The sequence below is a fragment of the Cinclus cinclus genome, chromosome 1 (genome assembly GCF_963662255.1).
Source record: "Cinclus cinclus chromosome 1, bCinCin1.1, whole genome shotgun sequence".
Taxonomy (NCBI): domain Eukaryota; kingdom Metazoa; phylum Chordata; class Aves; order Passeriformes; family Cinclidae; genus Cinclus; species Cinclus cinclus.
The window spans coordinates 28,497,497-28,569,585 of NC_085046.1; the positions used below are offsets into that span (position 1 = coordinate 28,497,497).

The following is a 72,089-nucleotide window of genomic DNA, read 5'->3' on the forward strand; positions in this document are numbered from 1 at the left end:
GTCCTTTGAACAGAACTAGTACAATTTTAATAGTTATTTAATATCCTGAATCAACTTATCTTAACTATATTGTTCAATTCTTCTTTGAAGAGCTACATATTTGCTCTTTTCTTGTGAATACTGTTAAGGCAAGAAGTGAGGGTTATAAGAGTTGGAATAGGTCATCACAGGACATTTACTAGAGCACTGAATCTAATCTCATAAGGCTAACTTGGCCTGTCATACAAGGTGGTCAGTAAAAATTTCTTGAGTGCCCTTTCTTTTAAAATCTTTGGAGTTTTCCTAAAGAAAAGTGATTGGGGTGGTCGTGTGGAACTGTGGTTATTTCCTACTACAGCTACTATTTAACAAACTCTTCATTTACAATGCTTTGTGGGGTCTTCTCTGTTTACTGATCTCAATCAAGCCTACAGTTCAGGTGATAGTTCTGCATGCATGACTTGGACAGGGATAATAAAGGACTGAGAAACTGCTAAGACATTCACAGCTTTTACAGATGAATGTGATAACCTCTTATTATGCCATATGGAGGCCCTGAATAACAGCCAGGAGCCTTAAATTACATTGAAAATGATTCCTACACCATAGCTCTCAGCTGTAAATGATGCCAAAAGACCACAGGCTTAAAATTAAAATGGAAAGAAATGTATAAAAGCAAATGAGCTCCAGTGAGTCATTATTAATCTGAGGTTATAGTGTCCATCTATACTGAAGCCCTATGCCAGTTACTGCAAGTTATCTGCTGTGTTGTCTTTTTCTAATGAATGTAGACATCAGGTTCTATACTGAATTCTCAATCCACACACATTACATAATGATATTAAATTACAGATCATAATTAGTTAAATGTTATTCTCTAAAATGTCTTGAACCTTGTGGTTGATTTCAAGTATTGCATGTACTCTCTTAAATATATGCTCGCCCAAGAGACACCAACAGACTAAAGCCAGGAAATTCTAAATGAAGTCTCAAGCTGACATTTTGTCCCTAACTCATTATATGTTTCCTCATAACTACTAAAAATGCATGTCCTAATAGTGTTTCTTTCTTTATTTGTAAAAATAGTATTATTGCAGCAGTCAGAACCTCTGCTTAAGAAAGCAGGAAATATAAACTACCTTGAAACTTGGCCTGTGGTGGAAAGATATAGGTATAGAGTGTCTTCTTGTGCTCCCTTTTTTCTGACTACTTTTGGATCCATTGAAAAGCCAAGAAAAGATACTACTTTCAGTGTATGGTTAAATAAATTCAACCACTTTGCAATGGTATTTGTTTAACAATATCTCTTGAACTGCTATTGTCAAAATCGATCTAAAATAATGAAACTAAAGTAAACAAAATAATAAAATAAAAACCCAACCAATAAAGGAAGAGAAAGAAACCCTGCAATTAATATATAGCTTTGTACTTGAGAAAAAACAATTCTTATCTTCCATCATGTTGAAAATTAAGCTGTTAAACATCACTGTCTTTTTACAGTCAATTGAATTTTCTGTATATATTTGCTGAGTACATTTTTGTATCTGGCTTAGAGACACACCAACAGAACATCAAAGAGAGGTTGACTCTGGAGAAATATGATATCCAAATTATGGTAACTCAAAAATCTCATTATTCATCAGAAGCTGGATTCATTGACAAGAAGCGTTAAAAAGTGGTTGTCCACTATTTAATAACAGGAAATAATAAAGGTGAGTCAACTTGACTAGGTTTCATCACATTTGCATTTCACTCTGTGACCAAGTGCTTGCACAACTTGCAAGTCACAATCTTTGGGCTTGATTTTGTCCATGTATTAGATGGTAAAGTCATAGCTATACCACATGGTTAGAATAGTAGAAGACTTAACAGTCTGCAGACACATATAAAACAACAGAGATAAAACAAACCCTTAAGTTATGGTTCAAAAGCCTTTATCCATATCTGTTTTCAGCAACGAAATTGTGCTACAAATTTGATACAAAGTCATAGCATCTTACCGCAGGTGGTTGATCCCAGGAGCTTCCATAAGAGAGTTTTTGGGTAACTGGAGTATTGGGAAGAAGATGAGACACCATATGCATTGATGAGTCCTGAGCAGACCAACTGACCTGCAAAGAGGTGCTAAAGTGTGGGGCATTTCTTGCTGCTCTGTTGGCTTGAATGCAAGCTAGCTGAAATCTTGATGAAGCATAGCTGTATTTCTTTGGGGCTGAGCATGAAAGGAAATTCCTTCAAGACCACAGTGGAAAGATCATTGTGCTTAGGCTTCATTGGTTCAACAGCAGCCAGTGCAGGATCTCTGCCCCACAGTGTGCACACCAATGGCGTAACAGCAAACAGTTGGTTAAAGCCACCAGAGGTCCTTAAGTAGTCTGAGAAATTAGAGTTAGCACTTTACAGCAGTTTTCTAAGTCTGAGCTGCTTTTGAAGCATAGGAAGAGCTCATTTTTTTTGCTGTCTTTTTGTTCTGTAATATAAAGTTACATCATTTGGTCCTTTGTTTCAAGGTTCATTCACTTACCTAAACAAAAATAAAATATCTCCTAGCACTGTAAATCTATTTGCACCTTTCTCTCTCTTCAACCTGTGCTCTAAATCTCAGCAGATTCAGTTAAAACTAAGAAAATGGAAAAATACTGTCTATCTCAATAGGAAAAGCTGGCTGTTTTCCCCACGGCAAGCAACCCAGTCCAATTCCTGTGCCACTAACAGAGTAACACACCTCGCAAAATGCCTTGGGCTAGGAACACATCGGTGCATTTCAGGTAATGTAAATAAATCACTTGCATTGGTTTTGTAGTGTCAGCTCAAACTTGGTTACTCTGTTTTCAGATGCAGTTGTAATTTTTTCATGAATGACAGCAATAAACAATTCTACAAACCTTGAAAGGCAGTTTTGGCCAACAGAGTATTTGGAAGACATCTTCTCTACCAAAGTGAGTAAAACAAGTCACATTATATTTATCCAAATCTCTGAGGTTAAAAAGTGTTATTTGAAAATTAAAGATACTTATTTTCAACTTTCCATTGTAATTTTTCATTTGGAAATATAGTCATATTTAATTTCAGAGGGAGGAAAATATAGCAAAGAGTAAAAAGCTTTAGCATGAATCATTGTTAAGTTTTTTTCTGTTCTGATAAATCCTGCAAAACTCAAAAAGTCTTTCCCATCCAGAAATAAAATCAAAAATATCAAGTGTTCACAACAGTTAGCTTACTTCTCTTATTCCATTCTTGTTCTCAGCACTTTTATATGACAAAGGCATTTGAAAAAGAATTTAGAAAAAAAATGCAAAGCCCCTTAACTTCTGGAATCAATAAAATGTCCTGAAGTCTTTTAAGAAATTAATTTCTCATTGCTTGGATATTTTAAACTAAAATGGTCATGACAACAATTAATGTGCAAGAAAGATCAAACTTAGAGTGGAAAGGATTTGGAAAATAGACACAGATTTCTTGACTGCATTTAACTTTCATGATTCCCTACTGCTCCACGTAGCAGAGTTTCAGTGACTGCTCATGAGTATTTGCTAGGATACGCACATTTCTTTCTCCCTCTTTTTTTCACTCATCCCCTTCTATCACACTACCCAGTCTAATTAATCTCTGAATTTTTGGGGAGATGCATATTGAACAAAGGCATGATTAATATAAGTATGCATCCCTTCCTTATATTTATTCGCTTTCATCCAATTTAACAAGATTCAACAAAATAACACTTTACATTTGCTCTAAATCTGGAAACATGGTTGAACAGACTCTTGTTGGTTTTGGCTGAAGACATCATTAGCTGCTAGTTAAATTTTTCCTGCTAAAAGAAAGAGTTTCCCAAATGGATCAAGGTAGAAGGTTTATCCAAGATTAAAAGCTGAAATTTGAAAACACATTTGTGTCGTCCCCAGACAAAGTTCCAAAAGACATAAAAAGAGACAGAGCTGCTTAGGAAAAATCACTTTTAGAGTCCTATGAATCACTGTAGAGAGACCAGAGTTATTTAAAAAGGATTATTTATTAAACATATTTCTTTACAAAGTACAATCAATAGTTTGCATTAAATTTTAGGGTTTGGAATTTGCCTGTATGTACACAAAAGCTTGTAACAGAAAATGTGTATTGATTTTACACATTGGACACAATATAGAGTTACCTTCTTATTTTGATTCCTACCAACATAAGCAGTTGATAATAGCTTTCAATTTATCTGCTGTTTGTTTTTCAAACTGAACATGAAGCAACAACATTTCTGCAGAGTGTCAGCATTTATCAATGTACTCAATTATGACAAAGTAGTAATGAATAATCTTTGGAAAGTTTCCACTGAGCATGAGTGGAACATGACATTTTTGGCAGGTTACTGGACTATCCTTATGATCATAAAAATCATTTTTTTGCAGTTATAAGATAGGAAGAATTGAGGAGCTAGGTAAATTTAATAATACCCTATTAGCAGCAGTTGATAGTAAATGCAACATAAGGTTTGTTTTGTCTGTCATACAAGGATGTGTCCTAGCAGACACTGTTGTATTGTCCTCTACTTGAACAAAAGTATCTGCATGTATTGTATGTCTTTGGAAAAACAAAACAAAGATATAGAGACAAAAAGCCATTTCTTGTCATGAGTGACTATTGCCATCAGCTAATATGAATGCATTGCTAAAAATTAGTGAAGACAGGAAAATGCTGTAAGGTAAATATATACAGAGTTAAAATACATTTCTTATCCACTAGATAGTGATTTTGTGGCACTGTGGTTTTCAGAATATAATGTCTTTTGAGAGCAATGTAATTTTCAGTGCAAGCTTAAGCAAAAATACCTGCCCGCTGTCATAGAAACGACAAACAAATCTGGAATGTTCAAAGTAACTTTGTCTTCCACTTCTCCACTCTTGAGGCACCTTTAAGACATGGCACTTACTGTAAACCATCTAAGAATCGAGAAAAGCAGACACAATAAGCCTGGATTTTCCATAACAACTTCAAAGATCACTGCCAGAGTCACTTGCATAAGTAAACGATTGCCCGTGTAAGGCTTGCCAGCAAAGCATCTTTCCTGAGAATGGAGCTGGGACCCTCTGTGTGTATCATAAGTGTGCGTGCTCAGAGCTGTGGTCGCTGTCGTGGCTGTCATCGTTGGCTAGTGAGTCCCCCGTGTGCTGGAGCCCAGCAGCACCGATGCCGGAGAGCTCGGAGGGGAGCAGGGTGCCCTTTTTCACATTCACCAGTTCCTTCTCCCGGGCTGCTGCCCCTTGCTGGCCCCCTTTTACACGCTTCCACTTCATCCGTCTGTTCTGGAACCAAACTTTTACCTTCACAGAAGAAAGACAAAACAAGAAAATAAAGATGGGGTCACTGAAGGTAAAAAATGAACTTTTTACCTGTATTGCAGCACTTGGGGATTGTATTTTTCTAATGTGCCTTTCTGTCTGGATGGTGAAGAACTTAGCAAACTTTCCCTGAAGATTAGGCAATTCAGTTTTGGATAGGATGTGAACACTGGGGATAATGCAAAGGAGGAAAAGGGGTTACTCTAAGAAGACAGCTGCACTATCTGCTACAGACAGTTCCTTAGGAACATCTCTGAGCCCTTTAGAAAGCATTAAAAAGATCACACACTCTTGGAAAACATATTAATGCCATTTGTCAGGGCGAGAAACAAAGGCAAAGTGTTTCTCATCAAGAACATACATTTTGAGTAACAGACAACCCTTCATTGGAGGGTAGTTACTCTGCAAAGCAACTTGCCTGAAAAGTTGGCATTGCTTTCTGCTTTGTTTCTGTAAGCTGGTGATGAGTTTCAGGTGCAGCATTTTAAAGGTGCCTTTTTTTTTAACTTGCTGAAGTATCTGAAAGACCGTTTCTTACTGTAAGACCTTAAGACTTCCCTGTGTAATTCACAAATGTATTCAAATTATTCTAGTAACCTGATCCTTTATTTTACTAAATTTATCATAGACTCTGATCAAAAATTTTAGACAAATAAATACCCCAAAGTGAGAAGGCAAGGCATTTATAAATTTGAGTCAAAATTACCAAATAATTTCAGATAAGAATGAAAAAGAAATTCATAACATGGAAGACCAGAAATATATCTGTGTTTAAGTTACGTTAAACCCCAAGATTTTATTCCAGCTGAAACTCATTTCCCCCTCCTCCCCATCTCTGTATGGAAATATATGAGGGAAAAGTAAACCTAAATTTGCACTGCAAACCACAATATTTTTCAATAGCCAAAAGACAAGTAAAGAAAAAAAAAGATATGCGTAGCAGCTGTCAAATATATTAGACCAGATTAAAGGCTGATTTCAGATCAGCTTCAAGTACTGTCACTGAGAACAGTATGAATAGAATATTGTTCAGTTTGATTCATTTAGAGTTAATGTTGCTGAAAAATCTCATGTGTGTGTGTGTGCAGCTCTTCAGATGAAGGTTCCACAGAAAAATAAACAATGCCTGCAACATTTAACTTGGAAAAAAAAGCAAGAAAGCTTGCTATGCCAGTATATCCTCTGCTGTGTTTAGCAGAATGTGTTTCAGAGTTTTAAAAGAATCAGCAAGCGACAGGCACAGCAGGATATATAGTACAACATGAGTAATAGAGCCACAAAAATGCTGTTTTGCTGAATCTGTCTTACACATCCAGGAAACCTCACAGTTTTTAACCTTTACTATTGCTTTGAATTTTACATTAAAATTTTACTAAAATTGAACTGATAGCATCACTATCTTTGTATATGTATATAGTAGGGAAGAGAGGTTATTTATTTTTTTAATACTCTATACTCCTGTTGAAGCCAAAGTGAGCTGTTAAAGCAAATCACTTGGGAACAGAGCAAAATGATTCCAGGTTAGTTAAGAGCCTTAAAGCACAGCACAACTTTTCCTCCAGTCAACTCATCAGAGCCAAAAAAATCTAGCTTGCTAAGAGAAATAAGTGTAAAAGGGAAGGAATTTATTACTGACTATTGTGATGTTGGAAATTACAATACCCAGGACTGGTATCAAAAGTGTCCATGGAAACAGTGTCTTCAAAAGGGTACAGCACTGGCAGCTTTCTGGGAGAGGTGATATAATGTTATTTTGTTTTGGTTTTTGGGGTTTTTTTTAAACAGTGAAGTTTCTCTTGCAAAATGTACTGTTCTACTTGTGCCAGATAGTGCAGTAGATACAACTGCAATCATTATCTAAGCATCAAAATGAATAAACTTTGAATTGGACCATTATCACAGGATATTACCACACTTCTTATGAAATAAGGGCCAAGAGAATTTTATTTGGTAAGAAGAAATTACAGAATTGGAGTAGTTGTTAAAAGGTCCAGGCAATTCTCTGGATATTTTTATGTCCTTGGACATTCACAGAATAATTCACAGCACTCAGAGCCTAGAACAGAGTAAAAATGTGTAGAAGACATGGTTTCAAGAAAAATGACCATGTAGCATTTGAAGTAAAAGTTTCAGTGCACAGCCTGGGTGCAACCTACTTTAACTTACTGGAACAGGAGACATCCAGGCCTTCTGGATGTTGTTAGCTCATTTGTGAATACTTGAGAAACTGAAGCTAATACTCCTATGACCAGTCAGACACTGTCCTGGATGGGACACGAGCGAGCAAGATGGTTGCTGCCTGGCTTCTGTGACAGGTGCTCATTTCTGTTCTCTCACAGACAAAACTAATTCTCACATCTCCTGAGCTGACATTTTTTGACTGTTCTCTGCTGTAATTTAGTAAATTATCTGGTTTTCATTTTTTATCAGAATACACTTTGGTTCTGCTTGTTGTAATTCAAGTCACATCACAACAGCAGAGTTGAGAGGAGCCTGTCTCCTTGAGCTTTAAACTCAAAAGATTGACCCCAGGTTCCAGGTAATGAGTAGCTGAATCTAGGCTGGGGAGTGCTTCTTCACTCAGATCACCAACCTTCAGGTCAGCTCACAAGATCATGCCTTAAAGTGCCTCCACCAGGGGTTAGTAGAGATCAGCATCTGCATATTATATATATATGTATATATGGGGGGGGGGGGGGGGGGTGTATAAATCAGTTGATATAAATCAGTTAAGGGATTATGAACTTTCCTTTTCAAGAATAAGCACAAGGTATATTTGCATATTCCTCAAGGATCTAGCATGCAGCACTGTGTCTGCATGCGACCCATGGTATGGGAAACATGGCACTGGGGGAAAGTTGGGCTGAAATGACTCCAGCTACCTTTGCATGCACTCTCTTGAGTGTAGAAGGAAGAAAGCAACCCTGACAATCTCATAGGAGAAAATATACTACTGATCGACATATTGCCTTCCCATAAAGAGAATATGGTAACAATGTTAAAAAGGGGGGAAAAAGGCTTTTTTTGTTTATCACTTTAAATAGACTGCACTTGATTTATTTATAGAATATAAAATAAGCAATTGACTTCTTGGTATTTTAAAGATTATTCTCAAAAGCTAGAAGTCATTTATAGTGAAGTTTATCATTGAAAATATTGTGAGTTTCTTTTGATGCCATTTGCTCTGTTAATGTACAGCAGGGTTCTTATATAAGGGAATACATTATACATATACAAAATATTTTTAAATTTTCATTTCATTATGTCCTCTATTATGAAGTATTGAAGTCCACTTTTGATTTGATCTGAAGTATGCTGATGTTAATGTGAGGTTTTTTTATAGAGCTCAAGAGACTCTGAATGAAGACTTTAATGCTCATGTGCTAATAATATGAGACAGGTACTTCACTTGTTATTTCCTCTAGAGATCAAATTTAGATATTGGAATTCTGAACTTCCTTTGGAGCTGAAGAGTCAGTTATAGAGGGTATAATTGTTACTGATATGTGATCCATTGGTATTTTAGTAATGGAAAGGAAATGAAGCACACTTTTTGTGATGTAATACAGAGCATCAGTTTATCTTGGTTCATGGAAAAACACGTTTTTTAAACACACAACTCATTTAAATATTTCAGGTCTTGCAGAAAACATGAATCAAACCTAAACACCCTGAGAAATATAAGGGAGAGAGGACAAAGAAAGAAGATAGAAATGAATAGAATAGAATAGAATAGAATAGAATAGAATAGAATAGAATAGAATAGAATAGAAATAATAGATCAAGAGTGACAGAGTGACTGAATAACTGAAAGAAAAATAAATTAAAATTAGAATAGAAATAAAGGAGAGAGAAAAATCCTTACTGAAGTGAACTTGAAAAAATTTTGTTATTTCCCCCCGTGAAAGAATTAGTAGTGACATTTACAACTTTTGTAAAAAATTGTATCCTTTAAAGAAGCTTAAACATCTACTGTGACAAATTTAACAAGTTTTAAAAAAATTTTAATGCTATTTTTCAAGGCTAGGTTAGCTCCAAAAGGGTCTGAGCATCCTCACCACCTCCCAGAATCAGGTCCTGATTGCCTACTATTTACTGAAATGCACTCCCTCTTCTCCACCCTTTGACTAGCACAAGTTGATTGTATAGAGCAAGCATATGTATGCACAGAAAACAAAGGAAGTGGCGGGAAATGAGCTATATTAAAGATGATGGTAGCATTAACAGCTGTTTTTAAATCAGTGCTTATGAGCCAGTCTATTGAGCACATCTGCTTACTGGCACGAAAGCCCTGTTTCTTTTCCCTTAGTCAACAAGTTGTTTAGCATCTGCATCTCCACATCTGATGATTAGACTGTTCCTTAAGATACGAGTAAACTATTTCTCATCGTGTATCTCCTGATGTACAAGATAAATGTTTTTCCTGTGACCAATTTATTTTAAGGTCTGCTCTGTAGGAATCATAGGAGGGGAGTCAAAACAAGAAGGTTGACATTGTTAGTGTCTACATTGCCAAAACAATTATTTCATACTTATGATATATAGGTCCTTAGTAGTCTTAAGAGCCACATGATGTGCTGTGTTGCATGTGTATCTTTAATATAACTTCCTGATGTGGACATCAACAAATCCTTTTGATTCAAAATGTAAATATTTCCTAGACTTCTGATTTAATGCTCCTTCTTCAGCAGAGCCTTTCAGTCATGCTAACTTTAAGAATAATTGACTGAAAAATTATTACTGAATTCAGACTATCTTAGTTGCACTATCTGCTCCCTTTCTTCTTTTAATAAAAAATACTTTCTCTTTATAAAAAACTATATTCTAGAAATGAAAAATTTCTAAAATCAGGTTTTCTATTCCAGATTTTAGTGGCATGGGTCCCAAACAAGATTAAAATTTGAGGCCTGATATCTAGGGAGCCTTAAAAATTAGAAACAAGAGTGCTGTGCCAGTTATAACTGGTCTTTTGTTTTAAGGGATCCATATTTCTATGCAAGAGTCTTTGCAGTCAGTATCCTAAATTCCATATTTTAATATACCTAAATGATCTGTCATGAAGACCAAAGAATCAAGCCTTTACGGCATTCTGCCTCAGTCAGCCTCTGTCCATTTTCTTTTGCTTTTATTATTTGTAAATCTTTCAATTTACTTTTCCTCTAATAAAGACAAACATATGAATAACAATGAATAATCCTGAGTTTTTGAAATTAGAAAAAATAAAAGAGGTTTGTGTTTACTTCTAAACTTTCTTTGGCCTTGAAAACATTCCTGTTATTTTTAGATAGTACATTTATGCTGCCAAGTTTTAAGGAAAGTCAAACTCCTGAAATTTACAGAAATCCCTGGTGTTACACAGCTGAAGCTTACCTTTTATGCAAGTATAGAGATAGTATTTTCATGATAGTTTATTCAGAAACTTATAGCAGTAACTAGAAATGTACAACCTATGAATAAATGTGTTTATAGAATATGAATGGAAGGAATTCCATTTTCTATTCCAAAGAAATTCTCATAAAAATCTCAAATATATTTTAGAGATTAAAACTAGTTTAAATAAATCTTAGTATTAAATGTCTTACTAGTTATTATAAAACATTTCCAAAATCCATCACTTGAAGAAAATTGACTTATCTTTGGAAATGAATGAGTGGTACCAGAACCTTGTGATTAAAATTACTTAAGTCACCTGCTCACTTATTTAAAATTATCTGCTCCGTGTTACTTTACAGAACTTTGCACTGAATGTGTACAAGTACTTTGCAGCAGCTGTTGAGAAAAAGGGGAGGTTTTGGCAGGTGCACAAAGGACAGCTGGAGCTTTTGGCACCCAGGAAAGTGTAGGAGTGAGTTCTGGTTTATCGTTACATAAAAGTCAGTTGAGATTTTGATACTTCTTAGGTGATACATTCTCCTTTCTACCTCCCACGTTTAAACAGGGATGGAATAGACATTATATTTCAGAGGACAGCAGTGATAGCAGTACTCCATTCCAGTTCCAGGAATCTTTGGGAACACTCAGTTTACCTCCCTCTGCTCCATCCAAAGAACAGTCGCCTTCTCCATCAATGGTCTTCAAAATTGATTTCATGATCAAACAGCTAATCCTACTGAATCAAAACCTCTCTAAAGTAGATTTTACAGTTAACTTATCTTAAGAGAAAGACGTACGCTATTTCAAATACCTTCCTCCTACTGACTTGTTTTACATAATCAAAGGACATATTTTTTTTTTGTATAATTAGTCTTTCCTTTTTTTTGGTTGAAGGCAAAGAAAGGCAATCGTGGGGCTGCTGCTAAAACTCCTTCTACCTTGTTCCCCTATGATACATCTTTTTAAAGCTGACTTTCACTCATTTATGTACACATGTATAGTACCTAAAGGGGGTTTACAAGGACAGAGAGAGACATTTGGTAAGGGCATAGAGTGATAGGACAAAGGGCAATGTTTTTTAGATGAAGGAGGATAGGTTTAGATTAGATATTAGGAAAAAATTCCCTGTTGTGAGGGTGAGGTTGCCCAGAGAGGTTGTGAATTCTCCATCCCTGCAAGTGTTCAAGACTGGAGTGGATGAGGATGTGAGCAACTTGGTCTAGTGAAATGTTCCCCTCCAATGGCAGGGCAATTGGAACTAGATGATCTTTAAGGTACTCTAACCCAAATAATTCCATGATTCTATGACTGAGTGACTCCAAATCTACAAAACAAACAAATGGTGGAAAACTTATTTGTGGGGAAGTTGACCTTTAGGTAAACTTTCCTCTTTGTGTAGGCATTTACCTCCATTAATTACTCACATATATTTTACTTCATGATAAAATAATTGTAATGTGCATCACTTTGCACCCATTTTGCACAGATCAACATTTCTCAATGGCCTGCATAAAAAAAAATCTCCTTTATTCTACATGTTAATTTTTAATTTTCCGAAGTAATTTGCTCCCCTCTGATTCTTTCTATTTCTTAAAGTGACTACAAATGACAAATTTAAAAGCTCTTTTCTCCCTAAACAGGTGACAGAAGACACATCTTTCTCGAGTCTAAGAAAGAGCAGGGGTAGGTAATGGCCTCCCACACTTTGTAAGAACAGCTGTATGAGCTGCTAATATTCCTTTCTATATCACATATGCTTCTTGGCACAGGCAGAGATTTCTCTCCACCCAGAACCTCACAGGGTTTCTCTGCAAGCATAGGGTCCATTCACATCTAACAGCTTGAAGTTCTTGGATCTTCGCATCTGAATTGCTTGTTTGAATTCAATCAATACTGCAAATTAAACATGCTGATTGAATTTTTGCCATGCGATTTTTTAAAAATAATTATTGTACAAATCAAAATTATGCACTAATTATAACCTAAGTTTTCTAGCTGCATTCTTTCCTGAGAAAGAACAGAAATTCTTAATGCTGGTATTTATATTGCTCAAGACAAATATCAAAGTTTTATTTTATTAAGAGTGTTACTTTAAATAAACAAAAAAATCTAAAGGATTTCAAGCCACACAGACTCATTATTATAGTGTAGATTGAGTGTGCTTAACACATGGAAGTGTGGAATGAGCAGCTGCCTTTCAAATATGTGACTGCATGACAGAGAGGTATAGTCGAGCCTGTCCTATTTCCTATATCCTACAGTTCGATTTTTACTTTTGTTTAAAATTATTCACCACCCAACCTCAGAAATTAGGTTGCTAAAGTAGAAAACTAGTTATGCCATGAAATAATGCATGAAGAGACATTTACTTTTCCAGAGGCTGTGCAGAAAAAACGCCAGATGGAGGAATATTGAACTCCTTGTTTTCTTGCTTAGGTGACCAAGTGAAGCCACTCTTACCTTACCAGTAAAGTCTAAAAATGCAGTGATTAGCCTTCCTGGACCCTTGTAATGATGAGAAGCATTTTAATCAAGTCACTTGTGATGAAACTTTGAGGTAACCAGGTCTGGAGAAAAAATTTATAATGGTAAACTTCATGTTGTAATTTGCATGGTCTTAACAATGCAGCGCTACAATGTGGGTTACGGTACTATACTAAAATATAATTTAAATAATTGTGCTGCTTGATTCAATTTCTGGCAGAGAAAGGCATCACAAAGCTTCTTTCTTTGTGACTCACTCCATGTTGGTACCACATGCAGGGAAGTCAAACACTTGTTACAAAAGCATTGTTTATTTGGACAAAATTTTGTCCTTTGCCTATGCAAAATCAATGGCTTTAGGCCTTTTATAAATGATTGGTAGCTTCTAGGCAGATATTGGAAATTAAAGTTGAGAATAAATGAACCTCTCATTGCCATCAGCAGAATCTAATCTGGCTAGGTGGGATTTTCCGTTTGTGTTGGCAAACGGCAGCATTACATATTTGGACTGTTTATTCCGGTAACCTTAGCTAGCCTGAAGAACTGCAACATTACTCTTTTGATTAGCTCCATGCTAAAAGATCTTGCGAGGTGGAAAGATCTCCTACTCTTTCTATATTTGGCAGGATCAGCTCCATAAAAATGTCCATTTTGCCACTCCTCTGATACCCCACTGCAGCTGCTTCCTCCCCTCATCCCACAGTGAGATATTAAAAAGTCTGCATGGAACCTTCTCCAAGTTTATCTGGAGGTACAAAAAAGCCAAGAATGTGCTTGTCAAGGTTACAAATATCTAGGGAGCTCAGATAGTTTTTAGTCTAACTAGGTCTTCAAAATATAATAGAGGCCTGCCAGCTGAAAATTATTAACTGCTGCCTGATCTGGGATTGTGAATGCACTCTATAGGAGAGGGAGCAAGAATTATATGTACCTATATTTCTGGAATTCTTACAGTACCATAATAGAGCCATCCTATCACCAGATGTGCTTATAATGCTCTCAAAGTGCACTCTTAATATCTAAGCAATTGAGGCACTTATTTAATTTCATCCTCCTGCCTTGTAACTCAGGTTTCCTTTTTAGGGAGTGATAGGATTACTTCCTTCTCCTGAGCCATATGTTGTTAGGGGGTTTTTTTGGGTTATTTTTTACATTATTATTTTTTGTGAAATGGCCTTCCATGAGTCATTTATGTTTGAACTGATCTTGTAAGTTATTTCAGAAGTTGAATGAAGCCTTACTTTGATGACTGCAGAAAACTTTAATACCCTTATATAGCTTTTAAAATATGGTTAGACATATGTTTTTTCTACAGCTTGTTTAAATGCCAGAAAGGTAATTATGAAGTGTTAGTTGGTCAATGCCTCTTTTAATCTGTGGTGTATGGTAGAAATTATCACTATAGTCAAGAGGAAGATAGAGATTTTTTAAGATAATAAGCTCCATGAGTTATCGCACATCTTGGGAGATAACTGAAAATTGTAGCTTTAGGATGACCCAACAATACTTTCCCCAGATTATATTGTTGTTCTCCTGTCTCTGAATAATACACTTGACTTTTTTTTTTAAATCTTAGTGAAAAAATAATGTTAAGCATATCCATCAGGAGTTAGGTCTGCTCTCAAAGCTATTTTCCAGATACCTTAGTTCACCCAATAGCCACTGCTACTTTTTTTGTCATTGTACTATCTCAAGAAAGTTTTAATTGTATGCACATTCAGTGTTTCATGAGAGATAAAGAAATCTACCAGCTCCAAGAGGCCTACAGCACGGGATGAGATCAAGGCTATCACTGTGCATTCACTTATTTCAAACAAAGGAGCTGCTACTACTTTCAAATGAAGGAACTAACAATTACTGCATTTTCTGCAATGCAGCTTTGGGAAAAAGTACTAAAGAAAAACAGTTTTGTGAACAGCAATTTTCCAAAAATGCTACCTCACGGGAAAGGGGAGGTGTGGCAGATAATTCCATCAATATATTTTAGATAATTTTTTGTGCCTGTTTAAAGCAGATATCAAATACGATCTCCTCTGCCATGACAGCTAGTTAAAAAAAAAAAAGTAATAACACTAGTAAGAATGAAAATAACTGCTGTTATCTCACTCAAGAGTAATGATTCATTGTGGTAATAATGGAAAGATGGGTCCTGAAGGAGAGTTCCCTCTCTTAACTGGAGAGAAAAGAAATATTAATGTCACACCAAGCTCACCCTGAAGTACATTTTTAAGTCACTGGAGGAATACTGATGTAAAGCAAATATGCAAGAAGAGCCAAGTTTTTTGATTTATGCCATTCAGCTTCTGAAGTCTGCCATATACCATGGAAACCCATACCAAGATCCATGCTATTCACACCATTTTTCTATCAAAGCAATGTATTTGATTTAAAAGAGACATTTTTACTTTACAACATTACTTGGCTTAGTATGATTCAGAAATTGAAAAATATGTCCAGAATTTCCTCTCACTTTTCATTTTTTCATTAACAGTAGAGTTTTTACGTTTTTTTTTTTGTTTGTTTGTTTGTTTCTTCTTCTTCTTTTCTCAGACCATTTTAATGTGGGAAGATACAGAACTGGATTCTATGAAACTAAAAATCTTAATGCTTTCCTTTTCTGAGGTGGTGTTAAACAGGAAGGCAGGAAGGAAGACAGGAAGGCAGGAAGGACGGAAGGGAGTTATCTCTAGGAGCTCGGTTGTCACTCTGTGATAATCTAGGGAAGCGGAGAAGGATTAGATTACATCACTAAATAGATTAATGACAATTCTATAGAAATTATCACAATAATCTGCAGAATGCTTAAAACTGATGCTTTGTGACAGCTGGAGAACAGCAAGTACTACCGTGACTTGAATAAATTTTCTGTACCTATGTACAAAAAGGGCCTTTACTCCTCCAGAAACGATATTTGATATTTATCTGTCCCTTTTCAGTCTGCTAAATGCTTTTAGATTAACTATTTCCTTTAAGATAATGAACTGTCTCTTCATTTAGTTGTACTACTCAAAATTACCTTTGAGGAAAAGAGTATAGAATTTATGAAGGAGAACACTTAAATTCTAGCTCAAATTCACCATTGTTAAATATAGGGATTCATCCAGCTGACTGATTCCTGTCAAATTACCCAGCAGATATTTTTTTAAAATTTATTTATCATTGTTCATTTTCATGCCAACTCTACCTTTGTCACCAAGAAAAAATTCATTCCTTCTCGCCTTAGCTGTCAAAGTCAGGTATGAATCTAAATAGAATAAGCAGTGGAAATGAAAAAAGGCTAAATTTTATCCATTGTTTGATACAAAATGGTGTGCTTCACAAACATAACTACTGTACTTAAGTAACTGAAAATTACCCCAATGAAACCTGGCATTGTGGTCAAATCAAACAAGATATTGCTGTGTTTTTCTTGCAGAGCTTGAAGGTACAGCCATTCTCTAGAAGCTTTCAAAGCAAAAAGCTCTTGCATTTGCTTTTGTGAGTGAACATGTGTCCTTTTTTGTTAGAAAAGGCCGGATTTTTGCTGTATTTGATATATGTACCTATAGCAGGTGTTGATGAAACAAGAAAATTGCAAGTCTCCTATATATAGACTTCATAAATCATTATGCTCTTTTGATACCTACTTTTGACTATATTATCACCTTACTGATTGCATCTAAAGCAATCCCTAAATCTCATATTGATTCCTGAAAAAAAGAATGACTGTCTATCAGTGGGCAAAAGGCTTTCCATTTTAATATTAAAACTGTAGGAAATATTTCATCAGATTTGTGTACTTGAGGCCAGTATTCTAAATTTCTTTACTAAAACACATTCTCAAAATGTGTACATTGATGTAATTATTATTTGAAATGTGACTTCACTACCTATTTAGTGTACAGAGATGAGATCCTGAAACACTTTAATACATGTGTAACATGGATATTTCCATTAGAAATCAATGTGACAACATGCATGATGAAACTTAAGCACATGCAGAAGTGTTTCCTGGACCAGGGTTTGGTGAGCAGGAAACCAATAACAGTGATAAGAAATTCCATCATCTCCTCTGCTTTCACAGAGCAGGGTAAGATAAAGGGGTTTATAATGCCTGTATCTCAGTTTTGCTGGTGTTCCCATTTTTGCTGCCATCTGGAAACAGGATGTTCAGAAATTCTGCATTAATGGCCACTGCACATACTTAATAGACTGAACCAAGATGCTCGTATTTGTTGCACGCAGGCAAACCAACTACTTGTGCATACAGTGTTTGGCACCTACCCCCTCTTCAATGACATCAGTGTGGACAGATTAGAAAAGACATGCACCCATCTAACAGATCTAACAGATCTATTACTCGTGCTTTTGTCTTCCATGTCTGCCTGATAGATGAAATTAATCTGTAAGCAGTACATATCGAAGTATAAATTACTTTCATAGAAAAGAGATAATAAATGTATATAATTTTGCTAAAAACAAAAACATTCAATCTGATGTATCAACATAAATAATAGCATTAAAAACAGGTGCTTTAGTGTGAGGAGCTACTAACCACTGGTACATATTGGGCAGGCATTTAAAGTCCATTATTTTTCATCAGTACCTGTCTTTCAGTGAGGTCAAGGTTTACTGCTATCTCATATCGTCTCAGCCTGGTCAAATAGTTATGATGAGCAAATTCTGCTTCTAGCTCTCTGATTTGTTCCTTGGTGAAAGCTGTCCTTTCCTTCCTGGGTTTACTGTTGACCTCAGTCTTGTAGTTTCCTTCTTGGGAATCTGGGAAAAAAAAGCAAAAATGGATGTAATGACAAGTGTACAGCTAAATAGAAAACAAGCCCAAAGACAGCAACAAGCTAAAGTAACATTCTTCAAACTTTCTTCTCTCTGAAACACACCCTTGCTTTCATTCCTATGGATCTTTCGCTATAATCAGAAAAGCAGAAGTAATTCAGGCAACTTGAGCTGCTGCTTCCATTCACACACATCAAACTTTACTTTAAAACCTTGCAGTGTTTCATTTTCTTACAATTCTCTGAAGAATTTCTGCAAAGCTTCAATTCCTTCCCACTGTTGGCAACTCACAGTGCATCCAACCAGTACAGGATATGTATCATTTGATTACTCTATATTGAGTAATACTTCAAGAATCTCTCCTATCATTTCACTAATACCTTTGTGAATACCTAAGCCAAAGCTGTTTTACAGCAGATACTTTAAGGTTTAGTCCAGTTACACTTTCAGGGAAAGTTAACCGGCAAAACATAGGAAACTGAACGCATGTCAAAAAGAGCTTGGTGAGCATGTCCCATGGGATCTTCTCCTACTCATGCTATGCTGCAGGTAGGAACTTTTTGGCACAGGTGGTATCAGTATAGGAGATTTGCTATAACTGAAGCTCATTACATAAGGAATACTTTGGCCACAATCAGAGGACCTTTGCTGAAAGTTTCATTATCACCCTCATAAATTCCTTTTACTCTCAGAAACAGGTATGTTTGGTCCTGACCCAAACTACTGAACTCAGTAACTCAGTGACAGTCATTCTATTGCTGACAGTGAAGTCAGTTTAAATACATGAATGTTCAAACTACAACGGGAAAAAAAAGAGAGAGCAGAAAGAAAAAAGAAGGAAAGAGAAGAAGAAGAAGGAGAAGAGGAAGAAGAAGAAGAAGAAGAAGAAGAAGAAGAAGAAGAAGAAGAAGAAGAAGAAGAAGAAGAAGAAGAGACATTTGTAAGTCTGGGTGTGATATAACACCTATAAATCCAAAATTAGCAGGACATCAGTACGAGTATCATTAGTCAAATTCTGGCCTCACAAACCATCTTAAAAATGTCACAGATTAATTTACACTTCAGCTGCTGATTTAAATAGAAATGTGCATCAACATCCAAATGAACCAGCTCACAAAAAAGTCACTCCCTGGGACTCTGTGTCAGATGAATCATCAGCATGCCTGAGCCTGTCCAACTGCCAGTGTGTCTGGTTTCAAATCTACATTTTATAAAGGTATAAGAATGTTTTCACTTTTTATCAAGCACTCTGTTACTTGGAAGGGAACTATGGAGTTTTTTTTTATAAGTACTGTTGATGCTTGACTCAATGCTATAGTAATTAATTTAAAATGTTTTCAAGCTAATGGCTGCATATCACCAAACCTCTACTTTTGCTGACATGACACACAGAACTTTGTTTCAAATGTGAAGGGCATTGCTGGCTGTATCACCGAGGGTACCCACCAAAGGTGTTGAGTGGAACTGGGAGTTGTTCAGCCACAGATGGAGTAGGGATTTCCTAGGGTAGGACCATATTAGAAAGTAGGCCCATTGACAATAATGTGGGGCCAGAGTCCATTTCCAAACTGAACATAGAATATTTATATTTCATAACCACCTTACTCCTAGAAATTCACTTTTCTTCCTTTATACTAGTAGGCAAACTAGAGTTACTGTAACTTCTCTCCATGTTTTTCTGTTTCAGGAACATGCACACTGTTGTTTTTTTTTTCCTTTAGATTTCCTTGTCTGCCATCTCACTATAAGGTCCAAATACTAGTAAATCACCTGAATTTAAATACTTAAACCCCTATATCCCCGTTCCATTGAATCATTGAAGAGAGATACCTAAATCATTATTCTTGCCACTTTGGCTTACCATTCTTATACTGCCAGATGTGTTTCATATAGGTTTGAAAGCAGATGGGTTTGCATAGTCCTTATCTGTACCATGACCAAGAAATTAATTTCATGAAAGTAATTTCTAAGGTCCTCTTATAACTGTCCTGGTCGTCACATGTGCCTGTGTGAGGCTGTGAGCCAAAAAGTCTTCCCATGTCAGTGCTTGCTATAGGAAAGATCCGTGGCTCACTGCTTTCCAGAGCAGTTTCCATGTTGTGTCTTTAATTAAAAGTAATGTACCTACATATGAGACTGATACCATATTGAATATTAAATACCAGAAATGAAGACATAAGTCTGGATATGCAACAGAAAGTTGGGTCAAGGCTATAAAACCTTGGTAGCTACTTCTAGTGTGAATATTTGGAGGGAAAAACTTCAGGAGTACACATCCAAATGTCTCCCAGGAAGATACTGATCTCTGTAAGCGACTGAGACTTATAACATGAGCAATTTGTGCAAGGAGATGGTTCCATGAGGAAAGTGGTTTTGCTGTACTGCAGCAAATGGTTTTTCATAACGTTCAGAGCCAGTGGTTCTTGGGATACTGAAAAGGGAAGGGGAGAGATACTTGGATAAGGAAAGGGAAATATAACTGCATGAGTAGCATATGTCCATTGTCTTTGCCAACAGAGAAGATTCAGAGCTGCTATCAGCTGCTAGCCCACACAGATCCTGTGCTAATATAAACACTCTAGGACAATTGGTTATTTAGACATTTCTTCCATTGCTAGATACTGCCTTTAATTCAATGCTGGGTTCTAAAAACCTGACAGCCATAGTTTTTTCCAGCAGTAGGTTCCACCAGCAGACTGACAGTGGAAAAGTTGCAGGGTTTTATTTGTTTTTGAGAATAACATTGGTTTGATTTGTAATACTCAAAATGCACTAAAAAACATGTAGTATATTCAAACACTGCTGAAAGGAGAAGTTGGAGAGGTACACAGAAACCTGGGACATGTACAGAAAGCTGACTCCATCTCAATACTGAGGTTAATGCAACAGAGCAACTGGAGTCCCAGGAAATGTGTTTCAACAAAAATTTGGCAAGACAATGGTATTTTGCCTAATGCATTTGAGATATTGAAAATATATCTAAAAAGAGACTTAAATGGATAGTAGTTAGGTGATCCTGAGTCTCTTGCTGTCATCTGATCTGCTCACTACAGTGTTTCTGTGGTTCATGTATAGGTTGCCTTTTATGTCCTATTGATGTCATACTGCTTGGAATTTTAGTTTTAAAATTTGGGGTTGTTTTAATTTCCAAGGAGAAAGAATCTAGGTTTACTAATCAGTTGTTTTTTTAACACTCTCTATGAAGCCAAGATTGGGAACTCCCATCTCTTTCTGACCTTCAGGACTCTGTTCAAATCACCTGACTAGCTTCTCTTTGGTAGAAAATGGGTGGGAGACTTGGAAGAAATTCTTGGCAGAACTCATGTCAGCCTACATCTGTTTTGCAGCTGTTGCAACTAAGGCAAGAAAAAGGTCCCAAGAACCTTAGTTTTCTTCTACTGGCTACATCTTATGCCAAGTGGTAGGTGTAGAGGCAGAGAACAAAGCCTAGGGGGAACTCAGTTAGACTACTTGCCTCTCAAAAGGCACATATAAAATACATACAGATGGTACAAACCACTTGATGAAAAATACAGTAATCTATATTGTCTCTCTTCCGCTTTCTGCCAGACAAATTCTGGCACACTTTCAGAAGATGTAGCCTACATGCAGGTATTTGTACCTTATCAGTCTCTCTTTTGGAAGCCTTTGTTCTTTGGATGTCAAGTAATGTAGGCAGTTAAACACTGCTTTGAGGGATGCAGGTCATGCCTTTTCTTAGAACTGTTTCACTTTTCAAAAACTCCAGGCAGCATCTTTAATATCTCCTGTTAGACAAAAATGCTTGTTGCTAACTGATGTAAGAAGGTACTGTTTGGAAAGACATTCAGAGTTATAAATGGCTGTTCCACAAATCTTTGAAGACTTAGATTTTTGCCAAGTTTAATACCAGCTCAAGATTTATTTTCTAAAAAATCATTCCTAATCACACTATTCCCCACCCCCCAACGCTACTTCTGCTTTGCTTTAAGGAAAGGTTTGTTCTTAATCCCAATATTTGTATTATTCCACCAGAGTTCCCATTTCCTTCTCTCTATATTTAGAGCTGAAGCATGTCAAGCAAACACAGGATCAAACGCCTATGTGTATGTGTAGAATATGAACAATGATAATTTTGATGTTTTACTTCTGATACATGCCTAGGGGAAAAAAAAAGACTAATTGCAGAACATGGAAAGAGACTGGTGGGGATATCTATGGTACAAAGATCTGCTAGTAACCAGGTAAGGTCAGAATCAAAGGCAAAATGTGTAAGAAGCACCTATTTTTTTTTTCTTGGATTAGTTCAGCAGCTGACATAACTTCATTTCTCAGACAGAAATGAACATTCAGTTAATACCAGTAATGTAAATCCCCAGACAAAATTTTTCAAAAATAAATCAGATTGCTAGTGTTCTATTGGTACTTACAGAAGGTTTTCAGATCCTGACATCCACATTGAGAGTGAGTAGAGGCAATAACCGCTAATGATTTGTGACAAAAAGGCCATAAGAATTTCACATTTATTGTTCAATGCTAAGGTTTTCAACTTTCACTAACAGTTTCCAACAATTACCCTTTAAAAGCCCCTAGAATTAGCATACTACTTCTAAACTTATTTCACTATTAATTTATAGTGAAGTTGGATAAATTAAATATTCTTAATTGCATATCTTCCTATTAATGATGATGAAGTGTTTCCAGAAAACTACTACACAGGTATCTACTTTAAAATGAAGCAATCTATGCAAAGTAATGAAAGCAAAAATCTTGCTACTTCTGAGTAGTTAATGTGTGAAAGAATATTTCTTTCAATCATAAATATTTGTCATTTGTTTAAATGACTAATATGTAAAAAAAGCTTCTAGAAATCAATAGAATACAATAATGAAATGTGATTCAATTCAAAATGCTTGCTTATTTTTCTTTTTTCTTTTGATACGAGCAACATGAAGTAAGAGAAAAGTAGCAAGGAGATGGCACAAAGGTCTCCATATGGCTCCTATATTTTTGACAGAAACTGCACGTGAGAGCAAGATTTACCCAGAAATAGTCACTTTCAGATATTTTTGACATTTAATATGGATTATTATTAAGTTTTTATATGGTTTTTTTTCTAAATTTTCAATTCAAAGTTGCTCAGAATTAATATGAAAACTTACCCTGTGTCCAAAGAACTGCTTTTGCTTTTCAGGATCGTAAGTTAAATCCTTACTCCCTACTTTTTTGTATAATCTTTGTAAAAAAGGAAAAAACATAAGTCTACATATCTATGTTTACTTTGATGCAACTACTCTTATTTGCACCAAATGTTGCAGACTTTATTAATCTATTTTTGTTTCATAATTCTCCTTCTCTTCACACTCATTTAAACAATATTCTTAAAAGTCTTTGCCTAGTGAAAAAGTGTAGCTCCAAATCACTGAGCACTTTTAGTTTGAGTGCTGCTTTTGAGAATGTTGTTTAAAGTACTTCTGGAGCTGCAATTCACCAAATATTGGAACTAACAACATTATCATCTCCATAATTCACAGCTCTTCATGTGCAAGTGAGCAAAACTGCACAGTAGCACAAGTACAATGTCAAAACTACATGAATCCTTCATTTCAGTCTAATGAAAGCAAACTTTTGTTTGCACATTGAGTTAATGCTTTCTAACAGTCTGTGACAATTAACAATTTGAAACAGCTTCATATCTGTACCCAAAAAAAACACTTACCTGGCACAGCAAAACCTGTGGGTATTCTGAAACACACTGTATACTGTCCTAAACCATTACTTACTAACTGTTGCTGCCAACATTTTGTTATTATTGCCTTCTGAAAGTAAAAGTCGAGGAATTATACTGCAGCATTGAAAACATTAATTCATAGTACTGTAGCAGCTAATGCTGAAGGTTCTTGAAGATACCTCTGCTTAAAAAAGATATTCTTCTACCTTCTAGCTATATAGCATGTACACTGCTTCTTCAAACCATGCAGATATGGAAGAAAACATATGTATTCTCTCATTTGAGTAATTACTCTAGTGAGTAGATCTTCATGCGGAGGACACTACTCTCTGTCCAAAGTGTGTGTAAAATCACAGCTTATTATAGGAAAGGAGATACAGGATTTGTCTGAAAATAACTTTACAGGTTGCATTTTAATATGACATTTTATCTACTGGGATTGATAATTCCCATTTGCAGATACATTCTGCAGATCCATCTCTTACATGCAGCATCAAATAACACATGTACTGTTTTTTTGCCTTTTTACCAAACAAGTTTTATAATTTGCTTTCATGTAGAGGAACTTCATTAAGTGGTGTTGAGACTTGCCAGGACCATCTCCCCAATGATTAGGAGTGAATCTTCCAGAGTAAAACATAACCCATAGAATTAAGCCAAAAGATTTTCCATATAGAAACCTCTTAGAACAAAGATCAACAAGTTAATAAAACACTAGTTGAGATAGAAGTTTATATAATTTCTCTTTTTTTTTTTTGCGTCTCACCTTCTAGACATCTCCCACAGAGACTCTTTCCAACTAGAGGAAGAGAATAAAAGGAAGAGCAACCTAACCCACTCCAAACCCTGTGCATACCTCAGTCATCACTGTTCTCATCATTCGTATGAAAGTTCTTCCCTGGAGAGGAGCTGTATCAGAACTCCAAGGAGGCACTAAAATATTCCTTTTGGTGCTACATTATTGTATTAAAATACTTAGGAAAATAGAGCTTCTCTGCCAAGATGGTATTTGGAAGATCTAAAGCACTACAAACTGTAGGGAAGTGGTTCCTTGAGAAGAGAAAAGGGTGTAAAACACACAGAATTTACTTAGATAATCCCCTCTCAATGAGTCTTATCTCCTTAAAATGATAGGTTATAGTTTTGCAATTTAACTTTGCAAATCAGACTCCCTTGTCCTGCCAAAAATACTAAGCAGTTACAAAAAGCCATATATAACTCACATCAAAAAAAAAAAAAAAAAAAAAAAAAGGAAATCTAAAATACTTAAGTGATAAAAAATGCACTATGGATCATTTAATCCTTTGGCCAGGCCAGTAAGCTTTTTCAGAAAATGCTTTCTCTCAAGTATGTGTAGATTTGCCTCTTTAGGCAAAATATAGTTGTGGTTGCTCTGCTCCACTTTATATGAAATAAAATCCTATACATCTAACTTAAGATATTGGCAGCAAAAACTGAGATGTGGGTAAAGAATTGAAAAAAATGTTGCAGTGACTTGCTCCTAGGAAAGTCACCAGTAATATGCTAAAATATACCAGTCAGCTTCCTGCATGTGCTACCTGGAATTTAAACATCATGAAAATAGATATATTATTTTTTTCCTCTGTAAAGCCAGATGGCCACTGTTAGTGTATCAAAATCCAAATCACAGTGGGATGGGACCATACATCAAGTGATGCATTTTGCAAACCTTTGTTTTATATATTAACTTATTTATATAAATGGCCATTAGTTTTATGTGCTTTCACACTGGCATTAAAAGTCTCTTATATTTAAGTAGCAGTATATTCCAATACAAAACTAGCCATGTTTGCTTCCCAAATGGCAGTCAGCACTTGATAATAATTCTGTTGCTTGGAAAGTGCAGACCTTGTGGATACTATTCTTTGAATCAGTGAATAAAACGTTTTTAATGTGGTTACTTAGTTACTCCATGGAAATATGTCAATTATTTAATTTTCTGCTACCACTATAATCAATCTGCATTGTGAAATTACAAATATACTTCTAATAAACAATTGTGTTTTACATATAACCAAGTAGGCTTCAACTTTTTTTTTTCTACACTTTATTCACATTATCCATAATTTGCAGAAATCAAGGTGTAATTTGATTACAAACTTCACCAAGTATATAGCCTAAAGGTCTTTCTTCCATGGTTGGTGTGCTAGAGATAGGCAGTGCCATTGCCTCCACTTCTCCCTCATACACAAGACCTTACATCAGAAAAAAGTAAAAGCCAGAATCTATAGTAATTCTTGCAGGTCTTGCAACAGACCACATCATTGTGCCATGATAGGCACCTTCACTAGAGCAAATGGCCTACAAAAGAGTGTGCCATCTGGGCCAGTTTTTGAGGATAGGCCAAGTTCTTCCCCAGATTACAGTGAGCAAACTAGAGAAGCTCAAGAATTTCAGTGGAATCTCTTCTCAACCGCAAGAGTATCAGAGCTGATTTTGCTACCATTATAAGTACCAGTTTATTTTGTGTAGGCACATGAAAAATCTTGAGTTGAATAAAGAAGAGTATTTTCTTAGGTTCTTTCATATATATTTTTTCAAAATATACAAGCAGAACTTACAATAAAAAAAAATGCTGACTTCTAAGTTTGCTTTTAAAAAGTTTTTTGTAATTGCATAACCTCCTGTCTGAAAAAAAAATAAATAGTTTGTACATAAGCCAAAGAATCAAGGATTTTAGTTTTCCATACTTAGCAATAAAAGTTGAAACATTTTATAGCAGTTTAATACAGTTTCTTGAGGGCTCCATATTGCCTAACTCACTCATCTTTTTAAAGCTTCAGGATACAGTTACACAAAGGAAAATATAAATGGGTACCAACAATTCCACTTTAACTCTTTCTAAGAATTATTTTGCTGCTACAGGAAACAGGAAGCCATTTCACAGTGGTATTTTTAATGTAATTCTTCCACGTGTGTTACACTAGCTAATTTTTTTCCCCATTCATCACGAAACAGATTTATTCGGGACCCCTTAGTGATGTAGTGAAAATTTTATATATGTTGAACATATGACAGAAAAAAAAGCAGTGTCTGGAGAAAATCTAACATCCAATACTTCTGTTTAATCCTATGTTAGTGTGCCCTTTCTCAATTTTTTTTTTAATTCGGTCTGCTTGAAATGTTCTTACTCTTTCTAAAACCTGTCCTTTTTAAACACCCATAACTGGCCTCTAAAGTGTATGTAGCACCTTGCAGAGCTGCAGGATCACAAATCACCTTCCATTTCACAGTAGTGATGAGTGTCACAACCCCCACAAGCAATTCCATGTGGTCATTCTCTGCCTTAGTGGCTGTCCCTAGTGGACATGGCTCAGCTAGTGTGGCATTACAGCTTTCAGCATGAGGCACAAATGTAATCTCTGTCTGGGTCTTTAAGAAATATAGATTTCTGTGCAAATGTATTTGCCTGCACATGTTTTAGTGACATGTTTTGTAAATCTTATTATCCCTCGGAAAGCATTAAAATGAAGCAAACGGGTCCAGCTGTGCTCATAACCTACCTGAGCAGATATCCAGACTTTTTTCTAAACAGAAAAACACACACACAACACACTCTCTCTCGTACCCAACAGGGTTGCTTTTCTGAGAGTCTTCTATTATTCCATTCACAGTTTACTTTACAACACTGTGCTGAAGTATAACACTAACTATAAAACTAGAAACACAGTGAAAAGTACTTTCCCACATACAATCAAATGGAATTACCTGTCTTTCAGGGAAAGCCAAAATAAAATGGGTTGTAAAATAATTTTTTTCTGATATTTTAACTATTTATACCATTGGCTTTCAGGCCAAACATGAAAGTTTCCTTTTTCACATAAAACTATTACTGTCTGTTAATATGAGATAGAAACCCTCTTAATGACTGCTGTGGAAGCTATGAATATCAGCTGGTTTTGACTTACCCTAATAGTTCCACTATTTAGCATCATGCCACATTTTCCTGTCTCTTTGTTTTCTCAAATAATTATCGTAAATGGCAGAATCCATTAAAAACACCCAAAGGATTTGTCATGTTTGATGCTGACACAATTTCTTTTTCAACCTATAGTGCAATTGTTAAGGATGGATAAATGCTCACATAATTAAACTGAAAACCCAAAATACTTCTCTAAATAGTATATTAGGTGAAGGAAATAAATCTGTAAAAGAAATAAAGTCTAGCTAATAATGGAGGTTTAAGTTTTTTTCTAGATATGTTTTACTATATATTTTACAGACTGGGAGAGCTTTTTGATGACTAATTTCTCTTGATTGCTAGCAATCAACTTATATCATTAAAGCCTGTGATTCATAAATTAAAACTTTGGTAGAGTACAATTAAAAAAACCCTTCAAATTTCATGTGAGCAAAAAGAAGAAGCATAATTTTTTGAAGCCTTCCCATATTTTAAGATTCGTGTGCAAGAAAATACTATATATTTAAAAGGGGAAGTTATTTCAAGTATGGATTCAAGTACAGCTTTTGAGATGGCAAACTTTGATGCCATACTTGTACTGTTCCTTTTTTTACAATATAGTGAAACTATAGCTACAGTAACTGAAAATTATAATCCTTCTTTCAACTTTAAAAAGGGACTGCAACTTCCAAAAGACTTGATATTACTTACAAAGTCTTAATTTTTTATTCTGAGAATATAGTAACAAGGGACTAGTTGTGCAAATATATCAGTGTGTACCTAAAGTTCTGGTCTCAAGTGACCCCATTGAGAAGAAATATGCTAAAAAAAAAAAAAAAAAAAAAAGAAACCCCCACAACCCAAAAGCACCCAATAATTAAAGCCCATGTGCAGAGTATTTTAGTTGAATGAAAAGGTAATTTTTTTCTCCAGCTTTATTTCTAACTCCTTGTCAGTAATGTAAAGTCTTTCTGTGATCACTAAATGCACAAAAAAGTAAAAACTTCTGAAACTTTTGTTGTCTCCAATCAGGGAGACCATTTGGCAAACAAATGTTAAATAATAGGGCCTGACTCTTCCATCACTCACCTCTTACAGCTTGCTGCCTACAAGCTGGAGAATAAAAGCCTTCCTGTTAAAGTACTGTGCTAATGAAATATTCTGACAGTGCATGTCAAAGTCATGTATATCCTACTAATTTTTTACAATCCTAGACAGTGTTTGTTTCACTCTTTTTTTAAAAAAAGCTCATTTTAAATACCTTCCTCTTCTGGGATAAGAAAATTTAAAAACATTCATGAGTGTTGATGATAAAAGTTGGATAGATATAAGTTATTTTCTTCATCCTAGAAATTGTTACGCCAGAAACAAAGAGGTTATTTAATTGTACAATTAAAACATTTCAGATCAGTGCCCACATTCTCTCATGTGATCAGTTGTCACCTCCAGTAATGATTGGCAGCTGGAGGTAACACATTGTCCTGCCTTTTGACTTTGATAAGTGTTGAACTACACCTTTCTAGGAAATTAAAGTTCATGTCACATTTCCTTGCTCTTCTTCCCATCCATAATAAAATATAGAGTTGGATCTCTGCAGTAAGAATAGACACAATATTTAAAATAGTCAGATCTCAGAAACGGGGAGAAAAATGTCAATAAAATTATTAGCATACCTACTTGAAGGATGTAGGAGTACACTCTAAAAAGGGGAGGCTTGAAGCAACAATGAAATCCCAGTATGTGTACTGGTAACCAGCAATTCCGGAGCTGGACTTCATGCAAAAATAATGCATGCTGCATTTGCCCTTGCTAACAGGGTGAGGAGGGGACGTAGGTAAATCTGCCACTAGACCTCAAAAGATACCTCCTGAACTCTGGTCAGGCAGCTTTGAAAAAGAGTATGTAGTAGCTTTCAAATTCAAGAGGAAAAAAGGTCTGAAGTCTTTACCAAAAAAAAAAAAAAAGTTATAGCAGTATAGTAGTTAGGCACAAGCACTGAGAAATTACTCCTTTCAACAAAAAAAAACTCTATATCTACTTTTAAACTACTCAATCACTGAAATTCCACCTGACTGAATAAAATTATTAGATATTACACTATTTTGATCAAGGGTATCTTATTTTAAAATTGCATGTCTTTGAAAGACCATTTCCAATGTCTTTTTAGGCATTGATAACCACCCTGAATACGGGCCTCCTGCTTTTGCTGCTCAGGATCTGGAGGCAAAGGGGACACCTACGAGCAAGGTACTGTTTGCTTCTCATAACCACCCCGCAATATACTGGCTGATAGTTTCTACTGATGCAAAATGAAACCTGAGCCATCCAATCTCAACTGTCTGATGCATGACAAAGTGTCAAGAGGCAGCTGTAAAGGGTTTAACAACTTCATTCCCTCTCTTACCCACTGCTCTGCTCAGAGCTCCTTAGCACATTTAGGATTCATCTTCTTGCTGTCTGGCTATTTAAAGCGTTCAACTAGCATGACTTGCATCTCCCTTCCTTTCTGCATTCCCTAGTGACTCCAGTCAGTAGAACAAATGTCACTAAGGCTTGGAGTTATCATAGAGGCTGGATTGAGCATGCTCTGCCCTACAAAAATGGCTCTTGTTGACTAACTGCACTGGGTTGTTTCACATTGTTGTGATGTTTTCCAGGGGATTTATAGGCCTCCAGGGCACTGAAAACATGGAGCAATATCCACTTTCACAGATACAAACATCAGTTTGAGTAAATAGTTAATTTTTTAGGGTATTAGAGCATTTGGCAGATGTTTCTAGTCATAAACAAGTACTCTTCATCTTTCAAAACAGAAAGAAAAACTGGATATTGACTTTCTCTATCATCCAAAAATCCAGCCTTCTCCTTAAGCAAAATTGGATCCAGTTCAGTTCACAAATCCAAGTCAAAAATCAAAAGGAGAGGAAGTTAAAATGTTGGTCTGTTATGGTTATAACTGTGCTGAGCTCATATGAAAAATCAAAGACCATAACATGCTGGTACATCTGATGTTTTTATGCAAGACTGCCTTGTTTCCATTAAACAGCAAAAAGACAGCTACTGTTTAACTGATGAAAACTGATGGAAAATACTCATTACTATATAAACAATGGTATAAGCATAAAAAGTGTTTAGTTTATGCATCTGTGCATTTAGCTGAACATTAAGCTTTTTCTAAACACAATTTGGTGCTTTCCTAATCTCATATATTTTCACTTTCTTTTAGAAAGCAGGAAATCTGTGTCTTCTCATGCCTTGAAATATAAACAAAAAAAATCAATTCTTTTTGTATTATTAATCATTTTTTTTATCAAAAAAGCAGGTACATTATTTCTAGAGTTGTAGTTTTGCCTTAAAGTCTGACTATCTTTTGTTTCTTTTTTTGGTGTTTTTTTTGTTTGTTTCTTTTTTTGGTGGTTTTTGGTTTTTTTTTTTTTTCCTTGGTCTTGGTTTTGGTTTTGGTTTTGTTTGGTTTTGGGGTTTTTTGTTTTTGGAGTTTTTTGTTTGTTTGTTTTTTGCTTTGTTTTTTTTTTTTTCCTTTCTTTTTTTCCTTTATTTCCAAGGAAGACTAGCATCTATTTTCACCTTAAAAGATCTCATTGGCTACATCATTTAGTTACTCTGATTTGGGGTTTGGACTGCTTTCTTACTTGGTGTTATTCAAAAATGCACAAATGAACCCATTTTTCAATGACAGCTTCCATTCCTGGCTTGCCTCTTTAAAACTGATCCAGAATCAGTAAAAAAAAAAAAAAAAAAAAAAACCCTCAGTCAGTTTCATAGACAAAATAAGAAGACATCTATATAGGAAAGGCTGAGAACACCAAAAAACCACCAATCATTCCTTGGATTGCATCAATAATGACCAGATAAGAAATTCAAATTAAATATCCTTCAACAAAACATTAATTCATCCATAACTTAACATGCAGGCCAAATAGGATTATTTATGTGGATGGTGTCTTGTTTGTAAATAAAACCTGCCCTCACAAACTATCAAATAGATCCACACTTTCTTTTGAGTATCTTAATAGGTGAAAAGTGCCTTTTGATCAGTTAAGAATTGGTCCTGATTAGGTTGGATTTAACTTACTTTAATTTGCACTGACAGGTAATAGGAACTCATTTCAGACAGTTTGTTACTACCTGAAAATATTCATCATGAATTAAGAGAAAGGGCGTTATCAAGACACTCACACATGACCCTACTAAGACTTAAAGGGAAGTAAATTAATAAATATATGTTTGTGCTATGACTTGGAAAAGACAGCAATTCAATCAAATACTGAAGCTAGAATTGCTAGTTCCCTAGGTAGGAGGACATTTTTTTTTGTTTCAAAAACTGTAGAAAGAGCCCAGAAGATCTTTCTTTGCCTATAAAGAATGAGACAAAGTTCCAAATGCATTATTCTTTTGCATTAGTGCAGCAGTGGTGCTTAAAGGGCTTCCTCACTGAACTGGACACTGCGTGCTATCAAAGGAAAGTCCATGCTCCCAAGAGCTGACAATACAATATCATATGCTGCATCCCGCTTCTTCATGGTGGTAACAAAGAAGTGAAAATGTTCATCACTGCATCATAGCTGTTATCCTCCTGGGCATTATACCGGAGCAGGTTTTAAGGAAAGACAGGGAAAATCTCACAACCTCTTTCAACTTGGTCTCACAATTCATCTGCAACAGTTCCCACCTTGGAAAATACTTTGATCCTTGTTCAAGGATGGTGTGGCAAGAACTGACCAATTTTTTATGATTACAGACTCTTTTACATATAAATAGTATTGGACAAAATTCACATTTTGAATAAAAATTCAGGGGAAAAGAAGGGCAAAGAAGATTTAGATTGTGCATGATGTAGTCAAAGATGTGCCAACAGGGTGTAAGATGATGTTCATGTCCCATCCCAGCAAGTTACAACTATAGAAGCAACAGCAGCACAGTCTCTCCAAGTCAAAATGGTCTTCTTAAGTGGTTTGATTCTGAAATTTCTTACAGAATGCTTATGACCAAAAAAAGCATGTACTTTTTTTCAAAAAATTGAGGGAAATTAAGGGATCATAGTGAAAGGTCAAAATATGCAATATCCTCAGTGTTAGGTTCAGCAAAAGCCTAAGGAAGGTAAACATGCTAGGATCTAAAACAAGAATAAAAGAGGGCAAAAGCAATCTGAACATGATAGTCCTTAGCAAACCTTTGTAGTCATCTCTGAGAAAGGTGTGCAAAACTTTTTGAGAGCTATGTCAATAGATACCCAGATCTGCTGAGCTACATAGAAATTTAACAGCTGAAAGCACCAGTTTTTGTAGGGATAATCAGAGTATCATCTACTTGACAAATTGCTAATATGCAAAGATCCATTCCTTTCATGAACCCTAAGAATTTAAACAGATGAAGAGGTCTTTATAGACTGAAATATGACTTAAAATACCAGAAATATATTTAGGAAGCAGAATTAACAATTACCCAAAAATGGTTCCAGGGTGGCAGCAGTTTCTGAAATTATACAGGTGTCATTGCAAATGCAAGATAACCATCTGTCAATAAAATAACTAAGAAAATCAGACATTTATTTTTAGGCAATTCATATGTCAAGTTGCCAAGGAGTAAGATAAGTGACCAATTTTTAGATTTTCATCTTCCTAAGTATATTGAGAAGACAGATATTTCGAAATTCCCTTTGCACACAGGAGGCATTTAAGGGAATCAAAGTAATTTTTAAACTTGGCAAAAAAACACACGTAGGGTACGAAATTCATTAGCTCAAATCCAGTTTTGAAAACCTGTTTACAAGTCTCAATCCCACAGAGCACACATACAGGATATGAACAATAAGTTGTTCCACAACTCCCAGTGTGTGAGAAAAGAAAGTAGTAGAATGCGCTCAGAAAAGTACATTGCCTTTTGTACCCATTTTTCTAAGGAATATTACTTTTGATGAAACAAAATACTGTTCCATTTTAGTCACTTCTCTACATCTTCTGCTGCTATTGATCTTAAAATGTACCTATCCCAATTTTTGCAAAGTATTACAAACTTTTCTCTCAGATACAGAACCTTGTGAGTCATTATGAGTACAGTGTCCTGGGCTAGCTGTACCATTCCTTTCTCAATGCATTCAATAGTTCTAAAAAAGTTGTTAAGAAGCAGTAAGGCAATAATATTGAGGTGCCAAAAATTGTGTTCAGCTCCTCATTTGCTCTAAATCGATACTAAGAAAAATGTAGGAAATGGCAACGTTGTATCCGGTGCAAGTCATCACTGGACAAAGCATAGCTGACTCTGAACAGGACCTAAGTACTTGTCTGAAATGCATCCTTCTCTCTGAATGCCTTCCGCCTCACTCCCCCTCCTCCTGATGTTAAGATGTGCAGGCAGATGCCCTTGTCACTGTCTAGCCCCTGTGTATTTGCTTGGATTGATGCTCACCGTTCCTAACTCTCTCTCCAGATGATGAAGATTATGCCCTGTCCTACCCGAAACAAAGCAGGCATCAATGAGCAGAATTTGCTAGCTGATGTAATGCATATGCAGTTATTAAGTCACGCATCCTCAAAAAAAATTTGAGTTGCTACATAAACACTCAAGTAGTCTGCTTAGCGTGAAGATTCACATGACCACTTTCCCTTCCTGCTCTGCACACCAGCTCCCCTTTGAAGTAAGGAGTCTGCCTCAAGGTCTCTCTCCAGCTGTTTAAAGACCTCAGCAGAAATAGAATAAGGAACCTGGCAGCTTTTTCTCTCCGAGATAAGACTTTTCCAAGACAACTGTGCTCTACTGAAACAATTCTAAAACTTAGAAGTCTGAGAGGCTCATAAATGCAGAGTCAGGTCTTTTTTCCCACCAACACTGACTCTCCATTCCCATAAAAGTGAGGCTTCAGAATTCATAGTTTATAGCAATAGACCAAAAGCTCTTGTAACACTGACTTAATAAGTTGTGCACATATACACAACACAAACAAAAGTCTATGTATTACATACAGGAAGAAGCTAATTATTTTCTGCCATATTAGTATATAGAATTCATGAACATGACATCTTTCAGTTCTCATAAAGCATCTTAGAAACTGTTTATTATTTTGGTTCACCTCTTTCTAAAAGTGCTCAACCACAATAAACAGTGAACCAGCCTTTAAAAACCAGCTGTAGTTTTTGTTCTGAACACCTGAACATTTTTGATGTTTACGTGGAATTTGTCCAATAATTCCAAACTTATGTTCTGTGACTGAAGTAATTCTTAGAAAAGAATCACAGAATAATCTGAGATGGAAGGGACCCACAAGGATCATCGAGTCCAACTCTTAAATTAATGTCTTTCTGACTGGATTTATGCTGTCTGCACAATAGTTTTTCTCAGGAAGACAAATTAAACAGGAAATTCACAAACGTTTAACTGTTACAAAACTAGCTATCAAAATAAAAAACAAGCTTCAAAATTTTGAGCTCAATTTTAGCACTACTTCATCCAACTATTTTTGATCTGAAGAAAAATCAGTTTCTTCACTGCATTCATTACAACTTCAGAGACATTATATGAATCAATAGGAAAAGTGATCCCTTAATTTCTCAGTAAAATGCAGAAACATTCTCTACAGTTGGTATATAACTAACATTCCTTGAAGTGCCTTTAATGTAGAGCTAAGTGTTTGTGGCCCTCAAATTTTCTTTCTTCCTGTAACAAGTGCTTCAGCAGTAAAACAAATAATCTAAGGACATAATTTAAGAATCCTTATGCAATTTTATTCACACCTCCTTTAGTTATGTCTGAGTTTATTTAATCTTATGGGGGTTTTCCCGTTTTTTATAGTTCAGCTTAAAGTGACAAAACCAGGATTCCCACTCATGCAGAGGGCTACATGATGCCTGACTGATATAAAGATACAGATGTGCAGATGTTTCCTCGTGTGAACAACCTTCAGCCTTTATTGGCAATGAAGCCTCTGGGAAACAAACAAACAAACAATAACTAGATTTAAAATATAGCATTTTTTGCAATTTCAACTTCTATAACCTTTCCTGTTTTGTTTGAATATTCCCACCATTTCATTATTTGTTCATATTGATCACACATTTTGTTGTGATACATCGAGACCTGAATAGTTGTGTAGTTTCAACAAAAAGGGCCTTTCCAGGACTTAAAGCTACAAAAACCACTCTAGAAAAATCATCTGTAAGCACATTTTCAGTTTGCATATGGATTAATTTCAGAATAGTTTGGCAATTGCAATTTGGAAAGCAGTTCTATTCTTTTAAATTATTAGTATATTTTTTAGGAACTGGACTGTTATACAAATGGCAGATATATACATGCCTTTCTGTTCCTTGCTTTTGTTTTGTTACTGACAAAAAGACCCACACAGGATTAAACATGAGCTAGAAAATATATCTGGTTGACTGGCGCCCCAATTTTTTCCAAAAAATTTTCCCAATTTTTGCCACTATAGCAAAAGTCTGTACTCCTTTTAGTGTAGGTTTACACCATTTTACTATGGGTCTGGTTTATATCTCCCCAACATTAATGAAATCCATTGTAAATACAGACAAAAAGAAAGAAAAGAGGAAGGGAAACCACATCCCACTATCACATGAGGTTTTGTGATGGGGTAAGATCTGGCTCAGGACAGGGTGTGGTGCCACACATCTCACTGGTTCCACACAGCATTTTCAATAGATTGATTCCTTTCAATACTTCAGTATATTACCATTAACGAAGATAGAGACACTTCAGCACTGTGCTGGGAACATGCAAACACTTGGTCCATGGCAGGAAAGGGACAGATACCGGAATGTCTCCTTAAGTCATTTTTTTGTAATTTTTTTTAAAAGTCCATATTAACTTACAAAAATCACTATATACTAAAAGCATCAGAAGATAATCTGAATACAGTGGTTAGAATAAGTTTTGCACTGGATACAACTAAAATCTGTGGCTACACTTGCATTAATTACAAGAATAGTTTATACTGTACCATGAGTTCAAAATGTGAAGTATTAAGTTTGCTAGCAATAAAAAAATAGAGTGGAATGTCAGCATGAGTCTGAAAATAAGTGGTTTAAAAGAATTTGTTCATATAAGAGCAAATTTAATATTTTATTTATGGGACTAACAGAAAAAAAAAAAATACTGGCTGTGAATCCAAATCCAAGATAGAACTTTTACTGAGACTATAACAACATTGCTTTCCAGCAATAACAGTATTCCAAAAAAGAAAAAAAATTATTGGAAACACTGATGTCAAAACTCTGAACAAGATCTAAATTATTTAGAAACAAGCATAAAAATGGAATGGATAAAAAAATGAAAGGTTTTCAACTCTATTAATAAACTACATTGTAAAACTTCCCCATTTTAAAATTCTCAGCTTCTGCTACTCCAGGGGTCCACTCCTAACTAAGATTCATTAGATTTTCCTAAAAATGTTGGCTTTCTTCTATTCTTGATTTTTCCTTCCATGATTTCACCTTCAATTAAAAGCTTCTTGTAGTTTTTATAGTCATAGACATTTGTACAAGTAAAGACTCAGTTTTTTTCTTGGGAAGGAAGCTTAATGCTAATTTGCTGAAAATAACTGCAAACTTTTAACAACAGCTTTTCCCTTCAATTTTATAAAGAAGCAAACTGTACTAGTTAAGTTTACCTAAAAAATGAGTTACAGAATCAAAAACCAATACTCCTTTTCCCTTCAAAACGACTGTACTGTCAGAAGCTTAACTTCCACAGCCTCTTTTTCAGCAGAAATAGACAATCATTGAACAACTAGAACGAGTTAAAGACTTCTGAGATTGACTTTTCACATTGAAAAGGGGTAGAAGATAACACTTAAACTGTAGGTTGTTTGGAGCAGGCACTGCAATGAAATAAATTCCAGCTTAAGAGTAAAGAAAAAGCAGATGCAAACTTATACATGAGAACACTTGGCACTAAAGGCAGTCAAGGCCCAGAGAGGTGACCTATGGAATGAAACACAAAGTGCAGCAAGCAGACGACCTTCTAGTTGAAAAATGGAGCCTGAGAAGTGTGGAAGTCAGAAATATGGACCAGGAAAAGAACAGCTAATGCAATGGATATCACAGACCTAGAAGAGTTTCCTGGACTCTTTCAAATTTCCTCTGTCCCTGTGAAACTGGCTTACTTTAAGTAGTTTCCAAGGGCTTGCAATTCATTTCTTGGCTAGGCAAGCTTACTTTCACTGAATACAGTGATCTGAGGTTTGTTTGAATTCCTGCTCTGTGGAAATCTACTGTACTTTCTAGCAGGTGTGAGAACACTGAGACTCCTTCAGTTGCAGCTCATTTCCACTTTCTAACTACTTTATCACAGTGGATGAAGCAAAAGTGACTTTTGTGTTTCCTGGCAGTCTGCTGCTTCAAAGAACCTTATAGTGATTTGTTTATTTCAGAGGAAATGGAGACCAGTCAGTGATGACAGATTTATTGGTTAAATGGACATCACAAAAAAAAATTCATGAAGCACAGGCTGGCTCTAACCACACAGTGAGAACTCATAGTAAGGGGGTGATGTGCATTCCAGGAGTCCAGTCCTATTTAATCCACTCCACTCTAATCTGTACATTTATATAACACCTTTCACACAATTTCCGAGAGCTCTGTACAGAAATGTAATAACCACTGTACTGAAACATATCCAGGTATATTGATGACCTACATTTAGGCTTGAAAATGTAGCACGAGGAACCAGACTGTTGAATATCTCCTGGAAACGAGTCAGACTGTGGCAGGCAAGAAAAAAATGGGCGCCCAATCTCTTCCAATTAAATCTCAGGACAGAAGAGAATTTCTTATTTCTGGAGAGACAACTTACAATATGTCAATTCATAAAAGCTCCTAGTGAGTGAGAAATGTATATTGCTGCAATTAAATATGAAACTTGATATGAAAGTTGTTGAGACTCAAAATATACAATATAGTTGATCAAACACTATACAAGAGGAAAAGGAGTTTCAGCAGTGGGTAGGTTTGCAATGCGTGAAGGATTATTCTGAAGGTTGCATGATTTCAATGTGAAAAAAAAAAGAAAATATTGTAGAGAAATATACTACCAAACATGCTGTTATAGTTTTCCAGTGATAACTGATTCTGAAAATTACGTCTGTTAAAGAAGTTAAAATGTATTTATGAATAACATAGAGAAGCCTGTTTTGAAAATCCCAGACAACCAGACAACTTGCTGGTTCTCTATTAGGGTGAAGAACACTGGTCAAAGAACTCAGATACAACCAGCAGGGCATTCCATTTGATCTGGATTCAATTTCAGAAAAATAGTTGGCTAAGGTCGTGCATCAGCCAAACAAACATACCATTTGGAAGAAAGCTGGAATATTTGTTGAGGCAGAGAAATATATCTGTATATCACCTCGAGACATATGGTTGGCTAAAGCACATCTGCCAAAAATTGGCTCAAAAAATCATCAAAATGTTAAAAATGCCTCTATTTAAGATGGTAAAATAAAGAGTGCTATTTATTCTTTGGAGACACATACCTGCTCAAAAATACCTTTATATGTAAATTACCCAGCTTTTAGTAACTGGAGTTGTCATTGCATTTTGAGTCTTCCTATTCCCCAGTCTAGTTTGACATCCTGAGTGTTTTATCTCTGCTAATAAATAAGGAACTGTAGGCTGGTTTTGTCCTCTATATAGACTGAAGATCTGAAGTGTGGAGTAACTGCAGCACTGTGTCAAGATTATTGGAGGAAATTAAGCTAGAAGATCTACACAGGGATTCCTGTTGGGACCAGAGTCATGGAGATTTGCCTGAAGTAATGTACTTGCTTCTCTGCAGGGGCAGTTTCCCTGGCGAAACCATAATGCTAAGTTTTTGGAAACTAAAGTTTTTCTTGTTGATTTCTTGACAATGGCTTAATTCAAAGCAACCCATCTTCTCTACTTTCAGTTTGCAGGCTATCATGAGACTTTTTTATTAAAATTTAGTCTTAATCTTTTAAGTCTACTAATAGCCTCAACCTTTTAGTAATTATATCTAAATTTTTAAGATTTATAACCCAAGAATGCAGGCCAAAACTGCTTTTGAATCATATACAACATCTTAAACACCATGCAGCATGAAAAAATTGAAAGCGGTACTTTCATTGTATTTTTGCCTCTGTCTGTGTGTGTCTGTGTGTGTGTGTGTGTGTGTGTGTGTGATTGTGTGTGTATGTGAATACAGAACCCAGGTGAAAATAAGAGCTAATCTTTAATATCGTTTTCTTAACTATAAGAAAGCACAGTAGGTGCTTCATTTGATCTTGATATAACACAATCTTGCTATTATGTATTTCATTATCATCTGTATATTATCAACCCTAAAATATAAGCACATTGATATTCAACCATGTACACACTAGGCTCAACTGAGAAGTTTTCTAGGACTGGAAGCTTACTTCATGGAAGAAAGCACACAGCCCTGCTTCCTCTAAAATATTTTGTATTTTACAGGATAGCAAGCCTAAAGCAAACAAAAGCATATGTATAGCATTTAAAGAGTCCACACTCCGCTTGAGCTCCTAGCAAATGTGTTACTAAAGCATTAGATGCAAGAATGAACGTCTCCAGGATGAAAGCAATGTGAGGGACATGGGTTTTTTTTAAATTCAGGACACACTGAATATATGGCCTTGCAATATTAAGAATAAACCTCCTAACAATAAGCAAATGCTTGAAGGATATAGATGAGGGACAATTCTGGAATAAAATGTTTATAGTGAAGTTCTATAGCCAGTGAGAGATAGGCTAAACCTAAAAGCTGCCTCAACACAAAAGGATCAGCTTTCAAGAAAGCTGCACACCCAACTGTTACCATTTAGGCACCTAAATGAAGAACAATGGGAGCTTCTGGGTTCTGAGCTCTTTCAAGCATCTGGTCCAAATTCTTTCCCTCCATATGAATCAAAACAAATGTTTAGGCTACCAACTTTCCATTGCCCTTTAAGTTTAATGCCAGCTTTTCCAGCTTTTAAATTCCTTAGTATAGTTAAATCAATAAAACTCCAACTTTGCAAAATACCCAGTTAGGGACTATTTGCCATGTTTTATTTTTATTTGTAGCAGGCATAAATTTTGTATAGTGTCATTGCAAAACTGTATGTTTCAAAACAATATCTTTTGGAACAAAATTTTTTTGTTGAATACATTTTAAAAAAATATTAATCCATCTTACTTGGCTGTCCAAAGGTGGTCAAAAATTAACTCATTATTTGAAGATGCAACTGACCGTAAATCAGCATAAAGCAAAACACAGCAGCAGAAACAGTGAAAACAAACAAACAAACAAACAAATAAATTATACAAGAAAATTAAAAAGAAATCACATCATGGTGTGGAAATAGAATATGAGTCGATGTGTGCATTAGCCCACCCTTCTAAGGAAAGTTTTAAATGTACAAATTCCTGCTGCTCAAGACATCTTCATCCAACCTACAGTGGCATGATACAGGATCTGTACAATGCTCTGCAAGACTCCAGGATACATCATTGTGCCTGGACACTGAGACATCCTAGGATGTTTAAAATCTGTACTAAATAATCATAAGACAATGTATTTAAACGTTAGAGGGCAACTGTTGAGACAGAGGAATTATGGTAGTACCACAACTCTGCAACTCAAACAGATCACACAGAAAATGCACAGCATTATGTGATACTAACCCTGAGGGAGTAATAGTCCATTTCCAGTCCTCTTCCCCCTGTGGGAAACCTGGTCTGCAGAAAAGTGTGAATTCAAACATATTAAGAAAATCTCTGATTAAAAACCCCAGAAATTTTACAGGCTTGTTACAGAGAGTACTGAAATATTCAATACTTTCAAGCAAGTTCATGACTGGACAAAAAGAAATAACACCTGAGTATCTCACTTTATTTTTACAGCACACACAGCAGCAAAGGACAGAGCAACTAGTAAACACACAAAAGTATAAGTGGAAATCTAGGTTTTCTTCTGACTTGAAGCAAGAAGAATTTTTCTTCAAGAAGCACATAAACAGAGTTAGCAGGAAGCGTCTTTGCTAATTTACATGAGCTAATTTAATAAAATATGAAAGATGGAAAGAAATGTTTCTTTCTACAGAGCAGTTTCTACTGCTCTATAATTCTTATAACAATTATATCCTGTAAATGATACTATTTAATACTATTTATAATATTCTAAATGGCCATTATGCCAAAGTTTACTCTGAGCTTCTGTTGCAAAAACTGGTTTTATTCAGAAAAATAAACAAAAAATTTGGAATGCCTGAGTTGAAGAAGAGAATAAATACTTCTCTCCACACTGGCTTGTTCCTGTCTACAAGGATGCATGAGAACTGCCTTTTAAATCTGGATAACAAAGAGAAGGGATAAGCTACTGAGGACTGTAGTAGAATATGAGACAAGGCTCAGAGAAAGAAAATTCAGAGTTTTATAAGATGAGTAGCAGGCCAGAATTCCTGCAGCTGAGATTTATTACACCACGGAGTCTAATTCCCAAGATGGCTAATGAAGGCAAGCTATTTTTTAAAATCCAAATGAGCATTTAATAAATGAGTACCGCACTCAAAAACCATATATATAACCCATTTTGTCATACTGAATTGAAAGGAATCAACCCACACTCAAGTTTTTTAGTCATCACTATTTCACTCCATCTGTCATTCGTCTAATAAAAGGATATTAATATGGATTGCTGTTTGGCAGGGGGTACCTTTTCCCCTATACATAGGATTCCTCTAGATAAATCAGCTATACAGAAATGTAATTCATTATCTTATAATTAATTTTCTCAGGGAGGTTGTTCAACAACCGTCCACTGTATTATCTGACCATCATCCACATTCATTACACTGGAAATAATGTCATCTGTAATGGACCCTGCAGAGTCTGTAATTCTTTGGAACCAGAGTAAGCTTAGCCTGGCATAGAGCAGCATGGAGAAAAGAGAGAGGAAGAGACAGAGAGAAGGGATTTTTCTCTTCCGTGTAGATTGGAAGTTAGGTGAGGTGAGGGGTGATGAGAGTCAGTATGGTTATGACCAAAATACTTTTCAGCTATGGCAGCTTTGCAGCATTTGCTGAAGAGGAGCAGCCTCTTGATCCTTTTTAATATCCTTATTAGTCTTTAGTTCAAGAAGCGTGTGTGAGGACGTATTTAACTCTCATTGAAGTCAATGGCTCTTAAGCATGTGCTCCATTTTTTTCACAAATCAGGACTTTAATCTGTTCCTTATGCACATTTAGGATTACAGAGTAGTCTTCTGTTTTTGAAGTTGCTGGAAACATCAGCTTGCTGATGAGAGGTGGGGGAAGGGAGAAGGACTCCATCACTGTCAGAAGTCTATAATTTTTCTATTTTTTTTCCTAAATTTTGGTCAGAAAATCATCTGTCTACCCTGTTTTTAAAAAAGTCTTCCCAAATAGTTTGATTCTTATGTGTGCTCCATAAGTGTGAGTTAGAGACACAAAGCACTTACAGGTTTTTGTTAGCATCTCCTCCCTTCCTCCTCTGTAAAGTTGATAGAGCTCTTACCAAAACCCTGAGATTTACTCCTAGCAAGGGGAGAGAAGAGTTGAGACAAAAGCTGTAAAACTATATTTGTCCTGTTCTGCAAATGCACCTAAATTCTGGCATCTACTGCTTTTCTCTATTTCTGTCCTGGAATAAAACCCTCTTCGCTAAGCCTGAAGGTTGTGCCAAACTGTATGGTGATTTTTTTTGAAATGGAAAAAATCCTACTGGAAACTAGCCATAAAGCAGCCAATCTTGTGAGCTGGTCCTCATGTGAATTTATGTCTCCAGAGTTTAGATTTGATATTCTGTATTTTTATCAATAATTCTATTTGCTGATATTACACTGAAAAACTCTAGACATTGAAAATAACTGAAAAATTACCAAGCCCAAGCATTCAAAAGGTATCATCAGAACTTTGATTTTCTCTCCCTTCCTGAAGTTTCTTCATCCTTCCCAAACTGTTTTCAAAACATATTTAGGAATAAAATAACACAGCATAACCAAGTACTGCTGCAGTCAAATTACATGGGCTATCCAGGTCCCTATTTACTGGCTTTTTAGATTTTATATATACGCATGCACACGCACATAACCCAAATATATGTTCATGTCCATTATATCCATAAAATAGAATCACATAAAAATATTTTACTGTTTTCAAAATCCTTGTTACAGAAAACTGGAATAAAAGAACAATTTGCCAATGCTATTTAAAGAGTTTACAGGCCCTTTCAAAATGAGAGTTTACTGTCTTTGAACCACATTCCTTCTGCCACAAGCAATTGCCTAAATTCTTGGAGTTAAAAGAGTGCATTTTAAGAAAGTTTTTTTTTCTTTTTTTCACACATTTGGCTTAGTTTCAAGTACTTTGTTTTTACACACAGCTCTGCTCAACACTGGGTACATTACTGTTATTAGATACTAAATATCAGTATTGTCACATCTGGGTCATGCTTGATTTTTGCTATAGCTGTTTACAGAATCTGCTCTTGGGTGCACACCCTTTGGAGTTAAAACCTCAAGAAAAGAGAGGGAATATGAAGGACCATTTTATTTCTTTCTCCTTTTTTCCCTATTCATTTCCTGTCTTGCACACTTTTCTTATAGACCATAAGTGCAGAGAAGAGCCATAACAGACCTACAGTTACCAAAAAAGAAGTTCACAGTAAAAGAGATGATAGCTTGGTGACAATGGATAATGACAGAATATTAGTTTTAGATGTTTCTTGCATGTATGTGAGCCATCCTGAAGACAGAGAAAAGTGTGAATGGAAAGAGAAAGAACATGTTTAAGATAGCACAGAGAAAATGTTGAGGTAGATAAGAAGCAGGATCCAAAACACTGACTTAGGCAACAGGCAATGCCTCACAGTGAAATTAGTTTAACTCTGAGAATATAAGGTGGAACCAGAAGAATGATTCTAGGAAGCAAATTTCAGAAGGATACAATTGAAAGGTATGATCATTCTATCAGCTTTGGTTTTGGCAGGCTTAAAATAAGACCCAAGAAAGGGCTAAGGCAGAAAAACAGGATTCAATTTCTGTTAAGTGGTATAAAAGTGATTTGCAAAACAGTCTGGAAACATGCTGGAGAGAGAGAAGACAAAAAAGCAACTTGCAAAGTCTCACAGCAAAAAAAGTTCTTCTAAATCATAGCTCTCAACCTGGTCAGAAAAAGCAGTAGTTCATGGCCTTGCACTGGGGAAACCAAGGACAAAGTTGTTTTATGCCTGAAAAGATGCTTTGTGCTCACCGTAGGTCTCTTTTGTGAGCATTATTTTTTCCTACATGTGCATTCTTGCCCTGGAAGGAAAGGAAATGCTGTCTGCTTTTGTAAGGAGACTGACCTTTACCACATAAAGTTTGGCTTTATGGAGAGCAGAGATACATGAGCCATTAAATGACACGGCAGGAAAGGTGCAAAGGTGGACTAGAGATACCTTCTTTTTTGTGTTCATTGTGCTACAGGATACACATATTCCCTGGACTTGTTTCAGTTCCAAAACTCACAGAAATACTCTTCCAGAGATATCTAGGGAATATGCACTCTTCCCCCACATATCTTCTGAACTAGAAAGGCTCCATGTAGGTTTGTATTAACACCTCAGGTAGGAGCAGTACTTCTTGTATTTCCACCTCATTGTAGATTTCAGGTCTGCTTTTTGTAATAAGACCCTGCTGTTAGGTTAACAAAGTCCTTTCAATTACCAGGCCAGCAATAAGTTGTAGTCAGACTCCACTATATGGGTAACACCAAGCTTTCCAGTTATCTACATAAGAAACCAAACCAAATGTTCCCCAGTTAACATGGATTTTTCTTTCAGTTTGTGTGTGAATTAAAACTATCAATTACCTGTGGAAACATGGCCAGAGCCCCCATAAATAATATTTTCATGGTATCTGGCCATATGTGGTGGAACTAGTAACATTTCTTAGCCCCACTGAATTGAGCTGAAGGAATCAACAACAGGGTAGTAACAACAGGAGGAAGAGAAATGGCTTTCCCAAGAACTTTGAAGGACTGGGTCATTTTCTAAGTTATATTTCACCAAACATACTTTAAAATGGACACTTTTAGCCGCTGTACTTGAAACACACAAACTATCCAAAAAAGTGGGTTTTTTGGGTGTCATGTCTGGCAAAGCATTCCCAATGTGTTTGCAAAGAGAAAAATCTGAAATCTCTGATATTTCTCATGCCGGCAGATTGTAAACTCAATTGGCACCTCCTGTCTTTGTCTACATTTCAGTTTGGAACCAGTGAAATAAAGATAGATTTATAGGGTTTGAATACGGTTAAATTTCTGTATATACCCTTATACTAAAGTAATAAAGATGTTTACACCACAAAGTTGTAACAATGTATTGAAGTGTAAAAGCAAAGGAGTCAGAATAAGTGGAGAAAAAAATTAATGCAACCTAAGTCAAACTACAAGAAAGTTCAGTAGAATATTTCTTCATAATATGGAGAAATCAAAATTCTTTGCACTCTTGTCTCCAGCTTTTTCTCCTACGCATGTTCACATCAATTTTTTAAATTTAGAATTTAAGATGTTGCATTTTCCACTTTTAATACCAACATGTTATTGAATAAAAACAAATCATACAGACAGAACTCTCACCCTCTTTATTGACCCAATAAACAATTAAAAAATTATGTAAAGTGCTAATAACACCAAAAAAAAAAAAGAGAGATAATTCTGCAGATTCAAGATGCCCCATGAATAACTGCTAATAAAGCAGTTGAAACTATCTTTTTCTGACTCATAACTGTTTCATCTTGCATTGCCTAATAGAACTAATATTACCTTACCTTATTTAGCATATCGCTGCAGTTCTTAAGTTATTGTAGGTTACATCTAATGGAAATCTGATTAAGGTAAGGGGTCATATTTTTTGTTTCGAAATTGAGTGCTCATTTTGCATGGATGAATGGAAATTGAAAGGATATAGAGTCACACACTCCTTCAGAAACAGACTTGTGTAAAAAAAGAAATAGGGAGAGAGAGACGGAGGAAGGGAGCCGGGAGACCATTAGTCTGTATTGTTCTAATGTCCTCAGGAATGCAAAGACTTAAGACACAGCTGCAGCTTGAGGTCATTGTGGTACTCCCAAAACAAGAATATAGAAACAGGGAAGAAAAAAAAAGAGAGTTTAATATTACTATATCACTTCTGAGGCAATCCAACCAAACTGCAAAGAACTTGTTACATTCTTGGTTTTTCCTAAGCCCTATGTAAAGCGGGTATGAAATGCAGACTTTTACTAGGTTTTAATGTCTAGTTCTGAAGATATAACTTTGAAAGGTGTGAATGTGCTTAAGCCCCTATTATACTGCTGCTTTCTTCTGGCAGAAAATACTATTTGGCATCCTAAGCACAGTTTTACAAGGAATCTTTGGTCAACATCGCCATAGCTGCTCAGGCTTCCATTCACACCCTTTTTAGCAATTTAGTATACCAAAGCCTCACAAAATATGTTGTTGTTTAGTTTATCAACACATCTGACTTAATTTTTTTTTTTTTTTTCACTAAACCAAACTGATATTTTCACAATTTTAGGAGACATCTAGTCACTGCTCCTGCCATTCATTTTACAGTAATAAGCACATTTTAATAACTACTTTTTACTTGTCCATATATTCTATGAAGGCTATAGTATTCTGGTATTCTCCACCAGATGAAAGGAAATGAAGGGCTTGAAAAGCTATTGAGACCAATGTGACTGAGGAGCCTCGCTCACCCTGTCAAAACACCCCCTTCCAAAGAAGCCCCCATGCACATTCAGGTTATATTGCACGTATCTAGAATATGTCATTTTTTGCTTGCCAGGTAGAAAACCCCACAGTTCATTCAACTTTCTTCAGAGCTATATTGTCAGTCCACATATGTCCAACAGATTTTTTTAGTATCTATTTTTAGAAGGACCAAAGTGGGAAACAGTTTTTTCGGCTTGGTAAATTTAAGTGACTAATACCCTCAGTTCACCAAAATGTGTAAACATACACTTAACTTCAGTGGTGTTCATATCAAAGTACTATGACTACTTCAGTTGTGAAGTCCCGGCTCCACTCAATAGCTAGTTTTGACTTCAGCTTCCTGAAATTTCATTCATCTCCCAACATACAAAATTAAATGCATACTACAATCATTGTACAATCACAGTCTAAGAATTAAAACTCACAATAGTGGCAGAGGATACTGAAGTGCATCTAACACAGTTTATGTAAGGCAGCATTTGTCCAGACTTTCTTGCTAAAAATAAGAAATAGCTATTAGAGATCTGAGAGAATGCAGAAGAAAGAAGGACTTTTAAAAACTTGCAGTAATTTGTTTCAGTTGTAGTTTTTAATAACCTATTTGCTATAAAATAATGTTCAATCAACTAGTTTTTCTTTAGTCTGAGAAGCAGCAAAGGAAAGAAAGAGGAGAGGAGAGGAGAGGAGAGGAGAGGAGAGGAGAGGAGAGGAGAGGAGAGGAGAGGAGAGGAGAGGAGAGGAGAGGAGAGGAGAGGAGAGGAGAGGAGAGGAGAGGAGAGGAGAGGAGAGGAGAGGAGAGGAGAGGAGAGGAGAGGAGAGGAGAGGAGAGGAGAGGAGAGGAGAGGAGAGGAGAGGAGAGGAGAGGAGAGGAGAGGAGAGGAGAGGAGAGGAGAGGAGAGGAGAGGAGAGAAAGAAAGAAAGAAAGAAAGAAAGAAAGAAAGAAAGAAAGAAAGAAAGAAAGAAAGAAAGAAAGAAAGAAAGAAAGAAAGAAAGAAAGAAAGAAAGAAAGAAAGAAAGAAAGAAAGAAAAGAATCACTTGGCTTCCAGTTAGAGTTTCATAATCCACAGAATTTTATTGGTTTAGTAAAACTATTCTCTCCTATCATAAATTAAAGATTTGATTCATTGCTTTGAGATTTGCTTCTTGGGTTTCATCAATTATTTTATTTCATTTGTTGAAGAAAAACAAAAGAAAACATAGAATCAAGTACAATAGGACTTTCTTTCACACGACCATTAACTTCTCATGGATGTTTTCTTGTGAGGTTTGTTCAGCACAGGTAATTTTCAATACAAAGTTCAGACTGCTTTTTCAATTGCACTGAGTAAGAAGCTCAAGGAATTCCAGAATGCACAGCATTCAGTGACTACATCTGTCATTAAACAATAAAATATTCAGCAGCAAATTTCAAATTATTATTCCAGATTTCTCTTTTGGTGTGTAAAATCATATGTCTATTTATTAATATTTGCAAAGTCCAGTAAAGTGACTTATCCCCAAAGTTCTTTGTAAAGATTTACAATTCCACAAAGAAAATCAACTCACGTTTTGAATAGGAGATACCTTAGTATCTTCTGTAGGTTCAAGACCTTGAAAAAAAAAATCCTTTCTAATCTACAGTGAACATTACATCTTTAATATCACTGATGTTGGCAAGTACATTTTTGACAACTTAATTAGTCTATTTATAGTGTTTGATATAAGACATGAGAAGAAAATTTTTATGTATTACAGTGCACTGTCTACTACTATATCCCATTATTTTAATGTGGGTTTTTTTCACTTTGCATCATTTATTGAATGTTAGGATGCAGTGATGCAACTCTGCACTAGTGAAGTTACAGATACATGTATAAAATCTGCAGAATAAAATGAGTAACATCATGGTGATTTATACTACTGTCTATTAAGTATTCTTTTAAATGGGTATCTATCAAAGGAGATAGATTTTGTAATATGTATTAATAAATAGCAAGGACAACATATGCTAGAAAGCCAAGACCAATGGCAGCAGTGGTTTTTTAAACAAGCACTCCTTTGCCGTATTTGCCGCTGGAAGAATTCAAGACAGCGTATAACAAAAAAACTTAAGCGCCATCATGGCTAACTGGTCTATCCCCTTCTCCCAAGCTAAGCTACATTTGTAGTAAGAACTCACAACTTAAAATGTGGTCCTAACAAAATCAGTAGGACTTTTGTCATCAGTATCTTCCTGGTGAAATTTCCCCTTGAATGTCCTTTTATAAACCATTTATTTCAATAACTTTCTTTTTACTGATTCAAGTACCTAAAATGTAAGACTAGACTGCGTATATCCAGCACAATTACATCAGGCTATTTTTGAGTTCAGGTTCCCTTTAAACATAATAAAAAAGCATCTACATGCTCATGGAAGAGCCCACACACCCACCCCTGAAGTCTGGCTATGTATGCAGTCACACAGCTCATGCTGGTTAAGGTGATGCAATTGCCCTGCTGAGTAGCAGGAGGAAGGCTTTTTCTGCAGGGTGGCTGTGCACCATCTTGCTCATACTCTGCAACTAGCAGTACTAGAGAAATTGTGATGCAGATCTGTAAGTCTTTAAAGCCTACTAAAAATAAAAAGCATGTACGCACACACACGCACACAAAGCTTTTAGTTTCGTAAAAGTTTACAGTACTTCCCAAATGGAAGGAAAGCACTGGTATGGCCATTATATAAGTTGGGCAAACTGTCATAAAAGGACAGGGCACAGGCTTGAGACAGATCATAGGACTGAGTTCAGTGCCCAGCTGTACACTGATGTAATGAAGTAGCCTCAAGCACTGTTTATCAAAATTCTCTAACACCACACTATTTCAGTTAGAAACCTTATTAGCGACATATGCAAGTATTTATATTTAAAAAATATGACTTTCCTTTCGTATCCTTTCAAGTTGCATTCTTAAGTATATTAGAACAAGGACACAGGGTAGCATAGCAAAAATAAGGGTTGACTCCTACCCCACCATAACTATGTTTTACTGATGGATTTAAACTTTGCTCAGGCTAGCAGATGAAACCAGATTTATTTTGCTTCTTTTCCGAAGACTTACAAAACTGCTTGGTAGAGTACATTTTGCTACTGAAGGAAACATGTTACAGCGACTATTCATACTGCCAAGTAACAGTGTCTTTGAAAGCAATAATCCACTGAGCAGTGTTAGGGCATCAGCAGACAGAAGTAAAGATAATGTTACCAGCCCTTGAATATCAAACTCAATCCTACTCTTGAGGACTTGAGATAGAGCATATCATGTCATTGCATCACTAAAGAACGAATATTTCCACATGGCAAATGATATGCAGATTAACAGGCTCAGTTAGCAAATATTTATTAAACAATTTGCATGGTTAAAAATGGCAAAAAGACAAAAAAAAAAAACAAACTGCATAAGCTGATTACCTACATTAGAAAATACTACAGAACTCTCACTAGATATGTTAGGACAAATTTTATCCTGGGATGTTAAAACCAATGTTGTCAAAATTCAGTGTGTATACAAAATGCTCAATTGGCAATTTTCAAACAATCAGGGAATCTGAACATTTTATCAATAAATATATACAAGAATTGTAAAGGATTTTTCTTTCACTACCTTGTAATAGAAGTTTATAAATCCTGAAAGGTATCTAGAACTATGATTTTATTTTTTAAATTTTTAGTGAAATTTTATCCAGATATTGCCAGAATGTTTGAGTCTTTAATGCCCCTGCAAAAGAATTAAGCTCTGACTATTTAAAAACCTTGAGCACTTCAGTGGTTTCACTGGAGTCAATGGACCTTCTCACAAAAACATTTGTGATCCCGTGAAGGTCTGGATCGGCCCTCCAAAGTTTCTAAAAGTGTGGGTTGACGAGGAGGGGAAAAGGGAGAAGTATAAATCCTATTGAATCATTTTTACAAACAGACAAAAATGCATAACTAAAAGCCATACATAGTTCTCTTTTCTTTTGGGCCGGGGGTGGGGGGTGGGTTTCCCCACACAAAGTTCTTCTTTGGCTAGGGCCATAGAATTCTGAAAAAGTATCAGCAAAATGGTCTACCAAAATTTTAGCCTTAGAAAATTTCCTGATTATATTTCCTGAGAACAAAAGTGAATTTCTTGCAAGTTTTCATCTATTAAAACAATTCAGCGAGTAGCTCACTAGTTAGCCCATCATTTGATAAGCAGTCTTGAAAGTTTTCTCCTAAAAGTGTGTGTATTATTCATCGGATATTGAAATATTTTAATTTATAAAATCTACATAATTTTTGTTGTTGCTGGTTTTTTTTCTTATGGGTAAGTGATGCTTTTATATGAGATACCAAGCAAAGTAACTCTTTTCAGAAAAACTATTCTTTATTATGTATTTTTTCTTGTTTCCGTTTACAACCACACTGAAAAGCACAGACATATTGATGAATCAGTTACACAGTGCTTTTTGACTAGAAGCATGCAGCTCATTTTTCTTACTGACATGTTTCAGAAACCAATCAGAAGTCCTCAAAACTCATGATTTCACAGTATATATAATCATTTATCAAAATGACCTGCTTTTTAGTGACCATTTCAAACAAGTACATATGATTTATGATATTTGGATGTGTTTAAAATAAATTCCCTGGAGATATAACTTTTTACTGCTTGCATGTTGAGAATAGGTAGGTTATAAAATACTAAAACTCAGGGGGAAAAAGTTGTTTTTTTTTTCATGTGATTTGTCAATGAACAAAAGCCTTCAGAGCAGGTATTGAAACACTTGGCTGAACTTTGAAACAGTGGATTCCTGAAAAATGCTTTTTAAGAAGCATTTCTAAATGCTACTATTGTAAATACAGTCAAAAATATTAATAATTTTTATTACCTGCTAGCCTTTTCTTGGAAACCTGTGCCACACAGAAAGTATTTTCCCATGGCAAAATTTGTTTTTTTGTTTTTTTTTTTTTTAAAGGCTTTTCATACTTGAAGGCAAGTGTGTAATTACATTAAACTTTTACAGGCAGGTAATTTCCTTATGTATTTATCTCTTGCAATTTAATGTTTGAGTAGCTGTATTGCTTAGAAGAACTCCTTCAACTGTACTCAGCCTCCCCCATGTCTTTTCAGCATAGTACAGATGGTTTTTTTCACCATAGCATTTTAGACTTCCTTAAGGCTACCAGATTCACTCTTTTTTCATATTTCTCAGTAAATCTAGATAGCACTTCCTATACAGTCATTAATATACTTTTTTCCTGACTGAAGTCTTAATAAAACTTGGACCTAAGTAAAGCAACTCAGGAAATCAGAGAAATAACTTTGCATCTGATGTGTTCTGCATCATCTGAGAATCAAAACCTACTCTATAATAAACAGGAAAAAAATGGCCCTGAAACTCACAGGCAAGTAATGAGAAGGGGAGGCATTAGAAAAATCCAAAATATTCCATATAGAACAACTCATACCACAAAGCAACAAAGCACTCCAAGAATATGTTTTCTATACACTCAGCATGGTTTTCATCCACACCTCATTAGCACACAGATAATTCTGACCATTAGGGCACTTTAAAATAAGCAATTTTATTTGTAACCGATTCTCAAATTTAGTATTGCCTCTCTGCTCCTACACCCTTGACATAGGAAGAGCTGAGTTACAAAGGTGAGGATTCAGATGCCATTATTCACTGCAAAACATTAACATATAAAGATTTGTCTGCATCACTCAGTTCACAGGCAACTTTACCGACCCACTTCTGGGCCTATGCAGGTTGGAAGGAATGTTCTGCAGATAGTGAGAGAGCAACTACAAAACCTGGAGACACTGACAGCTGTAGCAAGCAGGGGTTGATGACTACGTAAGCAGTATTTCCCAGTCCTTTACAATGAGAGCAGCTGAAAAATTCACCCTGTTCTGTAGCAGTGTTTTCAATATCTTCAAAGGGAACTTCCCAAACTGCTCAAAACCTGGGTTAGGACTAAAGAAAACTGTAAGTCAGTTTATTAACTATCACGAGAGCATGTTTCACCTAGTTTTCTCAATCCCAAATGAAACTGCAACAGATTAGAGGAGAATATCTCTATGTCCTCCCATTCCCTTGCAATATGTGAATTCCAGGGAAAATCACAGAGTCTATCATACTAAATTCTGCTTGCACTCTGTGAATAAACTTTCGTTTATCACTTTAGAACGTTGCACTCCCCTCATCGTGACAAGTAAAAGGGGTGTCCCTTCTGAGAAATTTTCAGAGTAGCTGTATGGCTAAGAAACAGTTACTTGTTTCGAAGATAAATGATACAAGGAATGATCATGTTTTACATTCTTTAAAATAGCTACAAACTCAGCTTTGTGATCTTAAACATACAGAAACAAAAGCTAAGTAGTGCAAGAAAGGGGTAGCCTAAGGTTAATTCAGCTCTGAAATGCGGAACAGATTCAGTGCCCAAGAAAACGCTGAGCATTCTGCGGCTTGAAGTGATATGCTTAAGAAGAGGAAATATATGTGTAAATAAGCACGAGCATTAATAATTGTCTCAGAATGCTGGCACTGAAACTTAAAGCTGTCTCTCTTTCTTCACCTCTTAGTTATTTACTATTACGATTTTTTACAAATGTCTATTGAAGTAGTTCCAAGTATGATGAAGGCATGGAAGAAATTCTTTCAAACAGAGTCATTTGTTTAAAAAAAGATTAATGGGAAATAAAGGAGATGATGTTTAATCAAATGAAGGGCGATTATGGATGACAAATATAGAAACACAGCAAATTAAAATAATTCTTGCTGCTGTATATGAGAATGACATTAAGTATCTAGCACCAGAGTTCAGAATTAATAAAGGGGTGGGGTTAAATATTCAGTCCAAAATGCAGGTTTTTCCCAAAGAAAAACCAAACATACAGCAGCTATGCAGTTGTTGTCAAAAGACATCTATTTTCAGTTTGAGAGATTCACAATTGTGAGAACAATCATATTTTTTTTCTTAGCGGAAGGGAAGAGGAAATAGTTACCTGCCTTGATCTCCAGAAAGTCTTAGAAAGTGAGGATCGAAGTACATTGCAAGATTAACGTAACCATGGCTAAAGGCTCAAACTCTTGTCCACTAATCCAGTGGAAGAGTCCAGTCACTTCAGGGTAAGGTTTAGGACATTCCCCACTGGTGTTTTTTTTGGTTTGCATTGCAGAATGAAATAAACAGAAAGTGATTCAGACGCTTCCCTGACAGTGAAAGGGACTGATTTCCTTTTTTCCTTTAGCTTTAAATAGCCCGACAAATACAGTAAATCCTTACACCAGCAGGCATCCAGTTATTTTCTCAATTGTAATATGGACTGTTCATACACCTCACAAAATCAGATAATTCATTTTCTCACTGAAAGTAAAGATGACAAAACAAAAGATTTCACCAGAAGTATTTGAACTGAATACAGCTTTTAAACTAAAGAAGAGTTTTTAGCAAATATACCAGCTACTTAAGATGAAATTCAGATAAATGAATTCTGAATTACTGTAACTGTAAACGTTGCTAATGTAATGGACAGTGAAGGAAGTGATGGTATTATTGAGGGTTATTTTTAAAATCCTTTGCTGCCTACACTCTACCAAGCTTATGACATTTTGAGTGAAAGAGGTTATGAACTCGTATAAGTTGTGAACTTCATACATATGTGGAAAAGCCTTTCACTTTCTCTTGTGTGATAACAAATAATTTGCTATGCCAGCTCTTGAGTTTTCAATCTGTTGAGCCCTCTCAAGTGCGTCCTGCCTTGTCTCACTCTATTCTTGGTGACCCTTTGGTTCATGTGTGCCCTAACGGAAGTCCCATCAGTTGTGTTGCCTTCGCCAAGTGGCTTTTGTCAACGCAGGACTTTGACAGGCTTTGCTATTTTAGAAAGCAGAGATAATGTCATTTTTTTTTTTTTTTTTTGCGCATTCATTGATGGTACAAATCATCGCTCTGTACTGACCGCGGGTCTGCATGTGTTTACGCTAGCCTTTAAGTAAGAATTACTGTGATTTTTAAGTCAGACTGCTCCTTCCTTTCCTCTGTCACCGCCAGCAAACTGAAGTGAAGCAGCTTTCTGAAACTCCCATTCACCCGTTTGCTTCACAGAGTTCAAATTTTGCCCCCTTCACGCTGAGGATTTTGTGCAGGCTTACTCAGATCCTACAGGGTAGCAAGGCATCAGCTCGTCTCCCGAATCCCCGCTTCCAAGGCAGAGCTTCCAAGCGTTGTGCAATCGCCTCGGAGCCGCAGTCAGCTCCACGGCGAAGGGGCGGAGGGGAAGGAGCGCGCTGGATTCTGAATTTTGGAGCAGAGGTGTCGTATCGGGCAGGGGGGAGGGGGCCGCGGGCCCAGATGCTGAAAACCGCACCAAAATTACAAACCTTTCTCTCCTTGCCCGTAGGAAACTCTCCCCCACAACCACCTTGATTTCATACTCTATCACGTGCTGAATTCTTTCTTTTTATTTCTCCCCCCGTAGCCTTAATAAGGCTTGCCTTAGTGATGGAGATCCCGAGAGCGCGTCGGAGGGAAGGAGCGAGCCGGCAGCCGGGGTCGGCCGGCGGCGAGAGCACGGCAGCGGCCGCGGCCGGGCCGGCCGAACCGGGCCGGCCGAGCCGAGCCGGGCCAAACGTGCCGGGCTAAACGAGCCCAGCCGAGCGGCGGCAGGTCCGCGGGGCCCGACCGCGCCGCTTCCCCCGACACCCGCCGCCCGGGGATCCCGCCCCGCTGGGGAAAGCGCGAGCCTTTACCTGAGCTGTCGCTTTTCCTTTTGCCGGACCTCTTCTCTGTTTCCACCGGGGACAGAGCCTGCCTGCCATAGTCCCCTGGCGCACACGCTGCCCCCGTGGGGGTGTTGGTGCCCAGGCTGGAAGAGTTCGAACACAGGACAGGGGGGCTGCTGCCGAGCTCCGGGGGTCCTCCTGAGTCAGGCTGAAGGCAGAGGCTGTGCCTGGCCGCGGCGGGAGGAGACGACATCTGAGGAATGTGCCAGTTCGTCTGCAAAGCCTGGTGCTGCTGTTGCTGGTGGTGGTGGTGGTGGTGGTGGTGATGGTGATGGTGCCCCCTATGATGTTGGCTGGCAAACATGCCCTCCTCATTGGGGTATCCCGCTATTATGCAAGAGGAAGAAGAAGAAGACAGATCAGGGTAGGACATGTGGTCAGATCTTCCATGCAGGGCAAGAGAAGACTGGGAGAAAGGGTGCAAGCTCTGCGCAGTGGCATGGGGGCTGCGCAGGCAGCCAAAGAGTGTGTGATCCATGGCATGCAAGTCTCAGGTTCCAGGCAGGAGAGTTTAGGAAAGATCCAACTTCACCACCCTTTGTCAACTTTCACTGTAAACAGATCGGGGCTGGGATTTTTTTTTCCAAAACGGCACCGACAGACTCTGCAGCAAGGCAGCTGAGCTCAAATAATCCAGGTCTTTAGCCCTAGTGGCCAGTCTCCGCTGCACAAACACTCGGACCTAGATGAGCCGTTCTCAGAGCTGCTCAGATGTCAAGAAGTGGGAGAGGTTGAAGTCAATAGAAGGTGGTCCCAGAGAACTGCTTGAAGGGGGAAACAGCTTCGAGAGGTTATAAATACAGTAGTGTGTAATGTGAGCTGGGGGCTGGCTCAGCAGCACGGCACTGACCACATGCGAACTCCCTCCAAAACGCCAGCGCCGTCCCCGCGCCGAGCCGCTCCGTCAGCGGGCGGCAGCGCTGCGCGCCCGCGCCCCGGGCGCCCGCGGCCGGCGGGGGGGCGGCTCCGCGGGGGCTCGGCCCGCCCGTCCCTGCCCCCGGCCGGGCCGCGCCTCCCGCCGCGGCTGCCCCGGAGCCCCCCCCCGCCCCGGGCGGGCCGGCGGCGGAGCCCCCCGGCCGCACGGCCCCCGCAGGGCCATCACCGCCCCGTCGGGGCTGACGGGCCGCTCGGGGTCCTGCCGCCCCGCGGGGGCAGCGGGAGGGGGAGGGCAATAAAGACGTGAGGCGACATGCGGGGGGTGACTCTGGGGCGTGAGGGGTGGGGGTCACCGCAGCCGCGTTTCTCCGGAACCGCTCTCGCAGCGCCTCACCTGCGCGCCCAGGTGCGAGGGCACGGGCGGCGGCGAGGGCCGGGGCCGGTGTCCCCCGCGCCCAGGGTCCCGGTGCGGGTCATCGCCCGCTTCGCCCGCGCCCACCGCCCCGGCACTCGCCGTGAGCCGCGGCGCTGTCCCGGCTGTCCTCAGCAGCCTCACGCTGTGCCCCAGCATCGGCGGCTGGTTCTGCACCGAGCCTACCGGCGCCCACCGTGCCGGCAACTCCGGCTGCAGAGAGAGAAGTTTCCCCTCTTGCCCTCCGCCCCACTGCCCCATCAAAACACGAAGTCACATAATGTTTATTTCCTGTATCTTCATTTGCTTCGTTGCAAATGTCTTTAGTGGACTGGGGGACAACCTGGACAGTCTGGGCCTGCCTTTTTTTTTTTTTCTTTTTAAATTATTTTTTAACATGCGTGTAGTGGAATTACAGTAGCCACGAAAGCGACTCTTGAGCTTTAAATCAGGATAACGCATTTAGTGACCAATGACTAAAGATGTGCCCATTGCGCAAAGGTTTTATTCTTCATCTCTTCCTGCTCGATGTACCATGCTCCTCCTCCCCCCAAAATCAAAATTAATTAAGCAAAAAAAATAGAAAAGGAAAACCATTTCTCTCAAGTCTAAATTCTTGGGTCCATGTGCTAAAGATAAAATGATTTTCAATTGCTAGTGGAAAAAATCAGCAATTGTATGACTTTTGCAAGAGCTAGTTTCTTAAACGGAAATTGAGTCCTATTTTGTGGGAAATTAGTTTTGCAGACTTTCTTTAAAAAAAAATCTAAAACTTTTGTTCAGCAGCTGCTCCGCTTTTCACTGCAGTTTCAGACTGAGCTGGAACCTGCAGCAGTCTTTCGACGGTAAGATTTCCCCCCTTTTCTGACATCTAACTCTTTTTAATAACTGTCTTTAGATTTAACTCTGACAACGCGGTCTTTGCAAAGAGAGCGGCGTCCAAAGCAGAAGTTGCTGCCTCTGTGCACCGTTCAAAACTTGATATTTCTTCAGAGTAAAGGAAATATACAGTTACAACACTGATGAAATATTTTGTGCTTTTCATTGTGTATATCGTTTCAATATGTGTTCTAATATTAGAAGAGAGGAATACAAAGAAATCTCGATGGCTGAACCCCTCTTGAGTTTGGGAGCACGCCGGGGTGCCAGGACAGGGGTGCTGCTGTCCCTCCCAAACAGGCGAGACAGCGACAGGCGCGGAGCATCGCGCCCGCAGCGGCCCCGGCGGCGGCCCGGGGGCGGCCCCAGGTGGGAGCGGGGGAGCGGCGGGGCGGCCCCCGAGCACGGCACGGCACGGCACGGCACGGCACGGCACGGCACCGCACCGCACCGCACCGCACCGCACCGCACCGCTCCCTCTCCATCCAACCTGCTGCTGCCCGCCCGCCCGCCCCGGCCACGGGGGACAGTCGCCGTCGGGGGGTCCGCGGCCGGAGGGGCAGCAATGCCAGCACCCTTCCTTCCAGGGCCGCTGGAGCCCCAACACAGCCGCAGCTGTGAAGGGGTCAGGGAAGTCTCGAAGCCAAGGCGGTGTAAAAATGCCTTTTCTTAATTATAGAGGATGGCCATACAGGATTTCTCGCACATGACCAAAAAAAAAAACCAAATTAAATAAGTGAAGCACAGTGAAGAAAGTGAGGTGAGAGGGTGCGAGGGAGAGGGAGAAAGATAAGGTTTCCAAGACAAATAAGAGACAAGCCAAAGAGGACTTTTTAGGGAGAGGTAGGAGAGGTTCCTAAAGGTGAAGAAGAAGAACAAGAAAAAGATTAATACAATAGCAAAACTATAGTGCAACAGCTCCGTTTTTGTCAATAGCTTCATACCCAACCCTGACTATTCAGGAATAGGCTTCCCTGGGCTTCTGAGTTCCCAAATAAGTTCAGAAGTCCTTCATCAAGTGTTCTTATTACTTCTTTAAAAATCAGTTTTAAGCACGCATGAACTGGAAATGCAATTCGCTGCAGAGCTATATGCTTTCATTTTAAACTATATGAGGAGAATGCAAATATAAGCGACTAATGTTGGGGCAAATAAATAGCTTCAAACACTTTCTGAAATTATTCAGAAATTATTCTGTACAGTTACCAAATACCTATGGCTATATGACAGCATTCCTTGTAAAAAAAAAATATAACTTTTTAGTTATAGCTTCAGTGCAAAGCTTCTCAGTAATAACAGAATAATTACTGGGAAAATTGTAAGCAGTTGCTACTCTCAATATTAATGATTCAATTCTTGTTTGCATTGTACCTTTTCAGAATGTGTGTTTAACCTACATATGGTACAAAAGCATTACTTAAATCAATGCCAGCAAGTTTGCCCAAAGCTTATAAACATCAAGTGAAAAAAATAGAATGCTTTAAATATGTGAAAACAGTAAACTGTTTAACTCATAAAAACATCTGGAGCCAACACAGTTTGGAACATCCTTTATATTTTCATGTATGGGCTACTATTTGCATTCACTTTGTGTTTCTTGGTTTTGCTGGTGGGTCGTTTTTTGTTTTTTATCTTACCATATATGGGGAAGGAGATCATGTAAAATTGACCTGAATGAACCAGTGTACAATTCCTCCTCTTCAGGACTTTTGTAGTCTGTCTGATTTTTTACGTTGAAGACTGAAAGAACCACCTTCCTGAATATTTATCTGAATGTAAGTAGGATTCTTGTCAGTTCTTTCTGGTGTGTGGTTTGCATATTTGCAATATGCATATTGCAGAAAAATCAGATAGATAAGTCGTGCTTGGGGACCACCGTTTGAATGATATTAATTGTCATAACTTTGCTGAAGTCAGCAAAAGGATGGCAATTTACACCATATATGAATATTTTCCTTACTGTCAAAGGGAAAGCTTACAAATATGAATTCAGTTTCTTTTAGCCAAAGTTTTTATTGTACTCAAGAGACTACCAAAACAAGAAGACAAAGTTTTATTCTACTGTAATTATGATCAGTTCATATTTTTCCATGGCAATTTGGTCAATGCAGACATCATTTAACCTTAGAGTCAATCCAGATTCACAACAGATGTATATTTATTTTCAGCCTTTTCTTTTTTCCCTAATTTTTGCCAGTTTAACTCTCACTGAAGCAATATAATTCGTTTCTTTTGGTACCTGTGCTGCACTATAAACCCACAGATATATGCAGTAATAAAGCCTGGGGATTATGCATCATTTCAGAGATGCTTGAATGCCTTAACTGAAAATCCTAGCACAGAAAATGAATAATTGTTCACTGACTAGTCAAAAACACTGAAACCCTGACTAGCTAACATTGACAATAATCACATTTACCATTTTATACCTATGATATACCAGTACCTTTACAATACTTTGTCATAAAAGCTATTTTTTTTCCCTGGGAAACTGCACTACCACAATGTGTACCACATAATTTTAACATTGCATTTCTGTGGCATACTTCCATTTCACTCTCTATAGCGCTTACATGTGCCATGGTTTAACACTTATCAGACACAATTTTTGTTTTAAAGACAACTACAGATCTGTAAAAACTTTTAAGCCTGAATTTGTATTTTCAGCTACTTCTCCCACATACATATGGCTTCTGTTCTTATTTTCATGATCTCCAAGCATTACAAATTTTAAAGTTATGCCAGCAATTTAGTATACTAAAGAAAAGTTGTGCTGAGCCATGAGGGCCTCACTGAAAATGATTTACAAGTTTGCATTACATCATTAAATGTTATTTGAATTGCCAGCCACTGTAACCAGTAAATTATCTTATGCTCACTATCTAATTTAAATAAACCGATGAAATATTAAAAATTCTGAGTGCACTTGAGGCTTCACACCTGAACTACGATGTTTCAGGAATGCTTTTAGAATTTGGGAAACTATGCATTTCACATATTATGGGAAGCTTGCATTTAACATTAGATACTCAGAAGTCCCAGAAGTCATATTCAAAACCTTGGGGTGTGTTTAAATAAATTATTTATTTGCAAATTGAACCCTCTTGCACAATGCTATTTGTTTCCCAGTCTGCATGTTGTATTGCAATTTAAAATTTTTTTTATTCTTTCTAGTATTATCTCCACTTAAGAATACTTGAACTAGAAAAGAGCTATGACTAGCTTTGTAGGGCACTTTAATAACATGTATCTTTTATTTGTGTTTAGAAATGTACTCAAAATGCATATGCAGGCAAGTCAATAATGCCTGAAAAATATGTTTTCCATTTTGTTGTCTCCAGATCTTGACAATTACACGCTACACTCAGTCCATTTTCCTCATAAAATTATTAATCATAGAGGAAAAATAGGCTTGTATTTTACACTTCAATAATTTTATTGTTTGAAACAATTCACATTGTGGATTTTGATCAGTATATGTACTTAAAAGACATTTCACTGGAGAATACAGATTATTTCTCTTGAAAATACAGGCACTGTTGTGCATGGAAGAAAGGTGAAGGGCATTTTCATCATTCTGCAGTTTTAACAATGCTTGCTTCTAACTGTGCTGCAAAATTAATATTTTGCTGATTATACTTCAAGTCTGAGTCACGCAGAATAAAAAAATACAAATGATTGAAAACTTTGTGCATCAAAATTTTTACGCTATTAACCGGGCAAATACATAGTATGCTTACAGTAAAAAGACTGAAATAGAGACAAAATACCACTATGTGAAATATTTATTGTATCCTGAATGACATTTCCAAGCCCTTGCAGGACCAGCAGCAGGGGGCATATTTCATAATTCTGCCTCCATCACTAGGAGAGTGATAAGTCACCAATTTTTGCCATCTCTTTTACACATTAATGCATATAATACTACTACAATGCATGTTTGTAGTAGTTCCTAATTTTTTTTGCCCTGGAGGGAGAAAAAGACATATAGGCATGTATCTATGTAGCAAGAATAAATAATTACAAAATCTCTAGGTTTTAATAGCTGCTGGGATTATGTTATTTACTTTGCAGGTGTGTTTGCTATGATTTATAGTGTGATGAGCTCTAAGCTTGGAGCAGAAACCCCTAACTAGCTAGTGTTCAGAACAGAAAGATATTCACTGCCCCGCAGAGCTCAGGGTCTATTCATTTTGCCAGTTTCACATGGGAGCAATCCTGTGTTTTTACAGAGTCCTGTTTGTCTTCATGGTGATTTGTTCAACCAGAAACATTTTCAGGACTGCAACATTAATTAATAATACATGTAGGAAAAAAAATCTAAAAATTGCTAATGCATAGCAGCATCATGCACCCCAAAATTTATTATCAGACATTGCTAACAACAGATACTTGATAGGAGAAATTAAATACAAAATAACATTTGCTAGGAATTATTACTTAAAACTAAACTGAGGGCGTTTTTGGATGCAGACATTCTGTCTTGTGAAAGAATGAGAAAAATTTAAAAAAAAAATTAAGCTAGACTTCCCTAAAAATATATGCCAAGAACAGCTTAACTTGCAGATAAAGTCTCAAGTATTCAGGAAACTATTGTAAGGCATCCGTAACACTGAAAAAAAAAATAAAAAGTTACGTTTTTAAATGTCATGAAAAAGCATCTGAGTGATATACCTTGAGAATGACACCCTCCAAAGCTGTGTTTGTATAAAGTAATTTTTTTTAATTTGATTTCTCCAAAACAGAATGCAGCTCTTCTGATGAGCTGTGAATATATGATACTGCTTGTTGAAATAAACCTTTCCTAGATATTTGTACTTGTCATGCTTTATTAAGCATTCAGCGTGCATGTCCTTTGATACAATGTGATAGGTCTCAGGCTGGTTTCAAGAAAGTATTCCAGTAGGGGACTATCTGAGGAACCTTCACATCAACCAAGTTTACATATTCGACTCTGGTGCACTGAATTACTTTCAGAGGAAGTAGCCACCTTCCTCTCTTCTTTGATGCATTTTCATATATTTCATTTAAATTAGATGCCCATAATAAAAATGCGACATCCATTTATTTGTATCATTTTTTTGTCAAATGAAAAATGTCTAGCACTGTGGGCTTTGTGGAGGTCAGCTGTAAAAAGAGGTGTACTATTTGGCATAGTTTTCAGCTGACTGAGACACATGCAATGTACAGCACGTGGGGACAGTCTGGATTTGTGCAATTCCCTCATAGGTAATTTGTCCACTTTAAGCATTTGTTTAAGCATTTGTACATTTGAGCTGTAGGACGTATCACTTAGGGATTTAGATTTTATTTAATAATCCAAGTATATTTCAATACAAGATGGTAAACTAAAAATATTTTCCATTTAACTGTTTCAAAAAGCCATGTGCAAAAGAACACAACAAAACGAAATTAACTTATAACATATGCAACTCTTACTTGTGCAAGAGCGGTATATGCCCCTAAATCCAGACTGCAGCATCTGGAAGCATAGCATGTCTCTAATGGAAGAGAAAGGCACGAGACATGTCAGCTTCTTGGCTGTGTTACGCTGAAAGTCATGCCTTTTTCTTCTTGATACCCAATGCAATTCCGATTAAAACTCATAAAACAGACACTGTCCAGGTAAACTGCCTTTGAAGCATTTTGGTTTTTTTGTCTCATTAATTGTATGCAATAGGTTTAAGCTGAGATAGATATTTATTATATAAAAGAAAAAAACCTCTTATATAAACTCCTTTTGCTTAAAACAATGAAGCTTGAATCAAAACTAATATCCCACAGTATGACTCATGTGTTCTTAGTGCATCCAAATCTAGACATTCCCATTTGTAGAAACAAGTTTTTCTGTTACTAAGATGACTTGAAGTGCCTCTTTATTATTACTGCATTTTAACCCAGTAGTATTAATATATTCCTCATATATTTTACTCTTGTGATCATCTTGGTAGACTCTGAAAACCTTTTAAAGAAACAATTCACCCTTTAACTCTTTTACAAGAACTGTCTTCATACTTGACTTTGAGGAAGTGTTGAGTCTTTTCTTTTCCCCAGCAACCTCACAGGATCAACTTCATTGTTAGACTGCAATAGCAATTTTTAAAAGTGCAGGGAAACATACATACTATTCCTTGTGATTACAAAAAATTATTTAAACAACCAACACTACTAAAAATTGTACTTTGAAACAAACCTGGTGGAGAAAATATTTTACTAATGCATTTTCAATTTTTTGTTACACTAAAACTGTTAAATGATCTGCTACAGAAGTTGAGATGTCTTATTTTAAATGTTTTTTTCCTTCTTATTTTTATCAGCTAATCTTCTCTGTTATATCCATAGCAAGCAAGGGGGAAGGTATGTCTGTCAATTGCAGTTACTTTTTTCGCAGAAAATGCAAGTACAAACTGCAAAACTGTGTTGTTACAAGGTACTAAACTTGAAAATCCCATCATGAACGGCACACTGGATGTATAAATACGCCTGTGTATGCTGAAAGGGGGTGTTCAGCTGTGCAAAAGTGCAAGCTTACCTCCAGGCTCAAACCCTTACTGTACGATTAAAACAAATTAGGTTAGTGCCCACTGTCTTTTATGCATTATATTAAAATAGAAGCCTCCTCATCAAATGAAGGAGCAGAAAAACCTCTTTGCACAGATTACAAGAGAAAGTTCTGACTTTGCTTCCTAGCGGAGAAAACTATTTGGGAATGTATCTAATATAACACACCTTATAAAACCATACAGTAGCCCCTAGTACAACAATGAGATACATGGAAGACAGAGTCACATTCCAGAGCAAAATTCTGAGATTCCCGTGATCCAAAACTGTCTGTTTAATCTCTAAGTTGTAAAGCTATGCATCCATTTTGATAAATTGGTAGGTAGACTTCTCTTATACATGTAAACTAATTTCATTACGTATGACCCCCTGCAGCTGTGGTAATGAAGCTTCTTTAAAAACATACCTTGACTGGATGATGAGAATATTTGGATCTAAAAATAAGTCGTATATTTAACTTCTAATATAGAAGGCACGGTGTAAATCCAGAGGTCCTGGCAGTAAGTTTATATTGTACAATTTGTAGTCAATCAGACTTTCCCAAATGAAGTTCCATAAATATGAACATACATTACTCATTTGTTTTCTTTTCTGCTTTTTTTTTTTTTAAGTTTCCTTTATTGGTATCATAATAGTATGACCCAAATATAAGGGAAAAAAACCATATAGCATTAAACACAGGAATATGCTTTCACAGTCGTTTATTGTGCATAGCTAGTAAACATTTCCTGGCAAACAATTTAGAGAGTCCATAAATTCCACCCTAACGCTACTTCCGTAGCTAGATGCAGTGCACCATACACGAGGGTATTAGCTCAGTCTCTCTCATCCGGAATGGGTGGATTGGAATTGAAAAATCCCCACCCCCCCCATTATAGCACCATATGTCTCGAAAGTCTATCCTCTCTCAGGGCAAACGGCTCCTCTCAGATCCGCCTGATGGATCACGACTGAAACGCTGCTGTCCCTCGCTATTTAATCTAACAGCATTTCTGAAGTAGCTATCAGGAGAGCACAGCGAGCCAAGCATCCCTTTGGCATTAGTGGCAGTTCCCCACGCAAAGGATATCAAGGATATGGAATTGCAGAGGGAAAGTCTACCACACCATGCCAATTTGTATGGAAAATTTGATCCTCAAGCTAGAGGCAGAGAAGAGAAGAAAGCCTCTTATTTCAGCAAATTGAGCAGTGCTTATGACTCCCGGGTTCCTTATGTAACTAGTTAACCAGTGTTAGCAGACCAGCTTTGCAGCATCTTCAGAGGAACAGGGTCTATAAGAATTTCAAACAATTTTCTCTAGATGTCTTATTGAGGTGTTTATAGATTGAGGGATTACTAGAGGAACAGTTTATTCATAAAGGTTTTTGGTGGATTAGATTTCTGCTCAATATTTTTCAGATCTCTTTCTGCGTGCACATCAAATTATAACGGGAAAATGATACCTTTAAATAATACTCAAACATTTGAAAGGACTTGCGTGAGGTGTTCATGTTAAGATGAGGTTCATACCGTTATTTGAGAAGACTAAGCAGACATATTTCCACCAGGTTATGTACTTTTTACAGGTATACATTAATATCATTCATGTTACAGGTATTATTTCCAGATTATTTTGGATTGAAAACAAAGACTTAGCAAAAATCTGGACTCCTTCCAAGCTTCCAAAATCATCTCAAAAGCTCAAAGGAATTCAGTCACTCTGTCAAAGTTCTGCTGTGTGATTTTAAATTTTACAGGATATAGTGTTAAAATCACTCTCTTGTACATCTTGAATCAGAATCTGAGGAAGGATAATATGATAGCAAAGGGCAGAAAGGTTTAATTTCATTGAGCATGCAATTCTTTTTGGTTTTACACTCCCTGGTTTTAAAATCCTCTTTCATTGATTCCTACTGAATGGAACCACTATTACACAAATGATCATCTTCTTGGTTAACAGCTTCATTATATATCTTTGATAATCCATGCAAACCCCTTTGGGGTATTATCATGTGAACAAAGAAAAATTTTGGAATAAAACATGTGATGGAATTTTTGCAGTTTTTGAAATGGATTAAAATTACCAGGACTTCAAGGCTCTAGAATTTTAGACTTTTTAATGTGTTCGTTGCCCAGTGCTCAACAGTAGACATTGCACAATCATCCCTCATTGTCTGGCTACTCATCTTTACAATCTCTTTGTACTTCCTCCTTTTAGCTCTAAGGCACCGAGTTCAGCTATGAGTCCTTCAGGGATACTCTTAAGAGAAGTAGTTTGTGGTCTGCAATTTGCTCAACTTACGGTCTGATGATAAAGCCCCTAATTCTTTTCCTGGACCAGGACCTCCGCCAGCTTCCTTTCTATTGTGCATATGGGCAAACAGAGCTAGAAGAAAGATAATGCTGAGCTTGTTCAGCAGAACTCCAGCAATCATTTTCTCTTTTATGTTTTCAGTGAATCTGATTGCTGGCAAAAGCTGCAGGAAAAAGACAAGTCTGATCAGAAAGAGCATGAGCAGAGAAAGTCCAGTTTCCCAGATACGTAGCCTCAAGGACTTTTCTGTAGTGGTGGTAGGCTGTATTAGCTCCCAGGCTCAGTCCGCCTTGGCCTCCCCCAAATCAGCCTGATCATACCCTAATATTCCTTTTGGTGTGAATTCTTGTCTGATTGGTACAATATGCTATTTTCTCATATTTAACATTACACTCATGCATGGTTGTATGGATTTTTCTTGACTCTCCTCATGGTAAAGAATACCAATAACAAATTAAATTCATGTGTTTTATGTACATTAAATAGTAGGAAATAAATCTGTGTAGAAAATGTAGCTAGTTCCTGTGTTTGCAGACCCTCTCTGGATTTATTGCATTGAAGCCAAATCTATTGTTAATCCATTTAATACTGATTTTATTCTCCAAATATGTTTGGTGTTTCCTTTCCGAACTGACATATTGTGACTGAAAAAAGTCAGTATTGTACATTCATTAGGTACTGGCAAAAAAATTGCTGAGAAGAGGTAATATATTGTTTTCTTGCTGATAAAATATGTAAAACCTCACCAAATAAGTTTAGAGGATGAGTGGTTGAATTATCAGTAATATTTAAATAGGATTTCTGTGGAGATTTTTCAATTTTATGTCAGGTGCTGTGCCCTGAACAGGAGAGCTTTCCATCCAAATAGGCAAGATAAGGGACCAAAGAAATTAAGTCAGATAATTATAAGGCAGCTATACTTAAAATTAGAAATGTCTGCTGTAGACATTCACTTCAGGTCTGTCGTTAAGAATAATGTGCTTGCGAAGCAAATATTTATTTTTAGAAAATTTTTTTGTGGAATCATGTAGAAACAATTAGGAGATGCTTTCCCTGAAAGTATTCTTATTTAATACTATTTTTAATAGGTTTCCCCCTCTTTAAGAATGGGATTAAATCAGGGTAAGGTAATTGGGTGTTATGGTCCAGTTAACAATCTTTAGCATGAGGCTAGTAGCAAGTTAAATCATTATAATATGGAACAGCGTTTTATGAAGAAAACTACTGGAAGTCTAACAGTTTGAACGCTACTGACTTCAAAGAGCCTGGAACCTCAGACCCGATTTCCAGAACTGTATAATTTGTTATAATTGTAGCTGCATTTTCAGTATGTTTTATATTTCTTCCTAAGGCATTGAAGTGAGCAATCTGCATATGTAACCGTAAATAAACAGAGGCTATGAGCGAAAACTGTGGCTCCATGTTAACACTTTATTCCTTACCAAAAAATACCCAAATGGCTTCTGTGCATTAAACCTTTCACACCTCTCAGTAACTGTGTCAGAATTTTTTAAAACCACACTTAATTTTGAAGCAATGAGCCAAATTGTAGCTGAATCAGGCTGACATTTTATATCTCACTTTATATGCCTCATTTTAAAGATTCTCATTGCTGTCAAAATTAAGTAAAAATTTTTGAAAGTCTGGGTTCCTTTCATACATGTAATGAAACATCTTAAAAAGGAAAACTGCTTATGAGGTATGGAGTAGTATTAACATGAACTGGAAACCTCAGAGTGTCCATAACAAAATACTAGCTACATTAAACAATCAAAAATGACAATTTCTCTAACTGCATCCAGAGGAATTCTCTACTAGACCTCAATCGAGTGACAGAGGAAACAGAAGATAAAAAAATAATTGCTTATGTGTACATAGCTAAAACTTGATTATATTTGTTATAAGAAAATTAATTAAAATCTAATATTTATAAATCAGCTTTCACAAATTTGACAGTGAGGGTGAAACTGATATTTGAAGAAAGTATTAGAGGAAATACTTGATGGACAACTTCAGTCTGCTAAACACATCGTAAAGGACATTATAAAGAGTCACAATGGAGGATAAACCTACTCCTAAGTTGAAAAAAAAAACAAACCACATTGTATTTGAATGCATCTGCTAAAAAAATCCCCAAAAATAGAAGAGAGGTAGAGGGGAAATGTAGCAATTAATGTAAATTAGAAGCTGGGAATTATAAGGCATTTAAAGTCAAATATTACAGCAAGTAAACAGAGACAAGGACAATATGACTGCATTTTGAAATTTTACTCTGAACAAAAAACCCTGCAAATTATTTTGCTCCATTACTAAGTGGAAATTACTAAGGCTTTTTGTAAGAACATTTTAAAAAATAAAAGCATTCTCAAATACTTTTCTTCTGTATTTTGGGGAAAAGTCAAATGATGCATTCATATCAGATGAGCATGATGCTCACCTTCAGTAGTTGTGCAGGAGAACGTTAAATAGCAGCTAATAAAACTAGACATTTTTAAAATCAGTAGACCTGAATAATTTTCGTGGAGGTATTTTAATACATTTGGCAGAGAAGTCTGCATGGTTAGTGGGGCTTTTTTAGTACGTCTTGGAGAACTAGGGAGGTTCAAGAGAACTATGTAAAAATTTTTGTGAATAGTTAAATAGAATAAATGTGATGACCTAACAACCATACACTGATCTCAAGCAAAATAAGGAATGGTTTCTAGGAATATTAGTTCATTTTAATCAAACCAGTGAGACCAGAATTTTCTGGAAAATCATCTTGCCAAAGCTGACTTGATATCATTTAATAGGAGCATAAACTTGGTGTTAAAGGTAATTTTAATGCTATTAAACATGTAGAGGAATATAGGAAAGTATTTTACTTTTTAATCATAATATTTTGATAAAAATATTAAAATCAACATTGTACTTATTAAATAGAATCAAATCTCAGTCTCAAGCATGTAGCTAGTGGGGAAAAGTAATCAGTGGTGGTTATTTTAATGATGATCCACAGACGCATGATCCTATCTTTTTTTTTCTATTGGTGACTCTTCTATCAGTTATAAAAAAATATATTTAGAAAATTTGCATTTTAAATTATTGGAAGATTAGTAAATAAAGAGTTAGCCAAGTTACTGTGAACTCAGATTGCTCAGGAAACTGGTCACATTTAAATAAATGTTAAATTTCAATCCAGAGAAACATAAGACACTGCTCTATTAACAAAGCTTGTGCTATTGCTACAAGGTAAAGACCCTGCTCACAGACTGAAGGCAGCCTGAAAAAGCCAGGAGAGCAGATACTCAGTGCCAAGAGCTGTGAGTACAAGAGGGTAGAGACGAATCTGAAACAACCAAAGAGCACATCACCAGAGAAACGTACAATACGGTTGTGTTACCTCTGTCCTTGGCACAGATGCAACCTGTTCTGGAAATACTGTGTCCACAATTCAAGAGAGGTTGTTGAAAAATTGGAAAAGGTTCAGAGGAAAGCAACAAGAATGATGAAAGGAGTGGAAAACATTCCTTGTAATGAAAGACGCAAGGAGCTCAATCTATTTAGGTTATCAGAGGGACGTTTAAAAGGCTACTTGATCACAGCTTATAAATAACTCTGTGAGAAACAGAAATTTGATAACACTAGAGTTTTCAGTCTGGTGACAAAGGTGTAACAGAAGCCAGTGGTAAGAAGATGTAGTTGGAGACACACACTGGAAGGCTTAAATCAAGATGCACGATTTTTTAAATGTTAAAATCACACACATGCACACACAAAAAAGAGTAATTCAGTAAAGTTCTGGTACCCGTTTCACAGGGGGGCCGACTGAGTAGATGACCATAATAGCCTTTTAGTTTTATAGGCCATGAATCTACAGCTTCAATTGCAGGCTTCTCTGCTTCGTATTTTCTTACGCCATCACTGGGCAGATCCAACCAGTGCAAACTTAATCAGAACCAGGTGGAGCCTGCTTTTTTGCAGCACAAGGGAGCTTCCCCCTGAAGCTACAATGGATAAGACCAGAATTTGACTGGACCAAAGGAATTAATACAGTATGAAGAATGTGTGTCTATCATATTGGCATCTATCCTTTCTAGACACTGCAAAAAATATTGATGTTTCAGTGAATATAAAACACAGTCTTGGGAGGTGAATTATGCTAAATTTTATGACAAGTGATTTTAACACATACGCACACCTTATTGACTCCAAAGAAATAAAAGGAAATAGAAGATCGTACACAGTGCACTGTTTAAGCAAGGCAGAGTATGGGAAAGAGAGCTAATTAATTTTGCCTGGTATTTGTTCTTCTGAGAGCAGTGCAGGTCCCAAAATTTTCCTTTGACTGCAGAAGTTTTTGAATTAACTTTGTTGTTGGGAGAGACTGCAAGAGGAGGTGGAGCAACAAAGGAAAGAGAAATGCTAACGGAAAAAACACATATAAACAACATACCATATGTAGGACACTCACCATATGCCAGCCTCACTTTTTTCCTCTCTCTCTAATGTGGTCTAATAATTCCAGTCTTCTAGAGGGCTATTCACACTGTCTACTTCAGACATCTGATTTAGGTCCTTTGAATTGCAGCAGTTCCCCCCTTGCCTACAGCCCCCCGGCACCTCTGTCTCCCTGCCAGCTATGCAGGACAGTACTAACACCTAGGTTAAGTTCTTAAAACTCTGCCTAAGTTAGATATCTAAGTTAGCCTAAAGCTGTTGTATAAATATCACTCTTTCCTATTAAATTTAAAAAGAAAAAAGAAAAGGAAAAAATTATTGCTATGGAAAAAATTACTTGTTTAAAGTACAGGGATTTAAAAGCACAGGAAAGTTTACAAATTCAAGGCCAGCTCCTTAGCTGGTACGACTCATATACCAGCATTCAAATAAACAGGCTGACTCCCATTTGCCCTGGCAAAAGTGTAAGCTTCAAGCTGGTTTTGCAAACCCAGTCAGCCACCTGATTCTGTTGGGCGAAGAACACACG

At 36.9% G+C, this 72,089-nt stretch overlaps 1 protein-coding gene across 1 annotated transcript; it reads right to left on the minus strand.

Moving 5' to 3' along the window:
• Nucleotides 1–5,063: 5,063 nt before the first annotated feature.
• MEOX2 (mesenchyme homeobox 2) lies at nt 5,064–56,576 on the minus strand. Its single transcript, XM_062495373.1, has 3 exons — nt 56,066–56,576; nt 17,749–17,921; nt 5,064–5,288 (listed from the first exon to the last, which is right to left on the minus strand). The coding sequence occupies exons 1-3, from the start codon at nt 56,574–56,576 to the stop codon at nt 5,064–5,066; spliced, it is 909 nt and encodes a 302-aa protein (XP_062351357.1).
• Between the last annotated feature and the right edge of the window lie 15,513 nt (nt 56,577–72,089).

What these genes read in the sequence shown, in the direction of transcription:
- MEOX2 (XM_062495373.1), bottom strand. Translation starts at nt 56,576, where the DNA reads ATGGATCACACACTCTTTGGCTGCCTGCGCAGCCCCCATGCCACTGCG. An exon ending in AAGGAAAAGCGACAGCTCAG is followed by an intron (nt 17,922 to 56,065) that starts GTAAAGGCTCGC and finishes TTTTTTTCCCAG; the next exon opens with ATTCCCAAGAAGGAAACTAC. An exon ending in TTGACCTCACTGAAAGACAG is followed by an intron (nt 5,289 to 17,748) that starts GTACTGATGAAA and finishes TCTTCTGTGAAG; the next exon opens with GTAAAAGTTTGGTTCCAGAA.